The sequence below is a fragment of the Euleptes europaea genome, chromosome 13 (genome assembly GCF_029931775.1).
Source record: "Euleptes europaea isolate rEulEur1 chromosome 13, rEulEur1.hap1, whole genome shotgun sequence".
Lineage (NCBI taxonomy): Eukaryota > Metazoa > Chordata > Lepidosauria > Squamata > Sphaerodactylidae > Euleptes > Euleptes europaea.
The window spans coordinates 50,780,815-50,851,050 of NC_079324.1; the positions used below are offsets into that span (position 1 = coordinate 50,780,815).

At 47.5% G+C, this 70,236-nt stretch overlaps 5 protein-coding genes and 1 long non-coding RNA gene across 6 annotated transcripts; 4 read left to right on the plus strand and 2 right to left on the minus strand.

Annotated features, from left to right (window-relative positions):
- The first annotated feature begins 507 nt into the window (after positions 1-507).
- Positions 508-1,353, plus strand: LOC130485927 (testis-specific serine/threonine-protein kinase 2-like). The gene has a single exon (XM_056859067.1). The coding sequence runs from the start codon at positions 508-510 to the stop codon at positions 1,351-1,353; it is 846 nt and encodes a 281-aa protein (XP_056715045.1).
- Positions 1,354-7,248: 5,895 nt separating this feature from the next.
- LOC130486294 (testis-specific serine/threonine-protein kinase 1-like) lies at positions 7,249-8,256 on the plus strand. Its single transcript, XM_056859547.1, has one exon. It carries the CDS (start codon positions 7,249-7,251, stop codon positions 8,254-8,256), a length of 1,008 nt encoding a protein of 335 aa, XP_056715525.1.
- Positions 8,257-14,798: 6,542 nt separating this feature from the next.
- On the plus strand, positions 14,799-15,839 carry LOC130485928 (testis-specific serine/threonine-protein kinase 1-like). Its single transcript, XM_056859068.1, has one exon. The coding sequence runs from the start codon at positions 14,799-14,801 to the stop codon at positions 15,837-15,839; it is 1,041 nt and encodes a 346-aa protein (XP_056715046.1).
- A 4,578-nt stretch (positions 15,840-20,417) lies between these two features.
- On the minus strand, positions 20,418-34,553 carry ESS2 (ess-2 splicing factor homolog). The gene is made up of 10 exons (XM_056859545.1): positions 34,401-34,553; positions 31,720-31,888; positions 30,749-30,844; positions 28,251-28,420; positions 26,341-26,461; positions 25,300-25,433; positions 24,472-24,574; positions 22,829-22,938; positions 21,376-21,491; positions 20,418-20,720 (listed from the first exon to the last, which is right to left on the minus strand). The coding sequence occupies exons 1-10, from the start codon at positions 34,551-34,553 to the stop codon at positions 20,432-20,434; spliced, it is 1,461 nt and encodes a 486-aa protein (XP_056715523.1). The 3' UTR covers positions 20,418-20,431.
- Positions 34,554-38,574: 4,021 nt separating this feature from the next.
- On the minus strand, positions 38,575-43,779 carry GSC2 (goosecoid homeobox 2). The gene is made up of 3 exons (XM_056859070.1): positions 43,410-43,779; positions 39,873-40,120; positions 38,575-38,679 (listed from the first exon to the last, which is right to left on the minus strand). The coding sequence occupies exons 1-3, from the start codon at positions 43,777-43,779 to the stop codon at positions 38,575-38,577; spliced, it is 723 nt and encodes a 240-aa protein (XP_056715048.1).
- A 10,942-nt stretch (positions 43,780-54,721) lies between these two features.
- On the plus strand, positions 54,722-58,860 carry LOC130486295 (uncharacterized). The gene is made up of 3 exons (XR_008933739.1): positions 54,722-54,797; positions 56,351-56,378; positions 58,763-58,860. It is a non-coding gene; the product is annotated as an uncharacterized LOC130486295 (long non-coding RNA).
- The last annotated feature ends 11,376 nt before the right edge of the window (positions 58,861-70,236 follow it).

Consider the following 70,236-nt stretch of genomic DNA (forward strand, 5'->3'; position numbering starts at 1 on the left):
CCAACCTTGAGCCGGCTACCTGAAACCGACTTCCGTCGGGATCGAACTCAGGTCGGGAGCAGAGCTTTAGACTGCAGGACTGCAGCTTATCACTCTGCGCCATGGGGCTCCTTGGACTTTCGATACCCCTGTGGGTTACAATAGACAATACTCACTGTGATAGAGCAAGGGTCTGATACACTATAGAACAGCTTTGTGTGTGTATATAAGGGAGAAAGCAAGCTTGTGATCTTTGGTGTAAGAATAGGGAAAATGCAAACAGGCCCCTCTTCTCCTCTGTGATGAGCCTGAATAATAGCCGGCCCTTTCATCAAGTCCCCGAATCACATGATGAGTGACAGTGTTGCCTTATGACCTCACATGTTGACATCAGCTCCTGAAAACACACAGCCAGGAGGCCTGGCAGCAGAAGTCTCCAGATGCCTGAGATGATTGTCACACACCCCCAAAGGAATGTGGCACTAGACCACATTCAGATGGGAGGTTGGCGTTCCCATCCTTTGCATCATGGACGATGCAGCTGTGCTTAAGAGGAAAGGGTACGTCTTGGTGGGCAGCTTGGGTGAGAGTTCCTTCGCCAAAGTAAAGTCTGCCTACTCAGAGCGTCTCAGATTCAACGTGGCGGTGAAAATTACAGACAGAAGGAAAGTCCCCGATGAGTTCTTGGAAAAATTTCTCCCCAGGGAGCTGGATATCTTGTCAACGGTGAACCACAGTTCGATCATAAAGATCTACGAGATCTTTGAGACGTCTGGAAAAGTCTACATTGTGATGGAACTCTGCGTGCAAGGGGACCTGTTGGAGTTCATCAAGAGCAACCGAGGGTTGCCCGAGGAAGTCGCCCGCAGGATGTTCCGCCAACTGTGTTCCGCCATTAAGTACTGCCATGATTTAGACGTGGTGCACAGGGATCTGAAATGCGACAATGTCCTTCTGGACAAAGACATGAATATCAAGCTGTCGGATTTTGGCTTTTGCAAACGATGCTTTCGGGACGGGGACGGGAAAATCATCCCCAGCCAGACTTTCTGTGGCTCGGCGGCGTACGCGGCTCCAGAAGTGATCCAGGGCATCCCTTACCACCCCAAGGTTTACGACATGTGGAGCCTGGGGGTCATCCTCTACGTCATGGTTTCCGGATACATGCCCTACGACGACTCCAACGTGAAGAGGATGCTGCGACTGCAGAAGGAACACCGAGTACTCTTCCCGGAGTTTTTGACCATCGAATGCAAAGATCTTATTTTCCGCCTGCTGCAACCCGACGTCGCTCACCGGCTACGAATTGATGAAGTTTTGAATCATCCTTGGGTGCAGGGAAAGCGCCTGAAGTCACGCAGATTGTTTGAATAACCAGCTGATAAAAGAGCAAACATAGGATACATCAGGAGTTCGTGTTTCTTTACCCAGCGCAGTGAATGTGAGTTCATTTCCTACACTGTTCGCAGTAGGGTCCCATAAAAGTAACCTAAGTAGCTGTGAACTATTATGTGGGAGGGGAAATAGGTGGGAAGGGGTGTAGATTGGCCTGTAGAAGGTCACAGGCTCAGTCTCTGCCATCTCTAGATCAGGGCCCCCCAACATGGTGCCCACATAGGGTTGCCAGGTCCCTCTTCACCACCGGCGGAAGGTTTTGGGAGTGGAGCTTGAGGAGGGCGGGGTTTGGGGAGGAAAGGGACTTCAATGCCATAGAGTCCAATTGCCATTTTCTCCAGGTGAACTGATCTCTATCGGCTGGAGATCATTTGTAATAGCAGGAGATCTCCAGCTAGTACCTGGAGGTTGGCAACCCTAGGCCTCCAGGCGCCATGGCACCCGTTGACCCCTTTGCCCGGCAAGTATTTTTAGAAAGTGGGTGGGGCCATGTGGAGCTCTTGCTCAGCAGGTGTTCCAATTGGCTGTGTAGATTAAAGCGACGTTGTTTCTGCTGCATCTGCCATCACTGCATTGGTCTGATTCCCTCTCACTCTTCTTTCCCAGTGTATTTTAGAAATTACCCCTCTTTTCCCCTGCACTTTGCCTTCTTCTGTGCGGTTGGCTCCACCTCCTGTGGCAGCCCTTTTGTGTTTGCACCCACCACCCTATGTCAGAATTCCAAAGGTGCCCACAGGCTCAAAAAGGCTGGGGATGCCTGCTCTAGATAAAGGATTCAAAGGGCTGGAGAACCCCTGCAGTGCATCTCCATTTCTAGTGCCTGACAGCTAGTAAAAAATGTCCAGCTAGATGGACCAATGCTCTGAGGTGACCTAAGACAGTTTCAATCGCCTCCGACCCTTAAATATCTGAGCGAGGAACCGCTTCCAAATCCTACCATCTAATTCTTGCTGCATGCCTAGGAGGAGGCCTTTTAGATTCCCGGGAAACGATTTGGAAGTTCAGGCCTATCTTCAGCATGTCAGGAAAACAGTGTGATAGGTTGAGTACAGCTGTCTTCAAGGTCCTTCAAAACTATTTTTTCCCAAACTCAGTGGAGAAGAAATGTCACCTCTACCAGGTAAGATTTAGCATCCTCCATCAGAGGCATGGAAATCCAGTTTTTCAGCTAAGAGGTGGATTTTCAAACGCGGGGCCTCCCAAGAGCTCTCCCCTACATTCGGCAGCTGAAATGTTTCCTTTCATTCTTAAGGACAGCCTCTCTACTCCTTGTTTATCGAAGCTTTGGTGTTTTACCCTGATGCAACATGATTTGTGCCACTGGAGAGGCCCGGCCCCTGTTTTGTATGCAATGTACATTCCATTGATCCTGTTCTCCTTGACTCAAGGGTATTGTAAAGGAAGGAAGAGGCAAGAGTTTTTACGTTTGCGCATTTTGTTTCATTTAACATTGTAGTGCCAGATTGACAGGCTTGGAACCAATTCCCAACTGAGATAGAACAAATGGGGAAACAGCGGGGTGCAATGAATCCTAAACTTAAAACGGTTGAGGCACAAAGCTTCCCCCCCCACTTTGAATTAAAACCGGTGACATATGTTATGCTTAAAGTGAAAATGCTTTTGTAGAGTGCAGAAGAGTAGTTGTAAATTGCTTTGCATCTAGGGGTGCCAGCTCCAGGTTGGGCAATACCTGGAGATTTTGGGGGCAGGGCCTAAGAAGGGTGGGGTTTGGGGAGGGGAGGGACCTCAATGCCATAGAGTTCAATTGCCAAAGTGGCCATGTTCTCCAGGTGAACTGTTCTCTATCGGCTAGAGATGAGTTGTAATAGCAGGAGATCTCTAGCTAGTACCTGGAGGTTGGCAGTAAATCAAATCTATTGGACTATGAACCTAATTGGAAAAAATTCCATAATGTATATAAATCCCCAAAAATATATTATTATTTACTACTAAGAAATGATCTTATGAGTAGCATTAACAGCATGCCAAATTACACCTGGATCCCTCAGTTAATATAACAAGCCTCGCAGGGCTCAGAACTAAGTAATATACGTAAACCAAAGTAAACTTACTTCAAAGTAAACTTATTCAATACTATAATATATGAAGTATAAGAAGTCAAACTGCTGTAAAAGGAGTAGCATTAACAGCATGCCAAATTACATCTGGATCCCTCAGTGAGTACAGCATGTCTGGTTCTATGGCCAGGGATCGACATGCTTTGATCAACTTACACATGGCTGTTTTATACTGTGTCGGACCTCTGGTTCATCTAAGCCAACAGTATCATAGAATCATAGAGTTGGGAAGGGACCACCAGGGTCATCTAGTCCAACCCCCTGCACAATGAAGGAATTTCACAACTACCTCCCCCACACACTCCCATTGACCAGAAGATGGCCAAGATGCCCTCCCTCTCATCATCTGCCCAAGGTCACAGAATCAGCATTGCTGACAGATGGCCATCTAACCTCTTCTTAAAAACCTCCATGGAGGGAGAGCTTACCACCTCCTGAGGAAGCATGTTCCACTGAGGAACTGCTCTAACTGTTAGGAAATGCTTCCTAATGCCTAGACGGAAACTCTTTTAATTTCAACCCGTTGGTTCCGGTCCGACCTTCTGGGGCAACAGAAAACAACTCGGCACCCTCCTCTATATGACAGTGAGGATTTATCAGCCTCTATATAACATCCTCTATATCTACTGGGACTGCATGGGAACAGGCCTTATAAACTCCTGAGAATAAATTTCAGAGGTTTAGCATGTCAGGAAAATGGTGAGATTAGGTTATGTCTAGCTGTGCTCAAGGACCATCGGAACTGTCTTTCCAAAACTCAGTAGAGAAGAAGTGTCTCCCCTCTACAGGGTGAAAAGGGTCTTTACTAGCACTTGCCATCTGTGATCTTTTAACTGGAGATAATACTAGGGAGTAGAGCCCCATGATGCAGAGTGGTAAGCTGCAGTACTACAGTCAGAGCTCTGCTCATGAGCTAAGTTCGATCCCAACAGAAGTTGGTTTCAGGTAGCTGGCTCAAGGTTGACTTAGCCTTCCATCCTTCCAAGGTCAGTAAAATGAGTACCCAGCTTGCCAGGGTAAAGTGGGGTAAAGTGTAGACGACTGGGGAAGGCAATGGTAAACCACCCCATAAAGATAGTCTTCCTAGTAAACGTTGTGATGTGACGTCACCCCCATGGGTCAGTAATGACCTGGTGCTTGCACAGGGGACTCCCTTTACTTTTAATACCAGGGCTGAACCAGAGACTTTCCACATGCAAAGCACGTGCCTTACCACTGAACTACAGGCTTTCTTGACTTCTGTCTGTATGCACAGCCTGTTGACTGTACACAGACTGGCATTAGTATTGAAAACAGAAAAGTCTTTAGACCGCATTGGCTAATCAAATGCTGACTTCCACCCTGAGGCTCAGCAATGAGCTTAATAGAGTATTACTCCAGGTACCTGCAGGTACTGCAGCCTTCTGAATTGGTGGTGAAAAGTGCCCTCAATCTGCAGCTGATTTATGTTGACCCCTCATGGGGTTTTCAAGGCAAGAGACGAACAGGGGTGATTTACCATGGCTTCCTTCTGTGTAGTGACCTTGGACTTCCTTGGTGGTCTCCCATCCAACTGCTAACCAGGGCCGACCCTGCTTAGCTTCCAAGATATGCTAAGATCGAGCCAGCCTGGGCCATCCAGGTCAGGGCTGTGTATCTGTTAGCAAAAAAACCCCAAAAAACTAGGATTTGAAAAAGCTAGGATTTGACATTCAAAACCATCCTTTCTGGGAGAAACTCCTGGCTGATTAGTTTTAGGCAAGGATCGATTCACAGCTCTGAATCTCAGACAAAAACAGCTTGAAACCTGCTTACCCACCTTGGTTCCCTCCTCCCGCCATCAATGTATTTGTATGACTCAATCTGTTCCGAGCTTGTTGACGGATTGTCCTAAAAGGTAGGGTTGCCAACCTCCAGGTGGTGGCTGGAGATCTCCTGCTATTACAACTGATCTCCAGGTGACAGAGATCAGTTCACCTGGAGAAAATGGCCACTTTGGAAGGTGGACTCTAACAGTGCATTCCTAAGGAGAGTTACTCCAGTCTAAGCCCACTGAAATGAATGGGCTTAGACTGGAGTAACTCTCCTTAGGAATGCACTGTATGGCATTGAAGTCCCTCCCCTCCTCAGACCCTGCCTTCATCAGGCTCCACCCCCAAAATCTCCAGGTATTTTCCTACCTGGAGCTTGCAACCCTACTAAAAGGACCTAGCTTGGCCTAAAATTTTAATGGTTGTGGATGTTCCCGAACTAGGCTTGCCAACCTCTAAGTGGGGCCTGGAAATCTCTCAGAATTACAACTGACCTCCAGACTACAGAGGTCAATTGCCCTGCAGAAAATGGCTGCTTTGGAGGCTGGACTGTATGGAACAGTACCTTGCTGAGGTCACTTCCCTCCAGGAATTTCCTAACCGGAGTCAGCAACCCTCTCCTGAACAGGTAATTCCCCCTCTGGGATAGGATGTGGGAGAAAGACTTGGCCATTTTCCCACGAAGAACCAGCAGGTTGCTCTCTGGAAGAGGCTGAGGCCAAGGTCACATCATGTGGTGGATCCATGATCACGTCACCAGTCACTTTAACATTAACAAGCAGCAGTGGAAGATGAACTAACTTAAATCAAGGCCGTGGTGCTTGGACAGGTCTTTAAAAACCCTTTCTTCCCACAGTTTCCCCATCAGTGTCCCCCCAATTGCCATTAGCACCTAGATTCTTGCTGTGAGAATAGCAGTGCTTACAGATATATAACAGAGTCTCTGTTTTCAATCTGTGAATTGCTGGAAAGGGCGGAGGAAATATTTTTGTGAAGCATCCTGGAAACATAGGTCGAAAGGTTGTCCTCATGCAAATCAGGCTTCCCATCATGTCTCTGTCAGGCCTTTGCTCCAATGACAGGCCCTTTGCAATGAACTCTGGCCCTCGCTTCACTGTCAGGCCTTTTGCTACGTTTGAATTGAAGTCTGGTAATTGCTTTCCTGCCTCGCCCTTCCCACTGCACTCCCCTGCCCTCCACGAAATGCTGCTCCTGGGGAATAGGGGAACCCAAAGAATGATATGGGGGGTCCACATCGGGAAGGGGATCGAAACTGCCTATTTCATATGGATCCAACCCTTTGGTTCAGTTTTAAAATAAGCCCTACCACATAGTAAGAAACAGCTCCACTTATATTCGACATTTGAAGGAGATCTTGTTCCTAGCAAGAAGCATTGAAAGAGGACAATAAGTTGTGTGTGTGGTGTGTTTGCGTTGTATTTGTGTTTCAAAAACAACAAAATATTTTTTAAAAAATAAAAATAAGCCCTACCACACAGACGAGACACATAATTCTGGCAGTAAGATGTCAAAGTTAGCCCACAGTCAAACAATGCCCTTTAACATGCAACATCTATTTTGAGTAAGGATTTGTCTGCAGAAATTGGGTTTCCATGACACACCTGTGATTATAGTTTGAAAGACAACAGAGCAAAGACGTTTGCTTTGCCTCCTATATATGCCTATATTTTGTATGTCATATAAGAGAACAGAACAGCCCCTTTAAAGACTCGCCAAGATAATTGGGCCTCACTTTGAGATGAAGCTCAGGGATGTGCTCTCGCTATCCTTTCTCTGTCGAAATGAATTGGTTTTGGCATAAGCCATATAGCAGACTACCCTAACAACTGCTTTCCTTTGTGACATCACAAAAGAGTGTTCAGACTTCTATAGCATCCAGCCTGCGAAAGTCAGGCCATCTCAGATGGCCATCCTGGAATCCACACCCATGAGGGGCTAAGGCGCAGACAACTTGGACGTATCGGTCATCATCTACATCAAGTAATATGGATGATGCTGAAGTTCTTAAAAGGAGAGGCTACATCATGGGAATCAATCTCGGAGAAGGGTCATACGCTAAAGTGAAATCCGCCTACTCAGATCGGCTGAAATGCAATGTCGCGGTAAAGATAATTGACAAGAACAAAGCTCCACGGGACTTCCTGGAAAGGTTTCTTCCGAGAGAAATCGAAATGTTGGCCAGAGTGAAGCACTACGCCATCATCAAAACCTACGAGATCTTCGAGACATCGGACGGTAAAGTCTACATTGTGACCGAGCTTGGCGTACAAGGAGACTTGCTGGAGTTCATCAAGAGAAAAGGAGCCATCCCAGAGGATGTGGCTCGGAGGATGTTCCATCAGCTCTCCAGCGCTATCAGTTACTGCCATGAATTGGACATTGTCCATCGGGATTTGAAATGCGAGAACCTACTTCTGGACAAAGAATACAACATCAAGTTGACGGACTTTGGTTTCTCCAAACGGTTACATCGTGACGACGAAGGCAGAGTCGTCCTCAGCAAAACCTTCTGTGGGTCGGCGGCCTATGCAGCTCCAGAAGTGCTGCAAGGCATCCCGTACCAGCCCAAGGTGTATGACATATGGAGCTTGGGCGTTGTTCTCTTCATCATGGTCTGCGGCTCCATGCCCTACGATGACTCCAACATTAAAAAAATGCTCAAGTTGCAGAAAGAACACCGGGTGCACTTTCCCCGCTCCAAAGTGCTGTCGTCTGAGTGCAAAGACCTCATTTATCACATGCTGCAGCCTGATGTCACTCGCCGCTTGCGCATCGACGAGGTCTTAACGCATGTTTGGATGCAGGATCCCAAATCCGTCTCAGACACTATGCTTATGAAAGGAGGGGAATGCTCTTACAACCAGAATACGATCAGGGCAGCATTTGGGAAGGATTCGGGACCAGAGCCCTCTGAAAATGAAGAAGTTATCCAAGAGGAAAGGCACACAGAAATGGATAAACTCTCTGACCAGGTGAAAAGGACAGCGATTTGAAACGGCCAGCGATTCGGCAACACCCAAAGCAGAAGAGCTGTGGCTTTCTGTCAAACGAGGACCAATGACTATGCTGAAAATGTTTGGAAGGAAATCAGAGCTGGAAAAGCCCTTCTTCGTCATCAAGTCCTTTTTCAGTTCCCATCTTGGAAGCCATGTGAACTAGTAACATTCGGAAATCTTTGATTTGGTAATATGCCCCACACTGAAAGGACAGGGAGTCGAGTCTTTTTCAGTCTACTCTTTGGTTTGCTCTACACTCCAGGTTGGTATTATGCCAGCATAAGACACGTCCGTTTCTAAAACGCTTAAGAAACAGCTGCTGTAGCATCAAACGATGCAGAGAAGCTACAAACAGTCATCGTTCTGTTATATTATCCGCATCCAAGCCGGCAGCATCTGCCAGAAAAGGTACCATCGGTATGAACTCGTGTTTCTAAACAAGACAATACCAGTGACATGTTGGTTCAAGAAAATCCACATCCACTACAACAATTATTCAAGATTTAGGGGGGGTTGTTTTTAAAATATGTCCCCTACCCAAAACCTTCTGAAACGAGAACTATAATTCTAAAAGCAAACTAATAAATAAAAGCTAGATGGGGAAAAAACCAGCAGGGTTTGGTTTAGGATGGTTGCAATGAAATGAACTCATAGGGAGGTTGGAAGATCACTTCTCCATTAGAGCCGCATGTTCACAATTTTGTTTATGTAACCTACCATTTGAAAACTGTCTCCCAACCAGCGTTGACATCTGGGATAAGCACAGTGGGGGCATGGGGGACATCTGCCGAGGCCCACAGCACGAAGGAACCCTGCCTGGCAAACAGAGAAGTTTAGTCATCTGCTTCCTCCAGGAAATAGGAGATTACCCCCAGAGGCCACTGTGAAGACACAGGGGTCTCTGGGATGATTTCCTATTTCCTGAGAAGAGAGAGGTGCGAAGGTTGTGACCCTCTCCTTCTACATGACATTCCCACCAGGAAATGGGAGACTGCGGTGTCATAGGGCACTCTCGGTAGGCTGACCATACGTACCGTTGTGAACGGGACTGTCCCATTTTTATCATATTTCCCGCCCATCCCGTCTTTTTAACTAAAATGTCAATTTGGTCCCATTTTGTACCTCATTACACTTCCAACATTTGTTTCCTTCAGTTCTGACGTTTAAGCTGCATGCAGGCATGGCTGGGTAAATTCTCATAGAAAAAGTCCTCCGACCAGTTATGTTACCATTACATAACCCGTGTCCCGTTTTCGCCATCCCAATGTCCCGTTTTTGTCTCAAGGAAATGTGGTCAGCCTATCTCTGGGACAACCTCTCATTTCCTTAGGGGAAGGATGCCAAGGAGAAGGCCACAAGAGAGCCGCACTTGCACAAGAGAACGGTGCTCCGATGCCTCTCCCAGATACCTCTCCCGCCAGAAAATTGGAGATTGGCGCTAGGGTTGCCAACCTCCAGGTAGTGCAAAGAACAAAACTATATACATACACACATAATACATGACACCACAAATCCTATAACATACAATCGTAAACATAGGGCAACATCCATACATTTTCCCTCGGATGGGGTTTTCTGTTCCATTGTGTTTAATTATAGTGCCTTTCCGGCTGCTATACGTTGGATCTATGAACTTTTCATTGAACTTTTCATTGAACTTTATAATGATTTCTGTCCTTGTGGTGTTCATATTGACACACTGAGTTTGGGTTATGGACGTTGCCTTATGTTTAGGATTGTAGGTTATAGGATTTGTGGTGTCATATATTATGTGTGTATGTATATAGTTCTTTGCATTACAGTATATTAGTATAATTGCAGATTGAGCCTCCGTGCTGCTTCTTTGTATTTAGCACTGCATTTGCAGCACGGAATAGTTTTGTTTTTTATTAACCTCCAGGTAGTGGCAGGAGATCTGCTATTACAGCTCATCTCCAGCCGATAGAGATCAGTTCACCTGGAGAAAATGGCTGCTTTGGCAATTGGACTCTATGGCATTGAAGTCCCTCCCCTCCCCAAAACCCGCCCTCCTCAGGCTCCGCCCCAGAAACCTCCTGCCAGTGGCAAAGAGGGACCTGGCAAACCTAATTAGCCCAGAGAATCCTAACACATCATTGGGACATCTGTAGCAATCTCAGATTTCCTGGTTGGCAAAACAAAAGAGAGCAGAGCACCGTTCTCTGACTCCCTTTTAGCCCTGCTGCAGAGAGATGCACATATGTGGAATGGGCAGATTGAACAGAGGAGGATGAGGCAAGGAGCCATGTTTAGTCCAAAGAGACATTGGAGGGCATTTTGCCCAGAGCCTCCCGAAACCTGGATCTGACCCTGCTCCCAACAGCCACTCTCGGATGAAAAATCTCCATCACCCAGTTCACATGCATCTGCCATAGATTGAGTCAGACCACTGGTCTATCGAGGTCAATATGGCCTGTTCTGCAGCAGTTCTTCAGGCAGAGGTCTTGCAAATCATTTACTAGCTGATTCTCTGAACTGGGGATGGGACTGAACCTGGGACTTTCTGCATACAAAAAGCAGATGCTCTACCACTGAGCCACAGCCCTACCCCATAATTTGTCTCTCTGTCTCTGGTACTCCTTCCCCATGTCTCTGGTACTCCACCCCAAAAAGTATTTCCCAACCCAGAGCTGTCAGCCCTACCAGCACCACATCCCCACTGAGCTCCCTCCCTTCTCCAAACTCTGCCCTGCCCAGGCACTGCTTCCAAATCTTCAGGAATTTCCCAAGCCAGATTTTGCAACCGGGGTGGTGGTGGCTGCAGTGGCTGCAATTGGAGGTGGGGGGGATAAAGCCACAACATGTAGGGAAGTGGTTGTGATGGGGGGGGGGGAAGAGCCACAACTGGAGGGGGGCAGCTGTGATTGGCAGGGTGAGAGAAGAGTCACAATTGGGGAAGAGCCACAATTTGGGAGGAAGGCAGTTGTGGTTAGGAGGGGAGAGAACAGCCACACTTCTGCTATTACAGTTGTAACAGCAGGAGAACTCCAGCTACTACCTGGAGGTTGGCAACCCTATTGGAGGGGGAAAGGTGGCTGTGCTTGGTGGAAGGAGAGGGGAGCGATGATAGAGGCATGTCCTTAGGGCCGGCAACCTCCAGGTGGTGGCTGGAGATCTCCCGCTATTACAAGTGATCTCCAGGCAATAGAAATCAGTTCCCCTGGAGAAAATGGCTGCTTTTGGTAATCGGACTCTGTGGCGTTGAAGTCCCTCCCCTCTCCAAACCCCACCCACCTCAGAATACACCCCCAAATCTTCAGGTATTTCCCAACCTGGAGCTGGCAACCCTACATACCCTGTAACCTGGAGCTCTTAAAAACTTGTCACTAGCTGGAGCTGTTGGTTGCCTTTCATTTATTTCTGCTCATCTCTCTGCTTAGCAGCTAATTTTCCTGGTTCCTCCCTCCTCCAGCCTCCAGGGAATATTAGCCAGCAGAGAGATAAGGGGAGCTTAAACAGCAAAGAATAGCTGCCAGTAGTGTTTTTCTGCACTTGCCTGAGATCCCAGCCTCTTTTTCTGCCCACCACCGGGCACAGCATGGCAATACCTGGCTACTTTTTGCGTGGTGAATGTCACATGTAACCCAGCTTATTGTCACCTTTCTGGGGGTGTTGGTTGTTGGCTAGTGGGACTCATTTTACGCTTGACCATTTCACTTGTGTGGAGACACATGGTCCACTTCGAAACGTCCACATAGTAGGTGGCTGGCAGGTCCCACACAGACTGTTTGCATTAATGCAAAGCTCCTGTATATTCCTTGGCACTCTTTCAAGAGCCTTGGCAGATCCATGCTGTGTAAATCACTTCGTTCTTAAAAAGAGATATTGGCACTAGGGAAAGGTATTGGCATCGATCCAGAACAAGGCTGATGTCTTGAGGCGCTGGGACGCACGTTTCTCACACACATGAACACAGACCCTTCTTAATGGAAGGCAGAAGAAAAGCGCAGAACGCTGGGAATGATACCATCCTCCTGCCGGTGAAAATTGCATGGGTGATGTCCATCTGCCACACTTTTGGCTGGCCACCATCTCCTCAAAGCCACAGCTTGCTTCAGCAAAGCCAGTCTCCACAACTTGACCTGAAGCGCATTCACGCAACCATGAGGGTTGCCAACCTCCAAGTGGTGGCTGGTGATCTCCTGGGATTACAGCGGATCTTCGGGTGACAGAGATCAGTTCGCCTGGAGAAAATGGCCACTTTGGAAAGTGGACTCTTGGCACTGAAGTCCCTCCCCTCCCCAAACCCTGCCCTCCTCAGGATCCTCCCCCAAATTCTCCAGGTATTTCCCAACCCTGAGCTGGCAACCCTAACAGCCATTCTGTTATGATCAGATGGAGGTTGAAGCCATTTGCTTGTCCAAGGGAACCAACCTGATACCGAGTTTCATTACAGATCTCTGTGTTATCGTCCACTGGCAATGGATCTCTACGATCAGACAGAGCTCTTCCCTGGTAATCTGGGGTGCTTTAATCTGAAATTGTTGGTCCCCCCAGCACCTTCCCCATGGAAGTACAGGCACCAGTACAGACTGCTGTTACAGACCTGAAGGTACAGCCTCTCTATTTACCAGTGCAGAGCTTGCCTGCTATTTGAATCCTGGACTTCTTCCAACATAAACAAGAATTATACCACTAACTAGACCAAGAAGCCAGACAAATGCTTCATCATGAAATCTTTGCTGCTGAAGCCCAATTCACAACTTTTGTCAGTTTTTTCTCCACAAAAAGACTCAGCACAAGTCATTTCCAGACATACCTAAATGACTGGATAAATTTGTTTTTTTGGAGTGGGTTGAAGCATACTGGAGACCAGTAAGGAAGAGGTGTAGCCTCCTCCTCAGGCTTCATGGGTTAAATCCCCAAATCTCAGGGAACTGCCCAAACTGTTGAATGTCTGACAGGGCCACCAAAGGATCTCATACCCCAGAAACGTGCCCAGAAAGCCAAGGTTAAATATAATGGAGGGAAGCAATTAATCCAAATAAGTACCCCACAGTGCCCCAAAAGGCTAACATCAAATCAGGGAATACAGTTTCACCTAGTGAAACCAAGTGGAGATCATAGGGTTAAATCCTCTTTCGCTTCCTGGCACAGCCCTATGGCATACTGAGGCTGCTTGAATCTGCAATTTGCATTTTAAAAGATGGATGGAAGCCTGATCCTCCTCACATCAAGTGTTACCCCCAATACTCTAACCACAACACTACTTTCCCAGTGTATATTACTGCTTCCTTATCAGCTTCTCGGGCACAATTCAGAGAGCTAATTTCAAGCCCTAAACAGATTGAAGAAGAAGAAAAGTTGGTTTTTATATGCCGACTTTCTCTACCACTTAAGGGAGACTCAAACCGGCTTACAATCACCTTCCCTTCCCCTCCCCACAACAGGGAGGTAGGTGGGGCTGAGAGAGCTCTAACAGAGCTGTAACTTGCCCAAGGTCACCCAGCTGGCTTCATGTGTAGGAGTGGGGAAACAAATCCAGTTCACCAGATTAGCCTCTGCCGCTCATGTGGAGGAGTGGGGAATCAAACCCGGTTCTCCAGATCAGACTCCGCTGCTCCAAACCACTGCTCTTAACCACTACACAACGCTGGTCACCTCAGACCTAAGTAGCTACCTCCCTTTTCACTATCAACACACAGTCTCCCACCAAAGGACCAGTCCCTTCCCAGCCAACATCCTCTGAAATCTCATACTAGGGCCAAAGGAACACAAAGATGCACTACTCAGCATGTCTACAGTAAAAAGTTCATGTCTTATGTGCACACTCTGACCACCAGTGGAGCAGTGTGCATCTCTATATTTTGACTGTCAAGGGATTCTTTCCCTCTAATTTAGCTCACTGAATGCTCTTTTATTATTATTAGAAAGTGAGGGAGAAGAAGATTCAGGGCTCTACCAAAGTTTTTCTTGCTTAACTTAGCCATGTCCCATAGATGGAGCATCTAGTTTAATAAGCAATCCGAACATGAGCTTGAAAAGCCGATTCACTCTTTGAGTAATGCAGAGAGAAAATTCCTCATCCCAATAATTTGAGGGTTACCTGCAACTGATCTACCAGGCCAGAAAGAAAATACTGAACACCTCTGTAAATATATAAATATATTTTTAATCTGCAGGAATCAAAAGATGGTTTCTGGATAGGGCATCTATGAAAATGTTTTCTCCTGCCATTGCAGGGATCAAAACAAGAGCTAAAATTGGATTTTAACCCATAATATTCTAGTACCAAACATTATTTCTCTTGTAAGAGGGTGAGCTAGAATGTTATTACCTCTGGCTTCTAGTTGCTTTATATTAGGTCTGAACAAAGCAAGGAAATTCACTAACTACTCTCAACTCAGCTTTATGACATCACATGGACACATGATCCATTAAACAATGCTCAAAGTTCTACAGCATCCAGCTTCCAAGAAATAGGCCATCCCCAGATGACCACTATGGAATACACATGAATTGGCTGTACGCATACGTAAACAATGTGACCAGATTTACCTCAACGCCTGCCCTATATCACCATGGATGATGCCGCAGTGCTCAAAAAAAGAGGCTACATCATGGGAGGAAATTTAGGAGAAGGGTCTTACGCAAAGGTGAAATCGGCCTACTCGGAACGCCTGAAATTTGATGTAGCAGTAAAAATCATTGACCGGAAGAAAGCTCCTCACGACTTCTTGGAAAGATTTCTTCCAAGAGAAATCGATATCTTGGCCAAAGTGAATCACCGATCCATCATCAAAACCTACGAGATCTTTGAGACGTCCGACGGGAAAGTTTATATTGTGATGGAGCTCGGAATGCAAGGTGACTTGCTGGAATTCATCAAGACCAAAGGGGCGATGCCAGAAGAAATAGCCCGCAAGATGTTCCGTCAATTGTGCTCTGCTATTAGGTATTGCCATGATATGGACATTGTCCACCGGGACTTGAAATGCGAAAACCTCCTTCTGGACAAAGATTATCATATCAAGCTTTCAGATTTTGGCTTCTCCAAGCGTTTGGCTCGTGATGAAGATGGTAAAGTTATCCATAGCAAAACCTTCTGCGGTTCTGCTGCTTACGCAGCCCCCGAAGTGCTGCAAGGCATCCCCTATGACCCCAAAATTTATGATATATGGAGTCTCGGCGTGATTCTGTACATAATGGTCTGTGGCTCTATGCCTTACGATGACTCAAATATTAGAAAAATGCTCCGGCTTCAAAAGGAACACCGAGTGCATTTTCCCAAGTCCAAAAACCTGTCAACTGAATGCAAAGATCTTATTTATCGCATGCTGCAACCTGATGTGAGCCGGCGTCTGCGCATCGAAGAGGTTTTGATCCACATTTGGATGCAGACCTCCAAATCCAGAGGGCTTTCGACAACTTCTGTCGGAAGGAACGGAGAGTGCTCCCGGACGGTGTGCGTACTGAAGTCAGACCACAAAGCGGAACTGGATCAAAGCCACAAGTCTGAGGTCAAAACACCGGCGAAGTTGGAAGCAGTGGCAGAAGGCGAGGAAATGGACCAAGGAAATGTTGGCGAGGTAGTGACTCAGATGGAGAAAATAGAAATCTAAACGGCTCTAGACCAAAGGGTGCCCCCCTGACTCAATGGACGCCCAAGCAGTCAACCCAACAGAGATGGCATTTTAGGGGCAAAGAAGGGATTACAGAGGGGAGAGACTAAATTAGGCAAGTAGCAAAGGGTTTTCTTTGTAAACACTATTTTTTTAGTAATTCATTAAAGGCTTTTTTTAGATTGATAAATGTCACTGTGCTTGTTAACTAACTATGAACTCCATGAGCAACACTGTGGAGAAAGAGGGTTTTTTTAAAACCATCCTTATGTTGTGTGTACTCCTGAATGCAGCTGAGGTGCTTTCGAAACGTGAGCTGATCCACCTTAGAGGTAGGCTGAGAGGTCCTCCTTGAAACATCTTCCAGTCAAGTTTTTGTGCCCTGAACAATTCATCCCCTGCCAGTCACAGCAAAGGAGGGTCCTGTGTAGGCTAAGAGCTTACCATCCTTCCACTAAAGGGCTGGGCATCGAGGCCAAATTACACAAACTTTAACAAACAGTGGCTGCATTACCACCATTTCCGTAAGGCCTCCCTGCTCATAGAATCATAGAGTTGGAAGGGACCACAAGGGTCATCTAGTCCAACCCCCTGCCCAATGCAGGAAATTAACAACTACCTCCCCCCCCCACATCCCCAGTGACCCCAACCCTCCCCCCACCATGCAGGATCCCACAATCAAAGCGCTCCCGACAGATGGCCATCCAGCCTCTGCTTAAAGACCTCCAAAGACGGGGACTCTACCACCCTCCGAGGCAGTGCATTCCACCATAGAACAGCTTTCACTGTCAGGAAGTTCTTCCTAATGTTTAGGTGGAATCGCTTTTCTATTAGTGTAAATCCATTACTCCGTGTCCTAGTCTCTGGAGCAACAGAGAACAAGCTAGTTCCCTCATCAACATGACATCCCTTCAAATATTTAAACATGGCTATCATATCTCCCCTCAACCTTCTCTTCTCCAAACTAAACAAACCCAACTCCCTAAGTCTCTCCTCATAGGACATGGATTCCAGACCTTTGACCATTCTGGTCGCCCTCCTCTGGACACGCTCCAACTTGTCAACATCCTTCTTAAATTGTGGAGCCCAAAACTGGACACAGTATTCCAAGTGAGGTCTGACCAATGCAGAATACAGTGGTAGTATTACTTCCCTTGATCTAGACACAATACTCCTATTGATGCAGCAGTCCATGCTCGTGTCTCTAAGCCAGGGTAAGTACTAGCTGCCTGGATTCAATTTAGATTCAGGTTATATAATCAGCAGCCAATGTGTTGTTTGCAGCCTGCCCTATACCAAGATCTCATACATCTACCACAATATACTGCATCCCACATGCGTTTAAGGGTTAGGGGCGCAGGCATGTGACACAGCAAGCTCGCTGAAGATGAGCAAGTTTGGCTCAGGTCAGATGGGAGACCTCTTGGGCACCTCACATATGTCATTTAAATTCCATAATGCAGGAAAGAGGAAGTTTCAATATAATAAAATAATCACCTGCAGCAAAACATTCTCTATTCTGTTTGGCTTAAGCTGCATTTCAGCTTTAACTATCAATAACAATGATAAGTGAGCTGCTATCCTTGAGACATACCCTCTATGAATGTGAAAAGTTTTCTACTGGCTCAGGACAAAGTTTCACCTAATCCAGCATCCCCTTTTCCCAGTGTGTCAAGCCAGATGTTTCAGGAAGTGCACCAGTGGGACATTTAAAACAACAGCCCTTCATAAACATGTCATATCCTTTGTAAAAGTGATGCAGCGGTCATGGACCACATCTTATTAGCACAGAACTCTCTAATTTAGTTGTGCCTTGCATGAAGTACTTTCTTTTGGCTACCCTATATCCACTGCCAATCAATATCTTTGGGTTACTCCTGGCATTGTGGTGTGATGGGATCTCTCTAGATTCTCTTCCTCTAGACCAGGGGTCCCCCGCCCGCTTTGGTGCCTGTGGGAACCATGGCACACGCCAAATGTTTTGAAAGTGGGTGGGGCCATGTGGGGGCATTTCCCCAGTGTGGCTTCTGACTGGCTATGCAGATTTTTAGGAGCATTGCTTTGGCAGCAGCTGCTATCGCAACCCAAGGATCTTCACTGTGTGCCTGGAGGTAAGCTGTGGCAGACATTTTATTTTTTGGCAGCCGTTCTGTGGCTGCACCCACCACACTGGGTCAGAATTCCAAAGGTGCCCAAGGACTGAAAAAGGTTGGGGACCCCTGTTCTAGACCATGTGCAATTTTATATGCCTTCATTGCATCCCCCACCAGCCCAGCCCCTTAGAATTGTCAAAGCTTTAAAAAAAACAAAAAAGCCAAGCACCTCATAAGGTATCATAAGGAATCATAGAAACACAGAGTTGGAAGGGGCCATACGGGCCATCTAGTCCAACCCCCTGCTTAATGCATAATGTAGGATCAGCCTAGAGCTGTGCTGGCGAACCTATGGCACGCGTGCCAACACCGGCACATGTAGCCCTCTCTGCCAGCATGCACGGGTGGGCTCCAAAAGGCCTCCCCGGGTCTTCTGTGCCCCTCCCTCTCTCTCAGCTGAGCTGCGGCCGCGGCTCAGCTGTTCCTCACCCCTGCCTCTCTCAGCTGAGCTGCAGCCGCAGCTCAGCTGTTCCTCCTAGCTGCAGGCCTTTCCGGCTCTGCCCCGCCCATCTCCACCTCGGTGCCGCTCCATTGTAAATCTGGCGGCGTGGGAGGCGACTCCGGCACCGAGGCGCGCAAAGGTTGAGGAAGAGGAGGAGGAGAAGGGGGGGACGGGCAGAGCAGCTCTGACCAGCAGGGAGAGTAGCGAAAAAGTCGCCAGCCCCCTCCCCCCAGCCCCCCTCGCCGAATGCTCCCTGACTAAGCACTACGAAGGGCAGGTTGTAACTTTTTTTCTGCAGGGCGGCGGCAGGGAAGAGCGCCAACACAGCACCTTCCCCCCCACACCGTGCGTGCGTTGGTGCGTCAGCAGGGCTGAAGGCTTCCTGCCTTGCACGCACGCGGCTGGCTTCTTCCTCTTCCCCCCCTCTTGCCCCGCAACAGCTGACAGGTGGCGGGGAGGCCAGCAGCAACGAGGCCGGGCCTCCTCCTCCAGGCTCCAGCAGCAGCTCCTCCTCGCCGCCTTCCTCCTCCTCGTCCCCCTCAGGCGGCTCCCAAAAGTCCAGCTCCAGGCTGCAGCCGCCATCGTCCTCCTCCTCAGGTGCCTCTCCCCCTGCCGTTTTCGCCCGCCGCCTCCTCCTTCTCAGGGCACTCGCGGAGGGCCAGGCAGCCCCTCAACACCTGGGCGTCCGCCAGAGAAAGGCCTGCCGTCTCCCACCGTCCTCCCCCCTCTTCTTCCTTCCTCCCTTTCATCCTTTCTTCCCCAGCTCCTTCCTTCTCTTTCCCAGTTCCTTCCTTCCTCTTTCTTCCTGTCCCTCCCCCCACTCTTCCTTTCTTCCTCCCTTTCTTCCCCAGTTCCTTCCTTCTCTTTCCTATAAATAAATAAATAAGTGGGTTTTGGGTTGCAGTTTGGGCACTCGGTCTCTAAAAGGTTCGCCATCACTGGCCTAGAGCATCCTTGACAAGTGTTTGTCCAGCCTCTGCTTAAAGACAGCCAGTGAGGGGGAGCTCACCACCTCCCTAGGTAGCCGATTCTACTGCCGAACAACTCTTACTGTAAAAAAAAAAATTCCCAATATCCAGCCGGTACCTTTCCTCCCACAATTTAAACCCATTATTCCAAGCTGTGTGACCATGGTCTTGGTATTTTCTTTCCTGACGTTTCGCCAGCAGCTGTGGCAGGCATCTTCAGAGGAGTAACACTGAAGGACCTCTGAAGATGCCTGCCACAGCTGCTGGTGAAACGTCAGGAAAGAAAATACCAAGACCACGGTCACACAGCCCGGATAACCTACAAGAACCAATGAACTCTGACCGTGAAAGCCTTCGACAATACCATTATTGCGAGTCCTATCCTTTGCTGGCCACAGGAACAACTCCCTGCCCTCCTCTAAGTAACAGCCTTCAAATACTTAAAGAGAGCAATCATGTCCCCCCTCAGCCTCCTCTTCTCCAGACTGAACATTCCCAACTCCCTCAGACTTTCCTCACAGGGCTTGGTCTCCAAGACCCTGATCATCAGGAAAGGTATACCCCACAAAATGTTTTGACTCTTAAGGCAAGTCTAGAGCCACAGGCCAACCTTCTAATTCAAGATCATACTCAGAGCTTTATTCAAAGGCATTCAGACCTTTCTTTATCCAAAGGAATTCTGTAAGTAATAAATAGTCACAGTTATCAAGACACAAACCAAAGGCATCCAAAGCTGCCCTCTTGGAAAAACAAAAATCTTTTTAAAAATGTATTAAAAAGGAGTTCATGCCTCATGTGCTGCTCTCTCTCTCTCTTGTGCACCATGTGAAATTGGTGCAAAGAACCACAACGGCACATTTTTTTTTGCTCAGCTGTACAGTCACCGGCTTTATTCCGCTCTTGTCGCTTGTGAGCGCTGGAGCCACGTCTTGGGATGTCCCGCCTCTTGCCACCAATACCGTTTGTGCTTCCCCTTGAAGCCCTGTTTCTGTTCAGCTACACAGGGCCCTGGGGAACGGAGAGCGTCCCTCAGAAAAAGTCTGACGCTTTGCGCCTTTTCGGAAGCTGCAGGAGATTGTCTGTAATTGAGGTGGGATCCTGGGTTACTGGAGTCCGAGATACAGGCCGGGGGGTTGGGGTGGTGGTGGTGGGCGTCTGCGGCCCACCCGTCGGGGTCTTGTAGCCAGGCGTGCCTGGGTGTGCAGGGGATGGGGTGTAGCTGGCTCGCAGGGCCTTGTCGGTATATTTGCTCGCAGTCCTGTTCACTAAGCGCTGCAGGGCTGGAGACATGACTGGGCTCAGTCCTTTGGGAGTCAGGCTGGAAGAGAACGCACAGGGATTGGTCTCGAGAAGGAAAATTGGGATTTGGATTATCTGGGGAAGGGCGGGTCAAACGACCGCCCCATAGGCCCACATATCTGCAGAGGGGACTGTGCGGGTGGACAGGGAACAGCAAATTTTCCCAAACATGGGCACAATGTACATCCAAACTGCAAGGGCCCAGGTTTTGAACCCCCATATTCCTATACATATAACATGTCGGCATGCAAGGCACCAGAACCAAGGTCCTGCTCACCATGTACACATTAGTTCAGCAGTGGGTACCTGCCGAGATCTGAAACCAACAACAACACAATACCTTTATTAAGGCAAACTAAGATGTCACAAAGAAGTAACACTGGAATCCTTCTTCAGGGTGGATGTTAAGCAAAAAGAGAGAGAGAGGAGGAGGAGAGGGAGGTGGAAGGGAAGGAAGGTACTGATATACATGGTGAAGTTCACCACATCTAATTGCCCTAAGACAGTAAGGAGGGCTTTCACGCAGGCTTAAATTAGACCGACCCATGCTTGGTGCCGAAACATCTTGGGCAGCAGCAGGACACACAGAAGTGAAAGATCAACAAACAGCTGCTCCCCATTTGAAAACAAAAACCAGCTGTTATTTGGCTCTCGCTCTAGCACTGGACTCTCACCTGGCGAGGTTTTCGGTGACTTTCCTTAAAGCTTCCTGCTTTTTCGCTCGGTTTTTGGCAGCTGCCTCGTTGGCCATCTTCAGCCCGAGCCTCTCTCTGCGGCCAGGCTCCAGGATCTGCAGGCACACCAGCCAGCTAAGTTAATGGCGCTATGACAGAGAGGGATCTTTCCCTAGTGCTTCAAAACCACTGACATTTCTCAGACAACACTCATGAGAATGTTTGATGCTTAGTAGCTCTGGGTTTTTCTGCTCCTGTTTATATTGGTTTGCTGCTTTTTATTTGGATTATTTGGTTTTTTAAAAATCTGACTTGCATTTTAAATGTGCCAGCCACTTTTCAGCCTGCGCCACGGAAAAGTTGGATACAAGTATTTTAAGTAAAATAAAATAGATAAGTGACAGCACAAGTATAAGGTTGTTCCACAGGCGTTTGCTGAAAAGTCAAGAGGTGACATGTGTCTCCAAAGATGCTGTCCCTTCTTCAAAGCCGCAACAGCCACAGGCTCTCCCCTCCATGCACCCACCACAAAACCACAACACATCCTCCTCTTCACATTTTACTGCAGAAAATGCAATTGCACTGCATGAACAATGAAGCTCATCTCACATGAACACATGTGAAGCTGCCGTCTTCTGGATCAGAGGACTGGTATATATCAAGGTCAGTATTGTCTACTCAGACCGGCAGCAGCTCTCCAAGGTCTCAGGAAGAGGCCTTTCACCTCGCCTGGTCCCTTTAACGGGAGATGCCGGGGATTGAACTTGGGACCTTCTGCATGCCACGCAGATGCTCTACCACTGAGCCATGGTCCCTCCCAACTTCTGGAGTCAGCTCTCCCAGCTGTTGGCAACGGGACTGAAACTGCAAATAGAGATCTCGGGAGGGACAATATTCCCAAGCTGATTGCAGAACTGCTTGCCCCAAATAAGTGGATGCTTGTGGGAGGACAGACATGCTTCCTCTCCTCGGCTGAGTAGCACCTTTGGATTCCTTACATACTCTAAGCTGGCCTGGGCACAGCCAGAAACATTTCTAGCAAGAGAGGAAGGTGAGTCTGTTTGGATATCAGCTAAATCAGATATGGGCAGAGCTTCTGTTCTGCTTCCAGGTATTTAACTTGGACATGGCCACAGCTCTCAGCCCTCAGCTCTTAGGACATGGCTTGTTGCCTGAGGCCCTGTGTGAGCAGGACCAGCAGGTAAAGGAATAGCACAGGGATATGGTATATTGTACTGTTTCCCCCCCCCCCCCGGGCTCATTTTGGTAGTCCCGCACCAGGGAGAAAAGCAGGGTAAAAATACCCGTGATCCATCCCTGGATGGACAAATAACACTGACAGCTCAAATTCCAGAGCAGCAGGGTACTGGCCAGATCTGCCCTCTACCACGAGCTACTCCCGGTGTTGCTCTGTCATGAAGGCCAAACTTTCAGAAGCTGCCTCTTTAAATACCTTGAAGGCCGGCCCAGGAGTCCTGTCCACATACGGTGTATCTGAGCCTTCCAGCCGCAATGGGGTGCTTTCTATCTCACCCCACGTCATCAGAGGCGATTCATTCACACCTATGGAGACAGTTTCACAAGTGAGTCTAACAAAAAGAGGCTGAGAGCATAAGAACATAAGAAAAGCCATGCTGGATCAGACCAAGGCCCATTAAGACCAGCAGTCTCTCCACAGTGGCCAACCAGGTGCCTCTAGGAAGCCCCCAAACAAGACGACTGCAGCAGCATTACCCTGCCTGTGTTCCACAGCACCTAATACAGGCATGCTCTTCTGATCCTGGAGAGAATAGGCATGCATCATGACTAGTATCCATGAATACCCCTCTCCTCCATGAACATGTCCACTTCCCTCTTAAAGCCTTCCACGGTGGCAGCCATTGCCACATCCCGGGCCAGGGAGTTCCACAACTTAACTACGTGTACGTTATATGAAGACATACTTCCTATTGTCCGTTTTGAATCTTTCGCCCTACCGCTTCAGCAGATGACCCCGCGTTCTAGCATTATGAGGAAGAGAAGCTTCTCCCTGCCGACTCTCTCCATACCACGCGTAATTTTATAGACCTCTGTCACGTCTCCCCTTAACTGCCTTCTTTCTAAGCTAAACAGCCCTAAGCGTTTCAACCGCTCCTCATAGGGAAGTTGCTCTTTGCCAAAGAATCACAGTGGCCCAAAAGGTGCTCACTGAAGCTACATTTCGGCCAGACACAAATGGCAAAATCTCTCCAATGCACACTCCCATCCTGATTTCAACAGGACACAGAATCATAAGAGTTGGGAAGGGACCACCAGGGTCATCAAGTCCAACCCCCGCACAATGCAGGAAATTCACAACTACCTCCCCCCACACCCCCAGTGACCCATACTTCATGCCCAGAAGATGGCCAAGGTGCCCTCCCTCTCATGATCTGCCTAAGGTTATAGAATCAGCATTGCTGACAGATGGCCATGTAGCCTCTTCTTAAAAACCACCAGGGAAGGAGAGCTTACCACCTCCCGAGGAAGCCTGTTCCACTGAGGAACCACTGTAACTGTTAGAAATTTCTTCCTGATGTCTAGACGGAAACTCTTTTGATTTAATTTCAACCCGTTGGTTCTGGTGCAACCTTCTTGGGCAACAGAAAAAAACTCGGCACCCTCCTCTATATGACAGCCCTTCAAGATAGATCTGTCTATCTGTCTGTCTGTCTGTCTGTGTTAGGATAGAATAGAATAAAATAGAATCAAAGTTGGAAAGGACCACCAGGGTCATCTAGTCCAGCCCCCTGCACAATGCAGGAGACTCCGAACCACCTCCCCCCCCACACACCCATACTTCATGCCCAGAAGATGGCCAAGGCAACATCAGCATGCCTTTGCCTTCCCATTCATTTACTGACTTGGAAACGTCTACCCTGCTTCACCACTTGTTCAGGAGCTTACAGTTGTTGAGATGCAGCACATTTTTTAAAAAAATTACAAAATCTGTAAAATTAATCTCTCAAGGTTTCTCAGCCTTTCTGGGTACGCAGGGTTATGGATTTAGCCATATCTGCTAATGAAATATGCAGTGCAGAGCAATTTATTTTTGCAAAGCGGCCTGCGGTTTCTTACCAGGAGCGGGAGAGGGCGTAGCCACAAATCCATATCCGTTAACCTTCGGAGATTCTTGTGGAATGAGTTCCTTCCCATCCGGCCCTACTTTACCCTGTTTGTACTGGATTAATGGAATATTAGTCAGTAACCATTTTATACAGCTTTTAAAAAACAGGAGGAATAGTAATCTTCAGTCCTCCTCTCATTAATCCTCATTTTTCTCTGAAGACTATGAAACTCTTAAACATTGTATTTTAAAATACATTGTTGGCAGTGGGCAGAGGGGAATATGTCTTGTTCCAGCAGCAAAGCTTCAAACAAATGCATATTAAATAAAATTCCCACCTAAAACATCAGATCCCCCATCAAAAATAAGGTTCCAATAAAAAGAAAAGTAGCAAAAGCCTAAGCACAGAGAAGCTCACAGTGGCCACAAAAATGAGATAATTCCCCCACTCACAACCCTGTGAGATCGCTTAGGTTGAAAGTGGCTGATCCAAGGAGAGCTCTGGGATCTGAGCAGGGATTCCAACCCAGGTCTTTCCTATCATGAACGTCTTGTCATGTCATCTAGCTTGACCCTTGGGGAGGTAGCTAACGTTAAAGCCCAGGATGCTGGGGTCCTTTCAAACACTTCACTTCATAGGAGGAACTTTCCCAATCAGCTGGGGACTTTGTTAAAAGCTCAATCAGGGGGACCTGGATGAAGAGCGCTTAAGCTGTGGACTCTTTCTTCCGAGCAGAGTGCTTCACAAAACAAATTAATTTTAATCTGTTTTAAGATTGAGGAGTGTGACAAAGTAACACGTGAAACGTTAATTTGGTCTATATGCTTTACTTGCCCACCTGAGCATTGAGAGCCGCTGCCTGCTGGAGCTGAGATTTGCTCACAGCCTGGCTGAATGGATCCTTCAGGAAACGGGTGTTCCGGTGGACCACTTCCCTGGGCTTTTTAAACACATCATCTTCATCAGGGACCCCTGCAAAAGCAATGTTAGCAATCAGAGAAAGAGGCGGGCAGGGGTCTTGCCATTTTTAAAGATACACAGGGCTGGATCCCACGGATCCGTTCTACCTGTGGAAAAGCACCAGTCAGGCTTTATTTGCCACATGATGGGGAAAGCACCATAAGTAGCAGAACAGACGCATGAGCTTCAACCCATGGTGGGTTTCATTAATAAAATTAATTTGAAATGTGGTGTTGGAGGTGAATTTACGGATACCATGGATACCGCCAAAAAGACAAATGAGTGGGTTCTGATCATAATGAGCCTGATCTCTCCCTAGAAACTAAAATTACTAAACTGAGGCTACCGTACTTTGGTCACATTATGAGAAGACAAGAGTCACGGGGAAAGGCAATAATGCTAGGAAAAGTTGAAGGCAGCAGGAAAAGAGGAAGACCCAACTTGAGATGCACTGACTCTATAAAGGAAGCCAGGGCCCTCAGTTTGCAAGACCTGAGCAAGGCTGTTAACAACAGGACATTTTGGAGGACATGGATTCATAGGATCACTGTAAGTCGGAAGCGACTTGACCGCACTTAACACATACTCACAAAGAGGCAAGGCTTGTAAGCCACTCAAACATCCATTGTGTATAAGCATCACACACAAGCAGGGATGCCAGGTTATGAGCAGGCACCGCCTGGGAGTTTTCTGGGGAAGGCCCAGGCCAGAAATGTCTGCTGACAGATGTGATATCACATCTGCCCCCAAACCCAGATGCGACAAAAACACACCGGGCAATGTTCTGGCTGTCCCTGAACCTGTTTAGATTCAGCACAGTGTCTCCCTCACATGGCTTCAGAACATATCTATGACCTATCGCTTAGCATGTCAAAACATCCCCTCTGGTCAGTGACGCTTGTGATGCTGCCAGCTGTACCTGGAGGGTAATACATCAGGGAATTCTTCGCCTTGTATTCCCACGTCTCCACGCCGGCTTTCCCGCTCCCGAGAGCCTGCTGCTCTGCAGCAGATGGAAGCGCCAGCTGCTCTTGGTGGCGCTGAAAAAAGAATGTGAGAACCAGGCTTCAGCTTCAAGCAGATGCAGAGAAACAGACACAGATTTTTCAGAATTTTAGAATCCTAGAGTTGGAAGGGTCCGCCAGGGTCATCTAGTCCAACCCCCTGCACAATGCAGGAAATTCACAACTACCTCCCCCCACACACACCCAGTGACCCCTGTTCCATGCCCAGAAGATGGCAAAAAAAAAAAAACCCCTCCAGGATCCATGGCCAAACTGGCCTGGAGGAAAATTCTTCCTGGCCCCAAAGTGGCAATCAGCATTATCCTGGGAATGTAAGAGAACTGACGCAACCCTTCCTGCCCTCCCTCTCATGATCTGCCTAAGTTCCCAGAATCAGCATTGCTGTCAGATGGCCATCTAGCCTCTGCTTAAAAACCTCCAAAGGAGAGCCCACCACCTCCCAAGGACGTCTATTCCACTGAGGAACCACTCTGTCACGAAGTTCTTCCTAAAGTTTAGCAGAAAACTCTTTTAATTTAAACCCGTTGCTTCTGGTCCAACCTTCTGGGGCAACAGAAAAAAAACTCCGCACCACTCTCTATATGACAGCTCTTCAAGTACTTGAAGACAGTTATCATATCACCTCCCAGTTGTCTCCTTTCCAGTCCAAACACACCCAGCTTCTTCAACCTTTCCTCATAGGACTTGGTCTCCAGACCCCTCACCATCTTTGTTGCCCTTCTCGGGACACGTTCCAGCTTGTCTATACCCTTCTTAAACTGTGGTGCCCAAAACTGAACACAATACTCCAGCTTAAAAACCTCTAGCTTTATTTTAATTACTTGATGTTGCTGTTGAGGCAGAGTATGCTTGCAGTCCAGCTGCACCATATCTCAAAGGAACAGAACCTAACAGCCCTCCTTTTAAGCAGAGACCCGCACAGAAATATCATTGAGATCATCTTTAGGGATGCTTCTCTGTTGTATCCCAGCTGGCTGGTAAGTGCCCACTAGAGCCTGGGCTTTCTCTGCTGTGCAATAACTTCCAGCTGGTGGTGATGAAGATTCAGTGTCAGACTAAGACTTAAAAAAAAAAATACATACTTTTTGTTAGTTTTGTATTTTGGCTAGCTTTTGAACGACTAAGCACGTTGGCTTTCATTGCTGCTGCTTACAGTCCATCTAATATTTTTACTCCATGTAAGTTTTTAGGATATCATGGAGCTAGATCACGATGGGTAGCCATGTTAGTCTGTCAACAGCAGTAGAAAAGAGCAAGAGCCCAGTAGCACCTTAAAGACTAACAAAATTTCTGGCAGGGTATGAGCTTTCATGAGCCACAGATCACTTCTTCTGATATTTGAAGAAGTGAGCTGTGGCTCACGAAAGCTCATACCCTGCCAGATATTTTTGTTAATCTTTAAGGTATTACTGGGCTCTTGCTCTTTTCTAGTAGGATATCTTGGCCATTGTTTTAATATCACCTATACTCATTATGCATACCAGCAATTTAGTTCTTTTCCAGCTTGGGTTGGATCCTAGGACTTTGTTCCACTAATGCTGGGAACACAATTGACTCCTTGAGATGGTCTGAGAAGCTTCTTTCACTCAAGGAAAGCATGAAGGTTAGTGGAATGGAGTTGCAGGAGCCAGCTCATGGAGACAGGGGGCTCTTACATTGCCCTTCACATAAGGGCGTGGAGTGGGAATGCTTTCAATAAACAAACATGCTCTTCCTCCCTCCCCTTCAGTGAGCAACTCAAACTAAACCTCCTGCTTGGAACCATCTTTAAAAGGTCCCAAAAATACAGAATCTCCATCCTTACCTGGGCAAATTCTTCCTCTGCTTCATAGAGCCACGAGTGTCGGGCTTTCTCCTTTTCTTCAGCCACTTCCATGATCTGCTCAAATGAAGCATTATCCTCGCTGGTGTGCTTTGCCAAGAAGCTGTCCAGGCTGGGGAGAGCATCTTTGCTCTCTTTGTCCTCCACTTCTTCTGAAGGAAAAAGAGAGAGGCAGCTAAGAATTTTTTTAAAAAAACCCAGGTACGCTCCCCCATGCCGCCTCAGGAGGTTTTCAAAGGAGTCTTAATGTGCCTTAAAACTAACTTCATCAGAAGCTGTGGCATAGAAATCAGAAATAAAACAGGAGATGATGGCATTTGCTATTATATGATTTGGGGGTGCTGAGCCCCCAAAGCAGTTTTGTGAAAACTGTGAACTCATTATATTTCTAGGGGAGCCAATGAGAACACTGTTCTCTTAACAAGGTCAGCCAATTATTGCAAGACAGAAGCCTGTATTATATTTCTGGAGATGTTTACTGTCATGTGGGGGGGGAGGAATTGTGAGGTCTTGTGGTTGGGAATTCAAACTTGAAAATACAAACAATTAAAAACAAGCTCATATTAATTACATCTGCCAAGCTTAGTGGCTGTCTGTGTGTTGCACCTGTTTGTAGCCCACCCCTATCTATCCCAGAGGCTTGGGCTTAGTAACAACGTATTAGACTACAAACTTCAAACGTATCTAAAATAATTATCTTATATTGATTCAGATCACTGGTCCCTTTTGCTCAGCAGTTGCTCCCCGTGATTGGCAGGGACACTCTCCAAGGCTGCGGCCGCAGAACAATCTCTTTCCTATTTTATACCTGAGACCCATCAAGCAGAAATGCTAGGGACTGAATGTGAGACCTTCTGCATGTAACGTAAGCCATGTGCCTTAGCACTAAGTTACAGCCTTTCCTTGCTTCTGTAAGAACATACGAAGCTGCCAGCAGAACTTCTTGAGAAGTCCTTCATAGTTGATTTATTCAGGATCATTTCATAGGCAATGCCAGGGATACAACCTGGCCAATCCTACATGCAAAGCAGGTACTCTACCCTGGCCTGGTAGCCTCTCCCTGACAGCCAGGTCTCCATTTCATTCATGCTCCATCAAATCTGTCACTGGAATGTGATACACATAGAGGAGTGACAAAGGGAAGTGCAGCCACAGTCTCCATCTCCTTAAAAGTGTTCCACGTGCTAGGGACCAAAGGGCCTGAACCAAGAACCTCGGGATCTAAGGCTTGAGCCTATCCAAGCATGAACTGGAGAAGATCCTGAAACATGACAATTTGCACATTTTCAAGGGAAGCAAGTGCTACAATTGAGACTGCTTCCCTGGCCCTCCTGATTAAGTCTAACCCAGCAGGAGTTCTCAAGGGCCAACCTGTATGTTCCCTATTTCCTCACTATTCCTAATCCTTCTGTTTCCTGAGTACACCCTTTAAAAAAACACACACAAGTTGCTTTGGGCAATGATGCATTAGTGCAGTACGCGGTTTCGGAAAGCAAATATTGCAAAGCGTGACCAAATCTGGCCGAATTTGGACGGGAGATGCCAAGCTTTTGAACAGGAAACTGTGCTTAGTTCTGAGAAGCTAGGAGAGGTGCATCCTCAATTATACACATCAACACCAATATAAACAGCACCTGACCAATGTACATAAGCAGCAATCGACAAGACCTTGCAACTTAAAACAGACAATTAAAAAAAACATCTAGCTCAATGTGTTTCTATGCCAAATGAGTTCTCCATCCTCTGTCTGTGCAGACATCAGAAACCATTCCTGGGAATTAAACAGAGGAGAGAAGCTATTTCATTTAAGCCAAAAAGTTACCAAAGTAGTGCAGACGACTTAACGGTGCGATCCTGAACAAAGTTACCCACTTCTAAATTAACTGACTTTGATGGACTTAGAAGGATATAACTCTGATTCAGACTGCACTGTTAGGAACTGACGATTCACTTATGGCTCCACCAAAACAATGAAGGATTAAGTCACTCCACTGAGTTTTATCAGCAGATATGGTTCTCATATGGGTCCTTCTTGGCACTACTAACAGATTCTTCTAACACAAAATGCTGAGGATTAGGTTTGCTGCATGCAAAGTATGCGTTCCTCCATTGAGCTACAGCCTCTCTCTGTGAGGAAAAAAGACAGCTGAGAGATCTTCCCCAGCCTTTTAGAGACCTTTTTAACTGAAACTGAACATAGGAATTTCTATGCACTAAGCACTGCTCCACCATTTAGCAATGGCCCCTTCTAATTTCAGATGCTGGACAGAATCACTTCATATTCTTCTATCAGAGCACACTGGCATATAAACATTAATTAAAATTAAAGCACTTTTACTGAAAGTAATCTTAAGGGCTTGAATATTAGCATTACAGTATGGTAAGGATATTATTTGCAGGTTTAAGTGTGAAGAAATAAGGAAGGCTAGGCAAATAGCAGCAATGTTTTTAACAAGCTAGACAGAATTAGCATTCATTACCTTCATCAGGAGTCTTCAGGGAAGGCTTCTGTTTATTCAACAAGGAGGAGGCACCAGGATGAACCTCGGGTGTTTCAAATGTGGCTGGTGTAACATCTGCTCAAAGGGGGGGGGGGAAATTTGCACAGTTCAGAACATCATCTTTTTATGCTGGCCATTTCAAAAGACTACCTGCTCTCAGAAGGACAGGGCTTTCAGATGGTGGAGACATATCTGCCAACATTACAGGCTTACTAAGGCAACCCAGTGGCAAATATTACCAGAGCAATGCCAGGGTCGGGACAGACATCCTAAGTTCCTGCCAAGGTCCCATAACTTCGGGAGAGACCACCGCTGTGCAAAGGCAGTGATTGTAGCCTGCCCTCTTTCACTGGGCAGTGGAAGTGCTGGCACTGGATCGATTTACCCCTCCTGCCCTTGGCAGGAACATCCCCACAGCTGGAGGTAGTGACTCTTCCTCCTCCGGACAGTCAGAGGCCAGGCAGCCAGGGCTGCTGACCATTGTTCATTCACCTGCCCAAGCAAGCTTTGTTTGACAAGCCAGTAAGAGCCAGCCAAGGAGAGAACACAGACAAGCCAGCAGTGTTCTCTGCTGCTCCAAATGACATCTGCTCGTTCACCAAGCCAGCAAAGGAGAAGCATGGGTGAGCAGCTGCCGCCACTTGCTTGCCTGCTCTATCTGGGAGGGGTACACGGGGCGGCATCTTGTCAAGGAAACCCCCCCCCCCTCAAAACCTGGAACCAGCCTTACTCACAGCATGCAATAATGACACCTAAGAATGTCCCTGCAGGCAAGGTGTGGGAATAGCCTGTCTCCAAGAAATGCCTTTAATGTGGGTTGGGGTGTTCACCTGCACCCATTCTTATACTGCTGCTTGACCCGACTCTAAAGGAAAGTATTTATACTTCAAGACAGTTAGCTGCGCATCTTAGTGATATTAATATAGCCCAAGTGCCAAAGGCATCCTTACATGGTGCAGGGGTGTCTCTGGATGTTCTCCCCAAGGAGGAGCCAAATTTGATGGCTATCTGTCTCATTTTCTCCAAGTCACCACTTTCTTCAGCCTCCAGATATTCCTTCTGAGCACGCAGTTTTTCAACATCAGGAAAAAAATCTCTTTGGATGATTTTCCCCAGGCTCTGTTAGAAATCAAATTTATAATAAGTGGATAAAAGCGTTTGTTTTGAGAAGACAAATCTGTAAAAGAAAATATAATTTTGACGGACTCGGGATTCGGAGACTGTTAATCCAGGCCTGTCAAATCTCCAGCTGCTGTGCTGGATGCGGACCAACAGAAGCACAAGTGGAGGAATACAAAATGTACTTGGCGCATCAATAATGTATTTCAGTTTATGGGGTACAGACACATGAAGCTGCATTACACTGAATCAGATCCTTGGTCCACCAAAGTCAGTACTGTCTACTCAGACCAGCAGCAGCTCTCCAGGGTCTCAGGCAGGGGTCTTTCACATCACCTCCTTGCCTAATCCCTTTAACTGGAGATGCCGGGGATTGAACCTGGGACCTTCTGCATGCCAAGCGGATGTTCTACCACTGAGCCACAGCCTTATTGAAGCCCTCACTTTGCCACCTCAAACAATGGTGTTACCTAGAGTTTGTCAGGTCTGCTTCAGTCCTATTGAATGAGCTTCGTGCATTTGTTTTCTCAGCCCCTCAGCCCACTGGCAGCCACTTCATCAGCAAGCAAGCACAGAGAATCCTCACAAACAGCTGTTATATACACAAGTGTAAGGATCCGTAGATCAAGGCATCACTTGGCTATTAGAAAAAGGATCCCAGCAGGGTAGAAGAAGAGTTGGTTTTTATATGCCGACTTTCTCTACCATTTAAGGGAGAATCAAACCAGCTTACAATCACCTTCCATTCCTTTCCCCACATCCTGTGAGGTCGGTGGGGCTGAGAGAGCTGTGACTAGCCCAAGGTCACCCAGCTGGCTTCATGAAGAGGAATGGGGAAACCAACCCGGTTGACCACATTAGAGCCCGCCGCTCATGTGGAGGAGTGGGGAATCAAACCTGGTTCTTCAAATTAGAGGCCACCGCTCCAAACCACTGCACCACGCTGGCTCTCCACCCAAGCCTCTGGGGTGGGGTATTTCACCTACTCTCCTAAAACCAACCAGGGAAAGAGGCTGGGGTGAGGAAAAGGTGCAGTGGCAGAAAAGCCCCCATAGAATGTGTTTTTGTTTGTCTGTTTTTGCTTCTCTGCAGTTTCTATAATTAGTGTGGCAGTTTTGGGTGGCTGCAACACCCAGCTGCTGTTGCTGGAGGCCAAGCACCCCTGGGTGAAACAGCAAAAAGATTCTCTCCATGCCTGCCTGGAAGTCACACACCATCTCCAGGCGTCTTGCAACCTAAGGGTTCACTGGGGAAGAACATGAGAAATAAAAGCAGCATATTGCGGCGCAAGCTTTTAAACAGAGCTCCCACCACCAAAAACATTATTACTTGCAGCATCGCTGAATGTGCACATGCGTATAACTGCACACACATATATCTGCAGTTCATTTCAGAGAGTAGGCTCCAGCTCACAAAAGCCTTTGCCACGATAAACGTGAGCTTTTAAAGGTGCCAAATTACTCTGTATTTCACTGCACCAACATACCAGAACGGCAGTGTAGCACCATGCTTACTCACTGTGGTAACCTCGGGCCAGTCACACCGACCCATCCTTAGCTGTCTGGGAGACCCGGGTTGAAATTCTCACCCAACCAGGAAACTCACTGGGTGGGTAACCTCGGGCCAGCCACACATCACATGAACACATGAAACTGCCTTACAGTGAATCAGACCCTTAGTCCATGGAAGTCAGTATTGTCTACTCAGACTGGCAGCGGCTCTCCAGGGTCTCAGGCAGAGAAAGGTCCATTCACATCATCTACTTGCCTGGACCCTTTAAGTGGAGATGCCGGGGATTGAACCTGGGACCTTCTGCATGCCAAGCAGAGGCTCTACCACTGAGCCACAGCCCCTCCTTTGCAGCGTACCAGGAAAGTTGAGATAGTGGGGGGGGGGCGCATAGGGACCCTGCGATCCTCGGAGGAAGGGCACGATCAAAATGCACTAAACCACACTAACTGCACCCCTATGGAGCGAATAGGGATCGAGTCCCGCAGAACTCCCTGAGACAGTAAACCCGTCAAGGATGCCGCTGGCGCAGCCCAACCCTAAGGCCATCGCATTTTGGGATGAACTGGCAAAAATGAATTTTACAAGTATAGTTAATGATTTATAGATAAATGGTAATGCAGTTTATATGACAGTTTATATAATGATAGGTTACGGTCATTTTAAATACTGTCAGAATACTTCTCCGGAAGTTCAGTGGTGGTGGGACACTCATTTAAGGTGGGGGGTGGGTATTTGGGCACTGTTTATTCTATAACATTATAAGAGAAGATAAAAAATTGTAGTATAAGTGCTCTTTTTGTATTTTTGTTTTGTTTTTTTTAGTTATTTGTTTATGTGATTTATAATTTGTGATGTTTTCTTTCATTTTATGAAAATTAATTTAAAAATTTAAAAAAATAGAAGAAGAACCGCGCCCCGTTGAGTGCTACGGGGCTCTGCTCGTCGGCGACCCCCACCCACCCCCACCGGCGACCCCAGAGGCTCCCAACCCCTCACTCACCTGGATGTAGCTGTCTTCATCCAGGACCCTCTTGCGACGCTGGAGGGGACCCTGCTCCGGCGCCGCCGCGACCACCGCGCCCGCTTCGGCCTGGACAGGCACCAGCGCCTTGGCCGAGGCTGCGGATCCCGCCGCGGGGACCGTCGCCTCCATCGCAGCTGGGCCCGGGCGACCCCGACGCCCCTAGCAACGGGCCCGACAGGCCTGCGCTCCACGTCCCGCCGGCGCTTCCGGACGGCTTTCCCGGAAGTACGTCACGAGACAGACGCCTCCACCGCAGCTGGGCCCGGGCGACCCCGACGCCCCTAGCAACGGGCCCGACAGGCCTGCGCTCCGTGTCCCGCCGGCGCTTCCGGACGGCTTTCCAGGAAGTACGTCAAGAAACAACGCCATAGAGACAGGCAAAGCCTAGAGTGGAGCGGGGTGGGGGTTGTCCGCGTAGGATTCACGTGGCCGATTTTATTTTGACAGGTCTTTCTTATAATAGGTTGCAACTTACCATGAACGTTGTTTCACTCAACCCAAAGGAATTATAGGAGCATTACCAACATTGGGCATACATTTTGTATGTTAATATTATCCTGTAATTAGTATATTGCCCACACACATATATACATATATATATATATATATATACATACGTACATATATATATGTGTGTGTGTATATATATGTATGTATATGTATGTATGTATGTATGTATGTATGTATGGTGGATTTATCTTGTATTTTGGTTCTTGTAGGTTATCCAGGCTGTGTGACCGTGGTCTTGGTATTTTCTTTATCTTGTATTTTGGTTCTAATGGAATTATAGGAGTATTACCAACATTGGGCATACATTTTGTAAGTTAATATTATCCTGTAATTAGTATATTGCGCACACACACACACATACATATATATATATGTATGTATGTATGTATGGTGGATTATCTTGTATTTTGGTTCTAATGGAATTATAGGAGCATTACCAACATTGGACATAAATTGTGTATGTTAATATTATCCTGTAATTAGTATATTGCACACATATATATATATATGTATGGTGGATTATCTTGTATTTTGGTTCTTGTAGGTTATCCGGGCTGTGTGACCGTGGTCTCGGTATTTTCTTTCCTATAGGAAATAAATTTTGTATGTTAATATTATTCTGTAATTAGTATATTGCACACATATATATATGTATGGTGGATTACCGGTATCTTGTATTTTGGTTCTAATGGAATTATAGGAGCATTACCAACATTGGGCATAAATTGTGTATGTTAATATTATCCTATAATTAGTATATGACACACACACACACACACACACATATATATATGTATGTATGTATGTATGTATGTATGTATGGTGGATTATCTTGTATTTTGGTTCTTGTAGGTTATCCGGGCTGTGTGACCGTGGTCTTGGTATTTTCTTTCCTATAGGAAAGAAAATACCAAGACCACGGTCACACAGCCCGGATAACCTACAAGAACCAATGAACTCTGACCGTGAAAGCCTTCGACAATATCTTGTATTTTGTTATACACATTAAAGTTTTTCCTCTTAAAAGAAAATATTTACATGCAGGTAACTTGAGTAAGTGGTGCGTACTAAATAATTCCTTAACTGGTGTTACTTAACTGTTCTGTTTGGTACGCTTTTGTTGCTTGTAATCTCCAGGTGATAGAGAGCAGTGATAGAGAGCAGTTCCCCTGGAGAAAATGACCTCATTGACCATTGAACTCTATGGCGTTGAAGTCCCTCTCCAAACCTCGCCCTCTTCAGCCTCCACCCCCAAAACCTCCAGGTAGTTCCCAACCTGAAGTTGGTAACCCTAATGAGAAGGCTCAGGTGAGGGAGGGCATCTTGGCCATCTTCTGGTCACTGGGGGTGGGGGTGGGTAGTTGTGAATTTCCTGCATTGTGCAGGGGGTTGGACTAGATGACCCTGGGGGACCCTTCCAACCATACAGGAGCTGATTAATATACAGCCTCTTATCAAAGAGCAGAAAAGTTACCCCGCGGTCCTCAATCAGATGTTTGCTGAATGCATAAAGTTTTTATTCGCCTCCTAGATGCTAAAAGACAAGAAGCCAAGCATGCTTAATGGGGGTGGGGTGGAGCATTCCACAGTCATAATCAAAAAGGCTTTGTTGTGTTTTGCCAGAAGCCAAACTTCTGCATATAGAGGAACTTGCAGCTGAGCATCAGCAGATTGCATATTGTACAGATGCCATGGATTTCGTAGCTTTCTAATTGCATGGCAGCTGATAGCCTGTTCTTGTTTTTCTTATTATCTTGTTTTTGTCTGTTTCTCCTAATGGCTGTGGCCACTGATTTTTGAATTTTATTTAGAAATAAATCTCTCTGGTTTCTAAATAAATAAAATTTGCTGCCAAGTACATGTGAATAAAACTGCAGCTGTGTGGTCATCTGTGCACAAAAAAGCTTCTACTGAACAATGGAATTTACTCCCAATAATAACTACATCTAGGGTTGAACTCTTTGTAAAAGAAATTTGTTCATGAGCTGAAGTCGCTGCTACACAACGGTGTACACCAGATGTGTAGAGGCAAGATAAAAATATATTGTTTTACAATATTCCCACCCATGGAGGTAAGGAAATAGGGCACCTCTGTCTCTTCCCTTCAAGGAGGGAGGTTTAGATGGCTGGAATAGACTTTTAACTATCCCTTCCCCCACAAGCAGTATGGTGTAGTGGTCAGTGTCAGACTAGGATTTGGGAAACGCAGATCTGAATCCCCACTCTGCTTGCTGAGTGACCTTGGGCCAATCACACATTCTCAGCCTAACCTACATCACAGGGTTACTGTGAGGATAAAACAGAGGAAAGGACAACAATGCAAGTTGCTTTGGAGGGAGGGGTGAGGCAATGTATCAATGAAGTAAATAAACAAATAAATAAAATATTGCAACTGGGGAGATGAGATTCAGACAATACAAGAAGAAGAGTTGGTTTTTATATGCCGACTTTCTCTCCCACTTAAGGAAGACTCAAACCTGCTTACAATCACCTTCCCCTCCACACAACAGACACCCTGGGGCTAAGAGAGCTCTAAGAGAACTGTGACTAGCCCAAGGTCACCCAGCTGGCCTTATGCGTAGGAGTGGGGAAACCAACCCAGTTCACTAGATTAGCGTCCACCGCTCATGTGGTGGAGTGGGGAATCAAACCCTGTTATCCAGATCAGAGTCCACCACTCCAAACCACCACACTGCACTAGCTCCTTGTCAATGGATATTTGATGCATCCAGGGCACAGGTGTGTCTTGGCTGTTGTCCGTAGGGTTGCGAACTGCCAGGCGATCTCCTGCTAATTCAACTGATCTCCAGCCGATAGAGATCAGTTCACCTGGAGAAAAATGGCCGCTTTGGCCATTGGACTCTATAGCATTGAAGTCCCTCCCCTCCCCAAACCCCACCCTCCTCAGGCTCCACCCCCAAAATCTCCCGCCGGTTGTGAAGAGGGACCTGGCAACCCTAGTTGTCTGTAACGTGAGTGATGTTGAGTGGCACAATGCCCTCTATGAACATTTGGGCATACTCTACAGTCCAACTCCAGCACAACAATCTTCATCTGTCTTTCCCTACCATTTTTGTGAGTGTGATATGGCTTCACTGACTCCGCAGTTTTTGCCAGCCTCCCTGCAGGATCTAACCACTCAGTCTTTTCCATGGAGGCTGTTCAGTGAATCTCCAAGTAATTGCCCCTCCTGGGGGCGTTCTGAGTGTTTGAGCCTCAAATTTAGAAAGGGATAGAGTGTAGATCCTAAAAGTATCTATATCTAGCTTTAAATATGATGTAATAATTTGAGTTGGGTGTGAAAGGCCACTCCGGGAGCTTGTCTGGGCCTGAAAAAAGCCACCCCCAGCCTTCAGTTGTCAATCTTGCCCCAAAGCACGATACAATTTGAACACACTTTGCTTGTTTGGGTGGAAAGGATTTATGTCCTGGAGAGTCAAACATGACTTAAAGTTCATTTGTATTTCTTGCAATGGGATGAACTGAGAGGAAAAAAATAGTATCTTCTTCCATGTCTCATGTGCTATCTAACAACCACAGTCATTATCTTCTGCTTTCTGTCTCTGTCCCTCTTTTTCTGAATCCATCCTACTGTTAAATGGCCGAAATCGATGCTGGACAGCCAGACGACCGCTCGTTTTCAGCCGTTTCCCTCGGAAGACTTCTTGGAGCCTTGGAGAAGGAGTGCAGACGCCGATGCTCTTTTCTGATGTCGCCACTTGGCTCGGCGATTTTTAAACCAAACCTGTGTGTCACATAAAGGGAAGTGAAATGAAATGTCATATCTACAAACGGATCAAGAGTTAGACACACTTAAATCCACTGAGGGAGAATCTAGAATGTTCCACCGCTCTTAACAACTACACCATGCTGGCTCAAAGATATTCAGGGTTGAAGATCAGCTCTTCCCTCTTTTCAAATTTCTATTTGTAGCAATTGCATGTGCACTACGAAGGGGGTAAGGGGGTGTCATGGAAAATACTTTTGGGGACAGTTTTTACGTCATTGTACTTCTAGGATGAGAGTAATTTACCCTTTGAAAAACATGAAAAAGCCCAACAAATACAATATTTAAGTATTGTCACCAACCCCAATCCAGTATAAATCTCAAATCACAGGTTAGGAATTCAAATGGAAGTTGTTGGATATTCTGTCTACCACATTTTTCATCATCCTTCATCCAAGGAATTCAGTGTGCATTTCTCTCTTCTTCTACTTTAACCTCACAACAACCTGGTGAGGTAGACTGGCTTGAGAGAGAATGACTGGGCCAAGGTCACCCACTTCGTTTCATGGCAGAAATGGGGATCTGAACCCAGGATTTCCCATATCTTACTTTGACAATCTAAACACTATGCCACGAGACCCTGTTGGTTAATGAGACGAGAGCTTCACTTCTCCCACGTCTATTTATTTATTAGAATATTTTTATATTGCCTTTCTTTACTCGATTGACTTCAAGACAATTTACAGAACAGAATTTTTTAAAGACAGGCCAATTAAAACTCTACCCATACCAAAGCCGACAATCTAACATCAGTAAACCCACCATCATAAGCCAGTGAATTTAAATTAAAAACTGTTTTCAGTAAAGCTATTTTGTAACGCCTGCGCAAAACAGTTCTGCTTCACTTCATTTGTAGATCCAACACTGGAACTGAAGCTGCTTCTTCATTCTTTCCTTTACACCCGATGGTGAAATTAAGGGGGAGGGGCTGTGGCTCGGTGGTAGAGCCTCTGCTTGGCATGCAGAAGGTCCCAGGTTCAATCCCCAGCATCTCCAGTTAAAGGGACTAGGAAAGAGGGTGATGTGAAAGACCTCTGCCTGGAACCCTGGAGAGCTGCTGCCGGTTAGAGTAGACAATACTGATTTTGATGGACCAAAGTTCTGATTCAGTATAAGGCAGCTTCATGTGTTCATGTGAAACAGAACCTCACCTCGACTCTTTCTTCCTTCAAGTGGATACGGTTGGCCAGGTGTTCTCTAGTGATGACATCTGGGTACTGGTTCTGACGGAAGAGGGCTTCCAGGGCTTGCAGCTGGTCCTCGGTAAAGATGGTGCGGTGGCGGCGAGTCCGCCGCTGGATCTGGTGGAACGTTTGCAGCTCGCTCGGGCTCCCCCGGGTGTTCTTGCACGGCCTGCCGAGGGGATGGAAAAGCCTCATGGGCCAGGAGAACCTTGTGTCTGCTAAGAGGAAGATTCGGAACGGGTCACGTTTGATTCTGGGACCAAAGCAAAACAAGTGACCCATTTACAAGGTTTCATGTTGGGAAATGATAACAGAAATTATAACATCTCCAAGGGCTCTTACAATTATACTAACACTACAAAAATATCGGTTGACAGAAAGGAGCATGGAAAAGGTGGTTTGGTTATTAATATAGAGGTTGTCATGATAAAGACTGTCATATAGAGGTTGGTGCCGAGTTGTTTTCTGTTGCCCCAGAAGGTCAGACCAGAACCATCAGAAGAATTTCCATCTAGACATTAGGAAGAATTTACTAACAGTTAGAGCGGTTCCTCGGTGGAACAGGCTTCCTCGGGAGGTGGTAAGCTCTCCTTCAAGGAGGTTTTTAAGCAGAGGCTAGATGGCCATCTGTCAGCAATGCTGATTCTATGAACTTGGGCACTTCATAGGAGGGGGGCATCTTGGCCATCTTCTGGGCACTGGGTGTGTGTGGGGGAGGTAGTTGTGCATTGTGCAGGGGGTTGGACTAGATGACCCTGGTGGTCCCTTCCAACTCTGTGATTCTATGATTCTAATAAGAATAAATTCACAGTGAGATCTGATGCAGACACAACCTTGACCCAGGTAAACAACAGGTGACTTGTGCTTTTCTGTTATGTCGAAGGAGCATTTAGCAATAGTCACAGAGAAAGAGTCCTGGTGCGTCTGTAGACTTTGATCACTGCGAACGAACACAAAATCTTCCCAATATTTACACCCTTGGACATTTACAGTTTCCCACTCACTTCCATTCACACAGGCCCATGGTTAAGAGTCCTTTGCATACATAACTGTGTGGCGGTCCACAAAGAATCCCAAAGAAACAAAAAGGAAAATTTCACATGTACCACCTAAAGCGCTGTTTTCCCTTGATGGTGTGCGTGTGGGACAGAGAGACATGTGAATGTGCACTGATCAGGGTTTTTTTAAACAATTAATGGCAGTGCAAGGATATGAATGTACAATTGTTCATCCTTGAATTTCTGTATCACTTGCAAATGGATGCATTCTATCTGAAGGCCATATTTAAGTTCTTCACCATGTCCTCGCAGAGTACACATTTGGGAATGGATTCTTCCTCCCCCCCACCTTTTTTTTAAACCTCTGCTCTGTACCAAAGATCTCAGTCAGTTTCGCCATCCTTCCTTTGCTTGATGATTGGATTTGGGAAAACCGAGGATACTTCCTCGTGACCCTGATCAGTTTGACAGCAAGCAGGACAAAAATATGACTTTGTTGCCGGGCTGTAAATGTCACCATGTCTGCAGGTAAGTGGAGGAGCATCTTCTGTGCTAACTGAAAAGGTATACAGAGAAATTAACACTGGGGGGGAAAGCATAAACCTATGAATGGCAATGACACATGGGAAGGTTCCTCAGCATGAAAGTGCTATAAAATGCTTCTGGTGAACTTGGAAGCATGCACACTGTTATGTGCCGTTGGGTTGGTCCTAATAAAAGATAGCTGATAGGAAGAAAGTAGATCCCTTTGAAATGTGGTGTTGGAGGAGAGTGTTACGGATACCGTGGACTGTAAAAAAAAAAAAAAAAATCAGTGGGTTATAGATCAAATCAAGCCTGAACTGACCCTAGAAGTTTAAATGACTAAACTGAGGCTGTCATACTTTGGTCACATTATGAGAAGACAAAGAGTCACTGGAAAAGACAATCATTCTAGGAAAAGTTGAGGGCAGCAAGAAAAGAGGAAGACCCAACAAGAGATGGATTGACTCTATAAAGGAAGCCACGGCATTCAATTTGCAAGACCTGAGCAAGGCTGTTAAGGATAGGACGTTTTGGAGGACATTGATTCATAGGGTCTCCATGAGTCAGAAGCGACTTGACGGCACTTAACACACACACACACAAATAAAAGATGCTGCATTGATTGTGTCCTGTGATTTCAGCTTGCTTATTAGATGGAAGAGCAATGAATCCTTGTTCTTTCCTTTCTCCTTTCCCCCACTGCACAAAAAAGTATGGCTTACTCATCAGAGTATCAGACTAGGACGGAGGTGTCCTACGTTCAATCCCACCATTCAAGTCATTAAGGTCAGGGGGTGACCTTGGGCCAGTCACTCAAGTTCACCTACCTCACAGGACTGTTGTAAAAGTGAAATGGGGGAGAGGTGTGTTCAGTTCCCGTAGCACCATGGAGGAAAGCCTGTGCTACAAAATATAGCAATTTATATTGATGGAATCTTTTTGCTCTGGTTAATAATTTGACACTGTCAATATATCTGTGTAAACCACCGTAGCTATTTTTAAAGATAGAAATGTAGAATGCAAATCCTTTAAAAGGTAAAGGTAGTCCGCTGTGCAAGCACCGGGTCATTCCTGACCCATGGGGTGATGTCACATCATGACATTTACTAGGCAGACTATGTTTATGGGTGGTTTGCCATTGCCTTCCCCAGTCATCTACACTTTACTCTCAGCAAGCCGGGTACTCGAACTTGGAAGATGGACGGCTGAGTCAACCTTGAGACGGCTACCTGAAAGTGACTTCTGTTGGCCTCAAACTCAGGTTGTGAGCAGAGCTTTTTACTACAGTACTGCAGCTTACCACTCTGCCCCATGGGGCTCTTTAACTAACGAAATAAATGACAGTATATGCAGTTCAGATTTCAAGGTGGGGGCAGGTCTCTGAATCCTACTCAGCAAGGGGCTTTCAAGGCAAGTGAGAAGCAGAAAGGGTTTTCCACTGCCTTCCTCTGCAGAGTCTTTCTCAGTGGTTTCCCATCCAAGTACCAACCCTGCTTCCAAGATCTGATGAAATCAGGCTATAGCATACTTACACCTAAGGTTTACTCCTAGGAAAATGGTCTTAGGACCGTGTTGTAAATTGTGCTGCAAGCCATGCAACTTTCACAGCATTGGGAACGGGGATTCGCATTCTCTGATGCTCCTCAGAAGCCATAGAGAATGGACCCAGCCCAACCAAGCTGCAAAAACTATGACTCAACCCAGTAAGATCACGATGGGTGGCCACGTTAGTCTGTCAACAGCAGCAGAAAAGAGCAAGAGTCCAGTAGCACCTTAAAGACCAGCAACATTTCTGGCCGGGTATGACCTTTTGTGAGCCACAGCTCTGAAAAAGTGAACAAGTATCTGAAGAAGTGAGCTCTGGCTCACGAAAGCTCATAACCTGCCAGAAATGTTGTTAGTCTTTAAGGTGCTACTGGACTCTTGCTCTTTTCAACACAGTAAGGTAGGAAGCCCCTCATGCTGCCATTGCCTGCCTTACTTTGCACGCTGATGCTCTCCGCAATGCACTTGCACACCGACCCATCAAACGGCAAATGCTTACCCAGCCAGTTCGACGTCTCCTGCCAGGAGTGAGCGCTGCTGTGCGAACAGCAGCAGCAGCCGCACTGTCCAAAGTCCATCTCCGCCTCTTCGCCCTCCTCTTCTTCCTGCAGAGAGCCAGCCGCGGTGGCCCCCAGCGTGCAGAGCCCTCGGGGCTCACAGTCCAAGATCCCTCGGAAGCAGAACGGGAGAAGCACCTGGGGCCTCCTCTCTGCCGAGCCGGACAGGATGTTCTCGATGGTGAACGAGCAAGGCTTTTTCAGACTTCTCTTCCCGAGATCGATATCGGAAGGAGTTTCTGCAGCCATCCTGGCCAAGGGACCCCCGCCGAGGGACCCCTCGGCTCACAACACCAAGAGGCGGTTGCTTTCTGCAAGGGACCTGTTTTTAGGAAAGGGGTGCCGGGCGACGTATTCAAAACCGCACTCATGCCCGGCTGAACTCACTGTCCCGTTGCTTATGGCGGCTGGTGGTTTGTATTCCAGCGCCCATGCCATTTGTTATATACTCCCAGACAAACAAGAACACCCAGCTACTCCACCCCCCCTTACCCTCTCCACCCACCTAAGCCTGCTGCTTTATAACCAAGACCACCCTAATATACACGTATATATCTATATAATCCTTTTGAGAAAGAAAACCTTAAACCCCTTGCCTGGAATAAAATAAATTCTAACTAATCTTGACAGCTTTGTGAAGGGTTAGTGTGGATCTAAGATTTAGCTAATCCTACAGAAATGACTCTGGAAGGAAATCTGATTTCTCCATCTCGAGTGTAGATTTGAGGTGGTTATGATACCCATTGTGTCCGAAGCCTCCAGTTCAAGACAGGGGGAGAATAGCTGTTTCTCGGGCCTAGAAATGGCCCAGAAGGATTAACTCCTTTAAAAGGGGGAAGCAAATTATCCTTTTCTTTGGCCAAATGAAAGCCTTCCCATCAAAAGAGAACTGTCATATCACACAGTATTGTGTGCATGGCGGGGGGAGTTTAGCTTGATAATAGAAAACAGAAATCAACACCGCGGCAGCAAAAAACCCTTTGCAAAATGTGGTATTTTCCTGAAAGCCAATTTATTTGCTTCTCAGAGAACAAGAGAAATTGTACGTCGTGACATTGGCCAATAATAGATTGTATGTATAATATATACACAAGATTGTCCTGGCCCAGTGAGACTGTCAAAATTACAAAATGGCTATGATGCCTGACGAGATTATCAAAATTAAAGGTATTTGTTCTGCTCATGAAGGATTAAAATATATATATATATTTACTTCATTTATACCCTGCCTTTCTCCCCAATGGGAACCCAAAGTGTTCTCCACTCCTCCATTTTACCCTCACAACAATCCTGCGAGGTAGGTTAGGGCTGAGCGTGTGTGTCTGGCCCAAGGTCACCTTGTAAGCCTCCACGGCAGTGGGGATTCGAACCTGGGTCTCCTAGATTCTAGTCCTGCATAATGGTGGAAGAAGGCAGGAGAGATTGAGCAAACGTTGGAGTGCCCCAGACACCTAATGTTTCATCTAAGCAATTAATTTTAATTTGTTTTGATAAAAAATTGCCCCACAGACGATGGTGTATGGGAGGGGGAGAAAAATGCAGACTAACGATGGTGCTTTCCCCCCAGTGCAAGACGTCGGCCCCTGTTGCCAGAGGCCAGGAGTAAGCACTACTGTTAATTGAATGGAGAAAGCGTTTGACAATTGGGAAGCCACAACTAAGAAGACTCTGGTTTGGGTTCAGTGGTAGAACATTTGCTTGGCATGCAGGTTCAGTCCCTGGCCAGCTAAAAGGGTCAGGTGATATGAAGGCCCTCTTACCTGAGATCCTAGAGAGGCGTCGTCAGTCCGAGTAGACAGTGCTGACCTTCCTGTATGTATTATCCCTATCACTCCCCCCATTTTCCTTTGTCCAAACTCAGGCCTTTTTGGTGGAAGCCTCCTGCCCCGACCCTAGCCTGCTTGCCTGGGAAAGTCAGAGATGGACCATCTCTAACAATGTTCTAAAAAATGGTATGAGAGGATGTCTCAGAATTGTCAAGTGGAGTGTTGAGTTAAGCGAAGCTGAATTTTGGCATTCAGCCTGGCTGGTATTCTGATTTGCTTGGATGTTGAAGATGACAACTGGAGCATATTTGCTCCCAGTTGCCATCGATCCCTTCCTCCATCAGAGGAAGGAAGGGAAGACACCAGACATACCTCAGTCTGCCTGGATCCAGCTCTGGCTGACAGGCTCTATCTTTCCAGCTTCCGACTGCCATCGACTGGGTATGAAATGGGGAATGGGTGACCCACCATCATGCTTGAGTCCCACTCAGCTGAGAGCCAAGTCACACATTACAAAGTTCTTGTGGTCCCTACACATCCACCCCAGGTCCTGTCAATCAGAAGTACACTTTGAGTTCAGTGCTCAGGACCCGATTCCCAGGTGTATGGGAGCTCAGTACAAATAAGGAGCGCAGCTAGGGATGCCAGCCTCTAGGTGGGACCTGGGGATCCCCCGGCATTACAGCCTATCTCCTGACTACAGAGATCAGTTCCCCTGGAGAAAACGGATGCTTTGGAGGGTGGACTCTATGGCATTGTACCCCACTGAGGTCCCTGTCCTCCCCAGGCTCCATTCTAGGGTTGACAGCCACCAGGTGGCGGCTGGCGATCTCCCCCGCTATTACAACTGATCTCCAGGTGACAGATACCAATCTGTTCACCTGGAGGAAATGGCCACTTTGGAAGGTGGATTCTATGGCATTATACCCATTGAAGCCCCTCCATTCTCCAAAACCTGCCCTCCTCAGGCTCCACCCCATAAATCTCCGGTTATTTCCATCCTCAGAGCTGGCAACCCTACTCTATCCTCAAATCTCCAGGAGTTTCCCAACTTGGATATGCCCCCCATCCCCTGCCAGTGGCCAAAAGGGGACCTGGCAACCCTGAGCATGGCACATGGCAAAAGGGAGCATAGGCCGTCTCTCCCACATCTTTTCCCCAATGCAAAACAGCCCCAGGAGCTGTTATTTGCCCTGTTGGGGGTCTATGTGTTCCCTGATGGGCTATATATAGGTTTCCCAAATGCAGCAAATAGTGGCTCCTTGGGGCTGTTTCAAACAGGGAAGAGGGGCGGGCTTAAGCCCCTCTCCCCACAAGCCATGGTCCCAATCTAACTGAGGCCTGTGCACACCCAGGAATTAAGCGCCAAACCCATATCACTCAGAGCAATCCAATTAACAGTGCACAGTGGGACAAAACTAGAATAAAATGAGCAAGGTAGAGGAGTGGAAAAATGAGAGTAAACAAAAGGAAATCAAACCATGCTAGCATAGCACAATAGGCAAAAGCCCTTATTGTTGCTTTTTTAAAGTTAGGCTTCTAAATGCATCAGCTCCTGTTTGGAAACCAGAGGAGGTAATTCCCATCTCCAGAATCCTCCTTGGGGGAGAAACTTGGAAGCATCGCTTTTGACCAATTTGCTGGAAAGAGCCAGCATGGTGTAGTGGTTAAGAGCAGTGGTCTGGAACAGTGGACTCTAATCTGGAGAACTGGGTTTGATTCCCCACTCCTCCACATGAGCGGCTAGGGTTGCCAACCTCCAGGTACTAGCTGGAGATCTCCTGCTATTACACCTGATCTTCAGCCGATAGAGATCCGTTCCCCTGGAGAAAATGGCTGCTTTGACAATTGGACTCTATGGCATTGAAGTCCCTCCCCTCCCCACACCCCACCCTCCTCAGGCTCCACCCCAAAAACCTCCCGCTGGTGGCGAAGAGGGATCTGGTATGAACGGCAAACTCTAATCTGGTGAACCGGGTTGGTTTCCCCGCTCCTCCACATGAAGCCAGCTGGGTGACCTTGGGCTAGTCACAGTTCTCTTAGAGCTCTCTCAGCCCCACCTACCCCACAGGGTGTCTGCTGTGGGGAGGGGAAGGGAAGGTGATTGTAAGCCAGTTTGATTCTCCCTTGACGTCACCCCATGGGTCAGGAATGACCCGGTGCTTGCACAGGGGTCCTTTACCTTTTTTTAAGTGGCAGAGAAAGTCGGCATATAAAAACCAACTCTTCTCCTCCTCCTCTCATTCTATCTAGGCCAGGGGATGCACATCCCCGCACGGAGAACATCAGCTTGAACACCCAGATGCCACTGAAATAAACAGCTGTAGTAGGAGCACTTTTGGGGGGTGGGGGGTCAGCTTCAAAGATGCAACCTGTGAGGAAAAAAGTACACTTTTGGGGGGAATGGCTTTGGATCCCTCCGCGCCCGAAAGCGGACGGTGGCCTTTTATGGTGTTAGCAACAGTTTTAGCGACCTGAAGCAGATTAATTCCTTTGCCAGCCCGTCTGGGACAAAAGGGTTTTCTCCCCTCCAGCCCGCTTGGCTTCACCATCCCCACCTCTCCCGCCACACCGGGACCTCTGCGCTTAGCCTATTAGCCTCTGCGCTGATTGCTTTCTTTCATTCTCCCCCTACCTTTCACTTTGGAAAATAGACTGGTAATGCTTCTTTTATCAAAGAATTATGGGATTTAAGACCCAGATTTCACCGAGAGGACTTTTGATAAGGGCTGGTAATCAAATCCCCATCGTCAGGCACTTCTTGGCAGGCCGGTTACTGAAAAGGGCAATAAGAAGCAGGGATTTATTGATGTTGTGTTTACTGAGATAAGATCTATAAGCTATTCCATATTAGAAAAGAAGGGGGGAAAGACAACACGAGAGGTGGAGAAAATGTAGACAAGATGGAGACAATGTAGATCTGGATAAAGAGAAAAGAAAGGGGCCCCCTTCTTATTGGGTAAGGAGATTCTAAAACCATTATAAGGATTAACCAAAAAAAAAAAAAAAGGTTAATCTGCTTTTGCTGTTCATTTGTCAAAAATGAATTTATGGGTTTGGAAAATCCTTCCTGTCGTTACTCTCACAGCAGTGAGAAGTTACAGGGGTAGGGTCTTCCTGGGCTGGTTCCCTTTGCAGGAGAAAGCATTGTCGAATTGAGGGTTTTTTTAGGTAGTGTTTGCTTCGTTGACAAATGTACCAGCAGTAGGGTTGCCAACCTCCAGGTAGCACCTGAAGATCTCCCACTATTACAGTGTCTCTCCAGGTGACCCAGATCAGTTCCCCGGGAGAAAATGTCTGCTTTGGAGGGTGGACTCTCTCACATTATACCCTGCTGCGGTCCCTCCCCTCTCCAAACCGCGCCCGCCCCAGGCTCTACCGCCAAAATCTCCAGGTATTTCCTGACCCGAAGCTGGCAACCCTAAACAGCAGAACCTAGGTGGAGGCAAACAGGCGCTCCTATAGCGAAGCAGATCTGCTACCCCAGATCAGGTCTTCAGACAGGGAAATCCTCTAACCCAGAGGTGATTCCGCTAATTCGAGTGCCTCTCTGTGAGAGATCTCCTGCTACTACCTGGCAGTTGGCAACCCTAGTTGCCAGGTCCTTCTTTGCCATCCGCATGAGGTTTTTGGGGAGGAGCCTAAGGAGGGCGGGGTTTGAGAGGGGAGAAACTTCAATGCCATACAGTCCTATCGCTAAAGCGGCAAACTGATCTCTGTCAGCTGGAGATCAGTTGTAATAGCAGGAGATCTTCTGCCACCACCTGGAGGTTAGCACGGGAAAGTGGTACACAAATGCACATAAACAGGTTGCAAAAAACACGTCTATAATGAGTAATGAAGATGGAAAGAACAAAACAAGTGTACAACGTGAAAGCTTAGCAACTGATTGGTTATATACAAATATACAAGTAAGCATGAAACAGTCTATTGGTGTGTATCTGGAGGCAAAAAGTCCTCTTCTGAGTTTCAAAATTAATCAGTTCAGCAGGATATCCAATAGTAGGTATAAATCCAAAAGCTAAGGGACGGCCATTTCACATTCGTTTCTTCAGCCCCACATTGCATCCTACATATAAATATATTATTTAAAATGGTATCATACTGATTTAGCCACTAATAAACCTATTTGGTATAGGCACGGAGGTGCCTTTATTTTTGTTTTGCTCACCACCTGGAGGTTGGCAACCCTAACCATGAACTATACACAAGCCCTGATGGGTAGTTGAACAGAGTCACTGGGAGACCACCATGGCCTTTTATGCAGGGACGTTTCCCCGCGGTCACCCCCACCGACTGCTCCGGGTCTTCCTTTTGATTATGCTTGCCTTTTCCAACCATCAGAGGTTGCCGTGCTCTCCCCGTGCGTTTCGCCCGCATTTTCCAGATTCTGGCTAAAACAGCACCTGGAAAACACGCGGGGAGAGCGAGACGACCTTTGGCTGTCAGAAAAGGCATGCATAATCAAAAGGAAGCCCTGAAGCAGACCGTGGGGGTGGCCGCGGGGATACGTCCCTGCGTAGAAGGCCCATGATCCCTGAGGTCAGGCTAGGGTTGCCAGGTCCCTTTTCGCCACTGGTGGGAGATTTTGGGGGTGGAGCCTGAGGAGGGCGGGGTTTGAGGAGGGGAGGGGCTTCGATGCCATAGAGTCCAATGGCCAAAGCGGCCGTTTTCTCCAGGGGAGCTGATCTCTATCTGCTGGAGATCAGTTGTAATAGCAGGAGATCTCCAGCTAGTACCTGGGGGTTACAACAACAACAGCACGCAGGCTCCAATACAAAGTAATTACACTGCTCCAAGGAATATTTCCAACAATGATTATAATATTCTCCAAAATAACAGATTTACAATCAAAAGTAAATAATTCCCCAACTGGTTTACTTATGATTGTAAATCTGTTATTTTGGAGAATATTATAATCATTGTTGGAAATATTCCTTGGAGTAGTGTAATTACTTTGTATTAGAGCCTGTGTGCTGCTGTTGTTGTTGTTGTAACTACGTTGATTTCAGCACAGGTGTGTTGTTTATACAGAGTACCTGGGGGTTGGCAACCCTAGGTCAGGCTGAGAGAAGGTGCTTGGCCCAAAGTTGTCCTGGGAGCTTCCTGGCAGCGTGGGGATTTGAACAAGGTTTTCCCTGGTCCCCGTTCAGCCTTCTAACCATTGCACTGCACTAGGTCACCCTGTAGGCCTCGGGAGCCAAGCAAGGGGCCATTCACCGAGTGGTGGCATGTCTGTTCCAACCAAGAATCTCACATGTGTTCTTCTGAACGTGATGGGGACAGAGAGTGTCTCTGGGCGGTCTGTGGTAGCCCTTGACCACACCGTCCCCACATCCTGTGTTTCTTTACTCTGCAATAGCCTGCTCTGCACCGATGTATAGCCAGTGGGGATGTTTGCTCTTTTGGTTAATGATAAGTTTGAAAAAGGTCATCGTCCCACAGCTGTTCAAAATAGACCCCAGTGGGAAGGGGCTGTGGCTCTGTGAAAGAGCTTCTGCTTTGCATGTAGAAGGTCCCAGGTTCGATCCCCGGCTTCCCCAGTTAAAAGGACCAGGTAGTAGGTGACATGAAAGACCTCTCCCTGAGACCCTGGAGAGCCGGTACCACTTTGACAGCTACATTCAAGTCCAGTGGCACCTTAGAGACCAAGTACATGCGTTCGATCCTGGCTAAATCCTGGCTGGAACAGGGAAGAAAGGAGGCTAAAGCGACCGTATGTTTTCGCCCTATGTCCATGTTGGTGAACCTATGGCACGCGGGCCAAGTCCGGCACGCCGAGCCCTCTCTGTGGGCACGCGCGGGGGTGACGGGGGCTTTGAAGGGAGTGCGGAGCCGTTCAAAGCCCCCCCTTCCCTGGACTCCCCACCACCCGGCTTTGAAGGGCTTCAAAGCCCCCCCTTCCCTGGACTCCCCGCCGCCCGCCCCCGGCCGAGCTGGGAGGAAACCCCAGTATCCAGGTTAAATTGCCGCGTTGGCACTTTGTGATAAATAAGCGGGTTTGGGGTCGCAGTTTGGGCCCTCGGTCTCTAAAAGGTTCGCCATCACTGCCCTATGTCAATGTGAATAGCAGGCGTGATGGGATGAGGTGCGGTCTGCAGAAGAGCCTGTGATGCCCAGGGGAGAGATGGGGGTGGAGAAATCAGCATTGGTCGCGGGCCATGAATGCAAGGTCTTTATTCAGCCCAGGTCAATGCATTGACTTTAGTTTGAATATCAACTGTAATTCAGCAGTCAAAAAGGGCGAGAGTCCAGTAGCACCCTAAAGACTAACAAAAATATTTTCTGGTAGGGTAGGAGCTTTCGTGAGCCACAGCTCACTTCTTCAGATACAGCTAGAATGTGAATCCATCGGTCTTTAAGTAGAGGAACAGTATGTAAATGTGAACAGCAGGCTTGATGGGATTAGGTGTGATAGGCAGAAGAGTCTGTGATGTCCAGGGGAGAGATGGGTGTGGAGAAATCAGCATTGGTAATGGGCCATGAATGCAAGGTCTTTATTCAGCCCAGGTCAATGCACTGACTTTAGTTTGAATATCAACTGTAACTCAGCAGTCTCTCTTTCCAACCTCCCTTTGCAATTCCTTTGTAAGAGAACTGCTCTTAAACCTGCAACAGAATGTCCTGGAAGGTTGAAACGTCCTCCCAACGGTTTTTTGGAATAGTTTGCGCAGGACTTCCACTGCAAAGCGCTAGATGGCGCCGGTGTACCTCTCCGGAAGGCGCTTCACTAGCGTGGCCTCTCTGGCCTTCTGGTCCGCGCTCTATGGCAGCCTGGGGGGTTCGCATGCTGGATCTTGGCAGATGCGCTTCTGGCTCTGGTTTGCCCCGGGCTTGACGGTGCCCTCGTGAGCCATGGGCGCAGAGGAGGAGGTCCAGCAGTGTTTTGCATCCCTTACAGCCATGAGTCAGACAGAAGGGCTGGAGGAAATCTCTCAAGGTTTGCTCCTTGTCTTGGAGAAACTCAAGCAGTTTGCAGGGTAAGCTTGTCTGGCTGATGCATGTGGCTGCTGGGGGGGGGGGGGCAGAAAAAAACAACAACCCCAGTGATACGAAAAAGAAAGGTGCAGGAATCCTTTCTCTGATTCAAGGCTGTGGACTTGGAAGGGAAGTTGACGTTGCTTTCACAGAGGACTGCCAAAGCCGTGACGCATTGAACCTCCATGCACAGAGGTAGTATACCTCTGAATACAAGATGCCTGGGGACAAGCGATATGGGAAAGGGCTGTTGTCTTAATACCCTGTTTGTGGAGGTTGCAGAAGTATCCAGTTGCCACTCTGGAGAACAGGACCAGAGGAAATTTTGATCTGATCGAACAGGACTTTTTCTTATATTGTCAATCTCTCTCGGTCTTGGCTCCCATCTTGAATGTGGGGATTAAAATGCTGATCTGCCTTATGACATTGTTGTAAGGATATCGTACGTGAATAATTTTCATCTCAGGAAGAAGAAGAAGAGTTGGTTTTTATATGCCGACTTTCTCTACCACTTAAGGGAGACTCAAACCGGCTTGCAATCACCTTCCCTTCCCCTTTCCACAACAGACACCCTGTGAGGTAGGTGAGGCGGAGAGAGTGTGACTAGCCCAAGGTCACTCAACAGGCTTCATGTGGAGGAGTGGGGAATCAAACCCAGTTCTCCAGATCAGACTCCACTGCTCCAAACCACTGCTCTTTACCACTACACCATGCTATGCACCACACTATGCAAATTCTGGTATTAGTAGAGCCGTAGACACCTCTTTGGGAGGGAAGGTAGCATGGTATAGCTCATCTTGGAAGCTATACAGGGTCGGTACTGGGATGGGGGACCACCAGGGAAGACTCTGCAGAGATGGGCAATGGCGAACCACCTCGGCTTCTCTCTTGCCTGGAAAGCCCTTGGTGAGGTCGCCATAGGTCAATTGAGACTTGATGACACTTAGGTGCATAAATACATCTTTGGACAAGTCCAGCATAACCATGTTGGGTTCTCCTGTTTTTCAGCGGTTCTGTGAAGAGATGTAAAGACAAAAACCTGGAAGAGGCATATCAGCTGTTGTCAGCAGTGAGCAAAGGATTATGGGTCCTGGACCGCAGTCACGTTCTCCCTCTGGTGCGCTGTGTGCTTGCTTTGCAGATGGAGACGACAAATAGTTCCAGCTCTTTTCTTCGTCTCGAGAAGGTGCTTGCACGTTGGGTTTTAGCGGTGGCTGTTCCTGGAGGTGCTAAAAGGGGCATCCTCCCAGTTGTTTGATGCTGGGATGGATTGGAAATTTCCTAAACCCGGAACTCTTCAACTGTGGTTCCCCTTTCAAGGGGAGGAAGTAGAGGAGTACAAAATAAGCCAACTTCATGATAGTTTGTGATCATAGAATCATAGAGTTGGAAGGGACCTCCAGAATCATCTAGTCCAATCCCCTGCACAATGCAGGAAATTCACAACTACCTCCCCCCCCCACATCCCCAGTGACCCCTGCTCCATGCCCAGAAGATGGCCAAGATACCCTCCTTCTCATCATCTGCCTATGGTCATAGAATCAGCATTGCTGACAAATGGCCATCTAGCCTCTGCTTAAAATCCTCCAGGGAAAGAGCGCTCACCACCTCCCAAGGAAGCCTGTTCCACTGAGAAACCGCTCTAACTGTTAGAAAATTTTTCCTAATGTTTAGATGGAAACTCTTTTGATTTAATTTCAACCCGTTGTTTCTGGTCCGACCTTCTGGGGCAACAAAAAACAACTCCGCACCATCCTCTATGACAGCCCTTCAAGTACTTGAAGATGGTGATCATATCCCCTCTCAGTCTTGTCCTCTTCAGGCTAAACATACCCAGTTCCTTCAACCTTTCCTCATAGGACTTGGTCTCCTGATCCCTCACCATTTTTGTTGCCCTCCTGAATACTTTCCAGCGTGATCTCTGAATGCACGCTGTTACTGGTGGTAGCTCACCAAGCTCCCAAGAAGGGATCTTACCCAACCCTGATAGTTAAGATTGTGTACCTAGAGATGCCTGAGTTTAAGCCTGGGACCTTCTGCGAGGAAAGTAGCCACTCTGTCATTGAGCCATAGCCTTTAACTGGAGATGCTGGGGGTTGAATCTAAAGACATTCTGCATGCAAAGCATATGGTCTACCCTGAAGTCACAGTTTCTGTCTGCACATATTGAATCAGACCGGTAGTTCTTCTAGCGTAGGGCTGTCTATCCTCAATAGCTCTCCAAGATTTACAGAGCAGGTCTTTCCCACCTGAGATGCCCACGATCCTTTCCCTGAAGTTGTCAAGGACTGAACCTGGGACCTTCCACATGCAAAGAACATTCTCCACCACTAAATTGTGTTCCTTCCCCAATCGTATTTAGCACTCTAACATCAGTCGAATTAGGAATAAGCTTTCAAGCTGTGTTTCAGAAGATTTGTTCTTTCCTCCCCTTAGCTGGTTGTGAAGTTGTCCGAAGGTGACGAGGCGCTGGTCTCCGAACAGCTAAACCAGTTTATGGGCAGCCTGGTTGAGCACAAAGAGGTGAGGGGAGAAACGGTTTGTCAGTTTCAGCCTTCCAGAGATAGGCTGTCAAGGGACTTTCACCTGTTGCAGTGCTGCGAAGATTGCCAGCTTGTAAACGGGCCACAGCAGCTGTTCCTGTATCCAGCAGCTTCATGATTGACAGCAGTAAGCAGGCGATCCTGCTTGGCCCCATCCCGTGAGCAGCCTCACTGGGGAGTCGTGCAATGTCAAGGCTCTGTCAAAGGGGACAAGATCAGGCCAGGCTGGGCTTTATTTACCTTCCCTTGTTAGTAGGTGACCTTCTCCTAGTAGCTGCTGGTGCTGCTATTGTTCAGTGTTTAGTTTCTCCGGCTAGGGCGATTCATCCCTGTGGTGCAGCTACTACTGGTGTCTGTCTCTTCCTGCCAGTTCAAAACTTTTGCATTGTTGTTATTATTTTTAATGCATTTATTAGCCACCTTCCTACCTTGTGGAACTCAAGGCGGCTTGTGTGTGTGTAAAGTGCCGTCAAGTCGCAGCCAACTTATGGCGACCCCTTTTTGGGGTTTTCATGGCAAGAGACTAACAGAGGTGGTTTGCCAGTGCCTTCCTCTGCACAGCAACCCTGGTCTTCCTTAGTGGTCTCCCATCCAAATACTAACCAGGGCTGACCCTCCTTAGCTTCTGAGATCTGACGAGATCAGGCTTGCCTGGGCCATCCAGGTCAGGGCCAAGGCGGCTTCCAATGTAAATAAAACAACAATTATAAAAATTGCATAGAAGAGCACAATCACTGTTACATGGTCACATGAAGCTGCCTTTTACTGAATCAGACCCTTGGTCCATCAAAGTCAGTATTGTCTACTCAGACCGGCAGCAGCTCTCCAGGGTCTCAGGCAGAGGTCTTTCACATCACCTACTTGTCAGGACTGCCAATAAGTAAAAAAGCTTGGGGGTCGCATAACATGGTTATTCTTTCCTCCGAGGGGTTCAGGGTGGCATTCCTCGTTCATCCCATGGTCTGTTTTCTCATCGCATCACTTCTGGGAAGTAGTTTTGGCTGACCTAGGTCATCCAATGAGCTTCTGGCATGAAGGGTGCGTGGCTCTTTCTCTATAAGGCAGCCAGTAGCTACGTGTAGAACATGGTCCCATCCCAAATACACCGTGCGATCCATCTAGACCAAAGCTTCTTAAACTGTGGGTTGCAACCCCATATGGGGGCGTGTAACTTAATGTGGGGGTCGTGAAAAATTTGGCAATATAAAATAGGCATACAAATCAAGCATTTACTGATATATATGCCTGATATATATACCTGGGGTCGTGTAAACATTTCTTGGGCAAAAAGGGGTCACGAGTGGAAAAAGTTTAAGAAGCCCTGATCTAGACAGCAGGTAGATGGGATCGGTTTATACCAGTGCAGCAAATCTACCCTCTTAAAGTGCCATGAGTTACAGGAAGTACCTCGTAGTTAAAGCAACATGGGGAAATTTCATAAAAGAATACAATGTCAGAATCCTTGGCTCCCCAGGGACGCTGGTTTTTCAGTTTGCTGCTCTCCTAAGATGCCTGTTTTCCTTCACCTTTTAGGCTCTGTCTCCTGGCAGTCTCCAGACAGGTGAGTCTCCAGATGCTGTCTTCGTTTTGCAGTGTAAGGATACCTTTCAGACTTTCCTGCTTGGGAGCCATCGTACTGTTCTGCCTCAATGGGAAGACGACAGAAGCCTGAAGCTTTTTCTCTATAGCTTTCCATGCACTGGAAACTTGTCTGATCTGCATTCTGAGGTGGTGCAGTCCTGCGAGAGGACTGTACCATATCAGTGAATACATGTTTTAATTGGTTCTGTACATTGAAACATTAGCATCATACATTGGTCAAGGTTGGTGGGCACCAAGGCTTTCATCATCGGTCGGGTTTGGTGGCCACCGCAGAGAGGGCTCTGGTGATGTCCTGTTTATTATTGTCAGGTTCAGGAGTTTACCTGTAGCATCCCAACAGTAAACTCAGGCAGGTGATCCTGAAGCAGTATACTTTATTGGAAGCAAAAAGGTAAATATAAGATCTGACTGCATGGAAACAGATGAAGGTTGCTAATGAGCACAATAGGGAAAGCTCTAGCTTAAAAGCACTTTAGCCACTAAAGGAAAACACAATGAGGTAAACCCGAGATAAGAATTCTCATGAAGCGTACTAGGCAGCTGCGGGAAGGGAAGTCTACACACTATTTACAGGCATGTGAACCAAGGTTGCTTGACACGGAGCCAGAGCCAGGCCAGAACCAGCAATAGAAGCAGAGTCATGTCAAGGGAGCCGGCCTGAAGCAGCAAAGGCCTGACAATTATATTGAAATATGTCTATGTTGCTTTGGGGCTGGTTAGATGTGTAAGAGGGCTCACAGAGGTACGATTTAATATGGGCCACGCCAAGTAAAAAATTCACAAGGGAAAGGAAAGCAGAAACCTACGAAAACAGAGAGAGCAACGTCCAGACCAGATCTATGATCTGCAGCAGCCACTAAATCAAATTAGCAGCAACACAACTGATCTAAATTGGAACCCCTAAGGCTCTCCTAAGAGCCCCGTGGCGCAGAGTGGTAAGCTGCACTACTACAGTCCAAGCTCTGCTCATGACCTGAGTTCGATCCCGACGGAAGTCGGTTTCAGGTAGCCAGCTCAAGGTTGACTCATCTTTCCATCCTTCCGAGGTCGGTAAAATGACTACCCAGCTTGCTGGAAGTAAAGCATAGATGACTGGGGAAGGCAGTGGCAAACCACCCCGTAAACATAGTCTGCCTAGTAAATGTCAGGATGTGACGTCACCCCATGGGTCAGTAATTACCTGGTGCTTGCAGAGGGGACTATCTTTACCTTTTAAGGCTCTCTCCTGCTGCCTTCTCCTGGGCAGGAACAAGATAGGCTTCCCTGGGAGGGAGTTCCACAGTTTTGACACCTGAAATTATGGAGTCTTGAGTGTCACAAGGTTTGGTACCTTGGCCCTTCTAAGTAGACTTGAGGAACCTGCTTGCTTGTTTACTGTTCTTGCTTTTCAATCCATCAGCTCCCAAAGCGATGGAAAACTCAGGTATCTTTTGTTGAGCTCTTGGTCCAGGCATGATGGGAGGGATACCTGGATGGTGTCTCTTCTCCCTCTGGCCTTGGTGATTGCATTGGGGAGTGGGGAAGGGGGGGGCGGTCCCTGAGCAGAATGGGATAAAGAACTGATGAGTCATGCCCAGCTGCTTCCGCTTCTCCCTCTGGCCTCGGAAATACAAACTGGGAGGAGGGAGGTTTCAGCTGGATCTGGATCCGGGCACAGCGGAGAGATGTTGGCAGCTGCCTTTGCTCCCGTGAGCCCGGCTGATAACCTCTGGTAATGTGGGGTGGGGGGCGGAGACCAGGCAAGTAGGTGATATGAAAGAACTCTGCCTGAAACCCTGGAGAGCCACTGCTGGTCTGAGTAGCCAATACTGACTTTGATGGACCGAGGGTCTGATTCAGTGTAAGGCTGTTTTCATGTGTTCATGTGATTCTCTGTGTGTCTGTCTGGCCGCTGCTGGTGCGATTGCAAAGGCATTTGCACAAGCAATGGAACATCCACACAGAACCGTCACTTGCTCTTTCTGTGCCTTAGCCCTCCATGGCTGCTATTTCCCCCACCTGCTGCCACCAGAATGCTTTTTTTAAAAAGAAAAAATAGGTAATAGCTACATGACTGTCATATTATAACATAACTATCTGTTGCAACTATGTACTAAGCTTTCATTTTAGAAAAATGTCGCTAGCCTTTTTTGTTGCAGGAAATGTGCAGACAATACCTTTCCTCTGATAACTCCGCACAGAAAAAGACTAGAGGCATACTTTTTGGGGGGGGAAGAAAACCATGGACTAGTTCTTGGTATTGTTTTTGTTCCCTGTCTTGTACAAGTTTTTCTGCTGAAAAGCAGGCTGTCCATTTTCTTTAAAAATCAAAATCAAATGGCTGTAATGATTCTCTGTTCCCAGTGTGTATGTTTGTGGAGGAAAGCATGCTGGGACGATCCTACTGGCGAAACAACCTGATGTTGCTGCTGAAGAGCACCGCTGCCACGTTTGATTCGATGCCACTGGACCAGATCTCCAGGAACGAAGAATGGGGTTACGTCACAGTGAAGGTAGAAAGAAAACTGGGCTGGGAGCTGTAGTGGATTTTCTCCGGTGATGAACAGAATTCCAGCTGACAAATAGAGCAGGGTGAATTTCATCAGTCATGGAGCTATGAAATGGCACGCTGTCTTCAAAAAGTGATTATTCAGCACGGCCAGCTCTCCATAAAAAACACTACAGCCCCATCTGGTATAAAAGCAGTCACTGCGTAATGTGTCACAGCAGACATCTTATTAGATATACATTTCCATGCACAACGGGTGTCCAGGTAATGGACCCTCCTAGCTCACTTCAAACAGAATCTTACTGAGTTTCTTTAAATATACAGTTCAGAGCAGAAGACATCGCCCTGACAGACGCTTCATCCTTTTCGTTGTCTCCTCTGCAGACTTGCCTGCAGCTTTTCAAATTGATGCCAAATGAAGTTTCACCTCTTGTGTGGGAGGAAATGGAAGAGAGCGAAGCTCTGCAAAGCATTCTGGGATCTTTGGTGCACATCATCATGGGAAAGGTGAATCTTTAGCCTGTCTGCCCTCCTTAGTGGGGGACGACTCTGGTCATGTATGATCTCCCTTTTTTTTAACCAAAATTTTGGTAATCTACTGATACTTAGATTTATACAGCAAGAATGCCTAATAAACGTATAAATCTGCCTGAGTCAGACCCCTGATCTTTCCAGGTCGGTATTATTTCCTCTGAATGGCTCAAGTAGAGGTCTTTCACATCACCTCATACTTTATCTTTTTAACTGGAGATGGTGGGCGCACCAACAAAATGGCTGCCACAAAATGGCTGCTGCATGAGGTGGAGCCAGCCGTGAAGTGATTGCCACAGCTGAACTTCGGTAGCACAGTGCAGATCCTTGTACTGTGGTGGCAGCTGCTGCCAAAGTGACATGTTCTGCAAAGCCGATCAAATCTCCAATAGTCAATCAGAAGCCTTGCTGGGCAAAAGCCCTACCTGGCCCCACCCGCTTCCTAAAAACACTTGGCGGGCACCAGAAAAGGTGTTGTGGGTGCCATGGCCCCCACGGGCATCACTTTGGGGACTCCTGGAGTAGACAATACTCACCTCTGTCCTGTTCTCTCCAAGTTATCCTCACAACAACCCTGTAAGGTAGGATAGGCTGAAAGCATAGTTAAACTGGAACTCCCTGCCCCAGGATGTGGTGATGACTGCCAACTTGGAAGGCTTTAAGAGGGGAGTAGACATGTTCATGGAGGAGAGGGCTATACATGGCTACTTGTAAAAACGGATACTAGTCATGATTCATACCTATTCTCTCCACGATCAGAGGAGCATGCCTATTATATTAGGTGCTATGGAACACAGGCAGGATAATGCTGCTGCAGTTGTCTTGTTTGTGGGCTTCCTAGAGGCACTTGGTTGGCCACTGTGTGAACAGGCTGCTGGACTTGATGGGCCTTGGTCTGATATATCATGGCCTTTCTTATGTTTATCTGGCTAGACCAAGAGAGTAAGGCAGCGTCATGTGTTTTACCGCTTTGGTTGTTGCTGGTTTTTTTTTAATGTTTTGTTCCAAATGTTTACATATCCCTTGTTGATCTTAGGCGGTCTGCAAGGACATTCGTATGCTGGCTGGGACAGCCGTGAGCATGCTGGTCAACACAGCACCTGAGCCCCATAGAGGAGCCACAGCAGCACTGGGACTCTATCACCTGCTGAATGCAGGTGGGTGCTGCATTGTCCAGAGGAAGGAAACCAAAATGGACAGCCGTGGTGCCCTGCCCACCATAGAATCATAGAGTTGGAAGGGACCACCAGGGTCATCTAGTCCAACCCCCTGCACAATGCAGGACATTCACAGCTACCTCCCACACACACACACACACCCAGTGACCCCTACTCCATGTCCAGAAGATGGCCAAGGTGCCCTCCCTCTCATGATCTGCCTACAGTCATAGAATCAGCATTGCTGACAGATGGCCATCTAGCCTCTGCTTCAAAACCTCCAGGGAAGGAGAGCTCACCACCTCCTGAGGAAGCCTGTTCCAATGAGGAACGGCTCTAACAGTTAGAAAATTCTTCCTAATGTCTAGACGGAAACTCTTTTGATTTAATTTCACCCCCTTGGTTCTGGTCCAACCTTCTGGGGCAACAGAAAACAACTCGGCACCCTCCTCTAGCACCTCCCCTGGGGTGCTAGCTTATCTTGGTGGGGATCCCGTTGGCCACAAATAGTGTATGGTTGAGACATACTCCGTCTAAAAATGCAACCAAAGCTGAAATGAAGGTGAAGAATTTGTTTTTCATATCCAGGCAAAGGCCGTTTTGGGATGCTCGCTTTGCCTTCGTGCACTTGGAGTTCAGACGGGCTGGAGAGGGTGGTGCTGACCCGGGGCTTGTTGGCCTGCTGCAAGAGGGAGATCCTGAGCTGCCCCTTGGATGGTACTCAGCAACAGGTAGACGCTATCCAGCGTTTTACAAAAACGCTGAACATAGTAATAAAGCTGGCGTGGTGTAGTGGATAAGAGCGGTGGTTTGGAGCGGTGGACTCTGATCTGGAGAACCGGGTTTGATTCCCCACTCCTCCACATGAGCAGCAGAGGCTAATCTGGTGAACTAGATTTGTTTCCCGAATCCTACACACGAAGCCAGCTGGGTGACCTTGGGCTAGTCTTAGAGCTCTCTCAGCCCTTGAGTGGTAGAGAAAGTCGGCATATAAAAACCAACTCTTCTTCTTCTTCCAAAGTGGGGTAGCTCATGCTAGTTGTAAAAGCAGCACAACACAGCCTCCCAAAGGTAAGGGAGATTACCTGCCTCTTTGGCAGCCACATTATGCTGTTGACTCATGTGCGGCTTGCACTGGACAGTAGTTCAGAGAATCCTTTTGACTTGCTTGGCTGCCAAGCCAGGTGTCCCCCCGTTGTGTACCTTGGCATGCGATCCCGCAGGTCCCAGCTCTGCGCTTTTCTTAGTTTAACTCTGCATATCTGCTTTCTGTCCTTTCCTTCACCCTTGCTTCCAGCGGAACTGCAGGGACTCTTCCTTATGAGCATGCCTGCTTACTAACCACAGATGCATTCTCTGTCCTCTGCAGGCTTGTCTGTTGCTGGATGTGCTGTTTCCAGCGATTTTAATCCTGATGGAAAAGCAGAAGGATTGTCTTTACTACTGCTTCCAAGGTAGGCCAAACTTAGACCTGAGAGAAAACGGCAGAGAGGAGAATTTTTATTTATCGAATGCTGTTTTTTTAATCCCTCCTTTCTTTAAGGAGCTCAGGGGGTGCACATAATTCTCCCTTCCTTCATTTTATCCTCCCAAGAACCTTGTGAGGTAGATTAGGTTGAGTGAAGAGGACTAGTGTGAGATCACCCAGTAAATTTCATGGCAAGTAGGGATTTGAACCCCGGCTCTTTACATTACTGTACATTTCCCCCTCCCCAATTCCTCACACTTAGCTCACTCTTCCTCCAAGTATTTACATGGCCCCCTCATTTTATTTATTTATTTTTATATTTTTAGTTATTTTAAAATGCCCCATTTGAGTCTCAACAACCTGGTGAGGTACATTAGGCTGAGAGAGAATATGCCTGGACTAATGTCACAGTTCCTCCTCCTTTCCTCCTCTGTTTGGGGGTTTCTAATTGCAGTGGTGTCTTGGGCAGCTGCCAGGACCCCCAAAATCTGATTGCCCTGCTCCTCTAGAGTCCCTATGGACACGTTGGGGAGATGGCCAGTTTAAAAGTGCTTTTCTTGACTGGTTAGTGGGTAATCATCCAGATGTGATCTCGTGGGGTTTGGCCTTGCTGGTCCTCCATTTACAAGCCCTGCGTAATCTTGTCTGCAGTCTTTTCCCTGTGGCTTCAGCGTGTCCGAGAGAGTCTGGATGAGATTTGGAAAGTGAAGGAGACTCGTATGTTGGCTGAGAACTCCAGGCTGCTCCAGAAACTGACCCAGTTCCTCTGGAACAATGCAGAGAGCCCGGTAACGTACATAGTTGGGTGATACAGCTCCTGTTACTCAGGACGTTGATAGAGGTATTATTATTTAAGCAGTAAAGCAACTGTGGAAGTCCATGCCCCATGTGGTGTTTACAGAAACAATATTCTGTCTGGGATTTAATGCAGGGAAAAAACTCCAGTTTTGCAACTTTGAAGCAGAAGCTGATTGTGCGCAGGGCTGATTGGTTGGTGACTGTGTTGTCACAAACCCATGTGTTTTCTTCATCCCCAAAGCAGAGCAAAAGTGTAAAGTTGTCTACATCATCTGTATTTTATTTTTCACTTTTCATCCCAATGTTCAGGTGGAGGGAGTGTCAGATTTTGTACACACCTCTTTTCAACATCTTCTGGAGATCTACAGTCTAGAGTGTGACCATTTTGAGGTCACGGAGAGACCCCTCTATGGACAGTTCCTCCAGAAAGTCATCTGCATGCCCTGGCAAGCAAGAGCCCGATATTTTCCTCTTTGTGCAGTTCTCCCTTACCTGGGTCCTGGAAAAGTAAGTTAGTGTTGTGTGAGTATACATACACGTGTATGCTAAGGGATAGGAAAGTTTGAACCCACCATGCAGTGCAAACTGCTGGGAACAAATCACATATAGATCTGAATCAATTTGTTGTCATTGCTTCCAGTTTAGTTGAATTCTGGGAACTGTAGTTTTTTTCCAGGGTGCTGAAAATTATGTATGTCTAACTTCCCTTAGAGAGCAACAGTTCCTAGGTTTCTTTCAGCATGAGCCAGCGTGGTGTAGTGGTTAAAAGCAGTGGTTTGGAGCGGTGGACTCTAATCTGGAGAACTGGGTTTGATTCGGCACTACTCCACATGAGCGGCGGACACTAATCTGGTGAACTGGATTTGTTTCCCCACTCCTCCACATGAAGCCAGCTGGGTGACCTTGGCCTAGTCACAGCTCTCTCAGCCCCACCTACCTCTCAGGGTGTCTGTTGTGTGGAGGGGAGGGGAAGGTGATTGTAAGCCAGTTTGATACTTCCTTAAGTGGTAGAGAAAGTTGGCATACAAAAACCAATTCTTCTTCTTCAGCAAAAGTTATGATGATTAAATGTTTCAGGGAGACAGCGCATGTCCTCCCAACTTTTGAAAAGGCGAGAATAGGAATGTACTTTTAAAGCAAGGGTGTCTTTTTGGGCGTGCATTCGCCACAGCAAAAGTCCGTAGCTTTTGTTATGGATGGCATGCCTGGCAATAAATTTATGTGCAATTTGTAAGCCTCTGCCCTGAGTATTGCACTTAAAGTATCTCTCTGTTGACATGCTGACATTAGGTTGACTTTTGATAGCTTTACCTTCAAGTGACATCTAAACATTTGAAATAACTGGAGGTCCTCAAAGGACTGAGAGAGGGAGGGAAACATTCTTCCTTAAGTGGTAGAGAAAGTCGGCATATAAAAACCAACTCTTCTTTTTGTTAAGGTTTTGGATACCTACAAGGATCTGCCCCAGCACCTCCTGAACTGCCTTTCGACCAATCACCTGTGTCCCGCTGCCTCGGATTTGTATAAAACCATCCTGCAGCAGCAGCGCAAAGTCTGGATGGAGGGACGGCAAGACGTCTCGGAGGAGGAACTGGCTCACAAGTGGGCCCGTCACTGGCTGCCAGCCCTCTCCAGTGCTTTGACCTCTCCCAGCTCCTTCCTTCAGAGTAACGCTTCCAACTACCTCCTCGTGTGGACCTTACGGCTCTTCCCCGCCTCTTATGCCTTGCTGGCTGAAGGCTTTAAGGGCAGGGATTCGGCCCAGCTTCAGGCCTGGGTCACCTTGCTGAGCGTTCAGAAGACCGTCACGGGGGTCTTGCCTGCAGGCCAGGAGACCCTGGAGAGACTCTCCGCCTGCCTCTTCGCGAAAGAGGACAACGTTCGCCTGGCAGTGCTGAGCCTTCTGTGCTGCAGTCCCAGAACCAATCAGGCCTTGTCCGAGACAGAGATCCAGCTCCTAAAGGAATTCTTGCCCCTCAACTTGAATTGTGACTCCTCCTCTTTCCGCCAGTTCCTCCAAGCCACAGTCAAAAAGGCTCTGGTGAGGCTGAGAGACGGCTCGCTGGCGGCCCTCAGACGGCGTATGAGAAACAAGGAGTGCTCGGCTGGAGAGGATCCCCAGGTGACCGTGGTTCAAACAGTGGGTGAGCCAACAGGGAGTGGTTTGCTCTCTCCTCTTTAATTCATCACCATTGGTAAACAAGGCAAGAGACTTAACACGGGTGGTTTGCCATTGCCTCCTTCTGCATAGCAACCCTGGCCTTCCTTGGTGGTCTCCCATCCAAATACTAACCAGGGCTGACCCTGCTTAGCTTCCAAGATCTGATGAGATTGGGCTATACCATGCTGCCTTCCTTCGTGATGATGATGATAATGATGATGATGCTCCTCCTGTCCCTGTGGGTGTGTTTCTGGGGAATAACAGCAGCCTGGCTTTAAAAAAGGCAGGTGGCAGCTGATCATCCAATTGTAGACAAGGCATTGTTTCTTGACGTACCTGTTGTCCAATATTTGGTCTCCCTTCCTTAAAGGTAAAGGTAGTCCCCTGTGCAAGCACTGGGTCATTACTGACTCATGGGGTGACGTCACATCCTGACATTTACTAGGCAGACTATGTTTACGGGGTGGTTTGCCATTGCCTTCCCCAGTTGTCTACGCTTTATCCCCCAGCAAGCTGGGTACTCATTTCACCAACCTTGGAAGGATGGAAGGCTGAGTCAACCTCGAGCCGGCTACCTGAAACCGACTTTCTGTCGGGATCGAACTCAGGTCATGCACAGAGCTTGGACTGCAGTACTGCAGCTTACCAATCTGCGCCACGGGGATCTCCCTTCCTTACCACCCTGTTATTTTCCATCTCTTTTGCCACCCTGCTGACAAATCTCATCCATTGCACAGATTTTGTGGAATGGCTGCTGCAACTTTGCGCTTCCTCTCTGATGTCGGGGTCCAACTACCAGAGGCGGAAATCAGCCCTCCTCCTCCTGGCAGCTGTCCTGGAAACCTGCACAGACAGCTGGAGCCCTGAGCGGAAGAAGGGGCAGCCTCCTCGTAAGTTGCTCTGCAGTCTCCCCTTGTGAGGTCAGACCCAGGAATGGACAGATGTGGACTGTTTGGGCAGCCATTGATTGCAGGGTCTTACAGACATATCCACACTAAATACGTACCTATTTACATACATACATACATACATACATACATACATATATCACACACACCCCTGATATTAATAGAGATTGCATTTAAATGCACATAAATCCCTAGTCAGGGAATCCTCCTTCTGAAAGCAACAAAATTTGAGTGGTTGAGTAGGTCTTTTCCTAGCCTTGAGATCCTTTTAAGTGGAAATGCCGGGGATTGAACCCTACATGTAAAGCGGATGCTCTTCCACTAAGCCACAGCCCCTCCCTTAATTAGTGTGAATATACTAGTCATACTATTCGGTATTGTCTACTCTGGCCTTGGCACTCTAAGAGTCTCACGCACAGGTCCTTGGAGATAGAGACTGAGATTCTGTAGATTTAAAAAATGTGTTTAGTGTCTGAGCAGCGGCCCTTCTGTCAGATTTTATCATGCCTGTCCGCTAGGAGCTCAGGGAAGAACCTGTGTCTCTCCTCCTCCTACTCCTCATTCATGCTAAAAGCAACCCAAGGAGGTACTTTCAGAGGGTGGCCATGTTGGCTTGCAGTAGAAGAGCTAGATTTGTGTCCAGTAGCACGTTAGAGGCCAACAAGATTTGGGGGCTATACACTTTCGAGAGTCAAAGCTGACAAGAGGCTGACAAATTCTGAGGAGCACCTGGATACAGCTCTCCCGTGAGGTAGGTTAGGCTGAGAGAGAATCACAGACCCAAGGGCACTTATTGAGCTTTGTGGATCAGTGGGGTTTGAACCCCGGTCTCTCCCAATCTTAGGCAACAAAGCTTCCCCTTTTCTCTCCCCCCCCATATTATCCCAACAAAAAGCATGTGAGGTAGGTTAGGTTAGGAGAGAGTGACTGAACCCATTGAGCTTTATGGCTGAGTGGGGATTTGAACCCAGGTCTCTCCCAACTGAAGTCTGACAAAGCTTTCTTACCTTGAGTCAGAACCATCTAGAGCAGCAGTTTCTGTTCTGACCTGCGGCAGCTCTCCATTACGTGAAATGCTGTTATATATTATTTCAGGCAATATGGTTGAACTGCTGAGCAGGGCCAGGAGCAAAGGCTGCTGGGATTTTTTCTCCCGAAGCAATACGCTGGTGCTGCTGAGCTGCTTGCAGGACAGCACGAACGAGGTAGGTGGTCCATGACTCCATTCCAACTCCTGTGTGCGATTACAAATGATACCTACCTAGAGTTATGGAAGTATTCTGTGTAAGGCTGAGCCAGAGATCCCCCTTCTGGCTTTGCAGGCCCTTTTACGGGTAACAAAAAGGAACTCTAGGGTGGGTGCAAAATGACAACGGTCCTTTATGCATGGTTACTTTCACTCACATCCCCCCCCCGACTGACTCAGTTGTTCCTTGGAGTTATGCATGAGTTTTCCATCCATTAGAGATGACCTTTTTTAAAATGCTGACTAAGAAGCCAAACATTTTGCTGTTGAACTAAAGTTGATAAGGATAGAATGTAGTCTGCCAAATTCACTGATAATTTAGTAGTAATGTTAGTGTTGTAACCTCTTATTTAGACATATTAACAGTTGTGTTTATGTTGTAAACTTCTGTTCTGACTTGCAGACGGATTCACCCTATGCTTACCCTCCCTACGTTTTCCTTTTTCCCCCTTCTGTATCCCTTATGTGAAATAATAAAAATACCACAAAAAGAGAGAGAGAGAGAGAGAGATGACCTTGTGGCCATCCCTCGCAAATTCTGGGTCTTCCCGTTCCTGTTAAAACCCAATTCTTCAATCTCACGGGTTAAATCATCCTCATCTCCATACATAAACCAAAGCGTGGGACATGGGAGCTGTAAACTGCTTACAGAGAAGGTGCAGCCATTCTGAGGATGTTATCAAAGGCCTCTTTTTCCCCTTTGTAGCCAAAACTCCATTTCCTAAATAATGTACAGGTTCGAAAGCAACAAATGAGCTCTCGTGTACAGTGGCACTGACAGGGTCGCACACTCAAGATGGCATTCTTCAGTCCCCATTTAGCTTCTCTCTCTCTCTTGGCTGCAGATCCGTGAACTGGCATCCGAGCTCCTTGTGAGTTACTTCCCAGCAGTTTTCCCAGAATCCATCGTTGTGGCTGCATTTGAGTGTGCGAAGGAAGCCGTGAGCAGCCCCAGAGTTCCGGAGGCTGAAGCAGGAGCCGTGCTGATGGAAACCATCCTCCAAAAGTAGGATCTTGTCTTAGCTGCCTATGCCTTTTTGTTGGTTGTGTGTGTGTGTGTGCCGTCAAGTCACAGCTGACTTATGATGACCCCATAGGGTTTTCAAGGCAAGAGACATTCGGAGGTGGTTTGCCATTGCCTACCTCCACATGGGCTGAGAGAGTTCTGAGAGAACCTTGACTGGCCCAAGATCGCCTAGCAGGCTTCATGTGGAGGAGTGGGGAATCGAACCCGGTTCTCCAGATTAGAGTCCGCCGCTCTTAACCACTACTCCACACTGGCCTTTTTGTTAACATTCAGAATAGGACCAGACCAGCCGATACCAGAGTGCTTTGATACATTCCATTTTGGTTTGCCTTCCATTGGCCCAGCACTGACCTTGGCATGTTTCCCAATCCTCCGTGGTTGTTCTTTTCTTAGACGGAAGGCTTTATTTGATTTAAGTACAGCTGTACCCATATAGACTCCTGCGTTGACAGCTGGGGAGAGTGGTAGCACTCATGCCTCGCAGGCAGAAGATCACAGGTTCCATCCCTGGCATTTCCAGTGAAACCCATCTCAGGTCCCCAGCACTGGAAAAGACCATTCTCTGCCAGAGACCCTCGAGAGCTGCTGATGCTACTAACCAGAGCTACCAATAGACTGACTTGGTAGAAGGCAGCTTTGTGTGTTTTTCGGTCGGTCCAAAAACAAGCAGAGGGTAGCAAGTCCCTCTTGGGGAGGAAAAAATAGTAGAAGAAGGTTTCTGTGGAAAGTGGGAGAATGGGATAAAATGAGACCACTTCTAGCAATTCCCTGTTCCTGAGTGTGATGAGAGATACCTAAGAGCATTCACATTTTGGGGGATTTCCCCCCTCCTCTGCATCCTCTCTGCTTTCCATCCTTGCCCAGAATAGCCTGTGGTCATGTGTGAGTTGGGGGGGGGGTTGCTCTTGGCTAACATTCCTGTAAGCATTGCCATAACTAGCTTTGCCCCACCAGATCGGACAGCTGTACCTTGAAACGCATTTTGGCAGAGGCAAAGCAAGAACGGACAGAGGACTGTCGATGCCTGAGCTTTGTCGAGTACCTCCTCAGTGTGCTGCAGGTTCATGTTTCCAGCGCTCGCCACGATTTGTTGCAAGCCGCCCATTCCACACCAATACACGGTGAGCACCTTGACGGTCTAGTGTTTCCCATTCTGGGCAAGAATCTCTCTGGAAACCCTGGGAATACAGCTGGTTGATGGATTACTGGTCGGAGGGTTTGACCCGGACTACGAGCCTGGGTCTCCATTGCCCATAACAAGGATCCCCAACATGGTGAATGTCACCTTGGCAGCTCTGTTTTAAGTTGGGGAGAGTGCAGTAGCCCAAGACTTACTCCTGCACCCAGTGTGGTGTACTGGTTAAGAGCAGCGGACACTTAATCTGGAGAACCAGGTTCGATTCCCCACTCCTCCACATGAGTGGCAGACTCAAATCTGGAGAACCGGGTTCAATTCCCCACTCCTCCACATGAAGCCAGCTGGACAACCTTGGGCTAGTCACAGTTCTCTGAACTCTCAGCTCCTCCTACCTCACAAGGTGTCTGTTGTGAGGAGAGGAAGGGAAGGCGACTGTGAGCCACTTTGAGACTCCTTAAAAGGTAGAGAAAAAGTGGAGTATGAAAACCAACTCTTCTGCTGCTACTGCTGGGGATAACCCATACCCCCTTCCAAAGATGAAAACTGTGATTCTTAATACCGAACACTGTTTTCCATCCCATCATTTGTGCAGAGGATATACAGCCCCCTGCCTGTAGAACACAAGCTGATTTCTGTGATTCTCAGCAGCCCCAGTTATCCTGATATGGCGTCCAGATAGAAGAGCTGCCCTTCCCAAGGCTGAATGCTAACCGGAGTATTCTGTCTGTGCAGGAGTGGTTTTGGCTCTCCGTCGATGTCTGCTGGAGGTACCGGAGGTTGCCGCGTCCATGTCAGAAGTGCGACATGCGCAACGCTGGTGGCTTTTCCTTAACCGCTTGGTGGAGAGTGCGAGAGATGTCATCCACTTGCTTCTGGGGACGCTGCAGGGCAAACA

What these genes read in the sequence shown, in the direction of transcription:
- LOC130485927 (XM_056859067.1), top strand. Translation starts at nt 508, where the DNA reads ATGGACGATGCAGCTGTGCTTAAGAGGAAAGGGTACGTCTTGGTGGGC.
- LOC130486294 (XM_056859547.1), top strand. Translation starts at nt 7,249, where the DNA reads ATGGATGATGCTGAAGTTCTTAAAAGGAGAGGCTACATCATGGGAATC.
- LOC130485928 (XM_056859068.1), top strand. Translation starts at nt 14,799, where the DNA reads ATGGATGATGCCGCAGTGCTCAAAAAAAGAGGCTACATCATGGGAGGA.
- ESS2 (XM_056859545.1), bottom strand. Translation starts at nt 34,553, where the DNA reads ATGGAGGCGACGGTCCCCGCGGCGGGATCCGCAGCCTCGGCCAAGGCG. An exon ending in TACGCCCTCTCCCGCTCCTG is followed by an intron (nt 22,939 to 24,471) that starts GTAAGAAACCGC and finishes CTGTCTCCATAG; the next exon opens with GTGTGAATGAATCGCCTCTG. An exon ending in GTCACCGAAAACCTCGCCAG is followed by an intron (nt 20,721 to 21,375) that starts GTGAGAGTCCAG and finishes GTTCTCTTCCAG; the next exon opens with CCTGACTCCCAAAGGACTGA.
- GSC2 (XM_056859070.1), bottom strand. Translation starts at nt 43,779, where the DNA reads ATGGCTGCAGAAACTCCTTCCGATATCGATCTCGGGAAGAGAAGTCTG. An exon ending in GGAGAGCATCAGCGTGCAAA is followed by an intron (nt 40,121 to 43,409) that starts GTAAGGCAGGCA and finishes TCCTCTTAGCAG; the next exon opens with ACACAAGGTTCTCCTGGCCC. An exon ending in TGAAGGAAGAAAGAGTCGAG is followed by an intron (nt 38,680 to 39,872) that starts GTGAGGTTCTGT and finishes TGTGACACACAG; the next exon opens with GTTTGGTTTAAAAATCGCCG.